This window comes from Giraffa tippelskirchi, chromosome 6, assembly GCF_054371585.1.
Source record: "Giraffa tippelskirchi isolate mGirTip1 chromosome 6, T2T-mGirTip1v1.2.pri, whole genome shotgun sequence".
NCBI lineage: Eukaryota > Metazoa > Chordata > Mammalia > Artiodactyla > Giraffidae > Giraffa > Giraffa tippelskirchi.
Window position 1 is genome coordinate 54,100,907 of NC_137280.1, and position 72,089 is coordinate 54,172,995.

At 42.8% G+C, this 72,089-nt stretch overlaps 2 long non-coding RNA genes across 2 annotated transcripts; one reads left to right on the plus strand and one right to left on the minus strand.

Annotated features, from left to right (window-relative positions):
* Positions 1–31,322: 31,322 nt before the first annotated feature.
* On the minus strand, positions 31,323–53,261 carry LOC145511552 (uncharacterized). Its single transcript, XR_014057940.1, has 8 exons — positions 49,864–53,261; positions 44,905–44,957; positions 40,684–40,818; positions 37,131–37,224; positions 35,639–35,833; positions 34,365–34,429; positions 32,825–33,017; positions 31,323–31,592 (listed from the first exon to the last, which is right to left on the minus strand). It is a non-coding gene; the product is annotated as an uncharacterized LOC145511552 (long non-coding RNA).
* Positions 52,961–59,709, plus strand: LOC145511553 (uncharacterized). The gene is made up of 2 exons (XR_014057941.1): positions 52,961–53,281; positions 54,719–59,709. It is a non-coding gene; the product is annotated as an uncharacterized LOC145511553 (long non-coding RNA).
* The last annotated feature ends 12,380 nt before the right edge of the window (positions 59,710–72,089 follow it).

Below are 72,089 nucleotides of genomic sequence, written 5' to 3' on the forward strand. Positions count from 1 at the left end.
AAACAAAAGAAGTTTTCTGGAGCCCAAAGCCCTGAAAGATCAGAGTTTAGGAGCTCACTCAATGGAGCAGAGGATGTGGGGACTCAGAGAAGAATTCAGACTGCCTGGAGCCAACAGGAATCCAATTGGAGCTCTTATATTTCTCTCTTGAGAAAAAAAAAATCTCATTTTAAACAACAGAAGCAGAAAAATCTGTCAATCAATACCTGAAAAGTGACTGGGGAGACCAGACCGAAGCAGGTAAGGAAGAGGGGAATTAAGTCCCTAACATGACACCCTATAATTGTAATTCATCTCTGCTTCTTACCTCTGAGCCCCGTCTGCCCACTGTGGTATTCATCCCAGGGCAAGGAACCTATTTTTGGCTCCCTATTTCCCAGAAGAAAAAATAAGCTTTTTAAAAATTTGAGGGAAAATTTAGCAACATAAGTGAAGAGAAAACATTTTTAAATGTGAAATTAAATGAGAAGGAATCCAGGCATTAGGAAAAATATGCTAATTACCTGAGGTCCTGTAATTAATAGTGCTCTGGATGACTTCCCTGGTGGCTCAGATGGTAAAGAATCTGCCTGTAATGCAGAAGACACGAGTTCGATCCCTAGGTCAGGAAGATCCCCTGTAGAAGGGAATGGCAACCCACTCCAGTATTCTTGCCTGGAGAATCCTATGGACGGAGGAGCCTGAGGGGTTCCAGTCCATGGAGTCACAAAGAGTTGGATACAACTGACTGACTAAAGCTTCACTTCTGGATGGCCTAACCCTTTGAGAAACTCCATATATTAGATATTGTCCCCTAAAGATGAGCTATTCTCAATGTCTTCCGAGCATGTTATTATTGAAAACCGAATGATTGCACACAACACCCATTGTTATTACCCATTTGTGTTGCACATTTGAGTGGACAGAAAGTCATCCTACTCACCCACTGTGAAATAATTTTCTTGCTTATTGTCCTTACATGGCTTCATTTCCAGAAGATGTACCAACAACATTGCACCTCTGAGAATATTAATCATAAAATTCTCAGTACAGATTTTTCAGAACAAAGCAATATCTTGTGTCTTAAAGAAAATGAGAAGTGGTAACCATCTTTTTACTGCAGTGAGTGCTAAATAAAGGGGGAGATAGAAGGACTAAGTCTTCAAAGATTTAGAGTATATTCATGCAGCCAGCACTTGTGAAGCAAAGAGTTGGGAACTGAGGGTTGGAAGATGAATAAAATATAGTCTCTGTTCCTTAAGAAAAAAAGACTTTTAAAAAAATTTCCACCTGTTTGCTCTCTGTCAGACTCAGAACATAAGTCTGTCCTGCAGATAAATAAAAACAGACTGGTGGAAAGTGAAGACCCAGCCCTGATTCCCACTGTGCCTCACGGTAACTGGAGAAAGTACAATATTTCAGAGATATCTCAGTGTATCCAGGCATCAACTGACCACTGGAAAAAAAACCTTTATTTGGTCATATCAGTTTTGATACTTCTCAACATTTCCCCTGAAGAACAAGACTTGAACCCCAGATCTTTTGGAAGATAAGTAACACCACAGTGGTCCCTTCTATTCTGTGGGGAGAAACTATTACAATGGCCACAGAAGAGTTCTGAGCTCCAAGCACCTCTCCATTATGACTAGTGACCATCATCAATGACTTACTGAGGACTGAACACATGAGGATAGCAGGGTCCCGGGTTACGAGGCGTGGTGGGAGCAGGCAGACACAGATGGGTGGCACTTGTAGAAACTTCTCTAAGATCCACGTGTCATCAACCCTCGGGGAAACTGCCGACAACTGAATGTGAATCCAGAAGGCTGAGGAGTCCTTTCTGGAACTGGAATATAAAGTGTCTCCAGTCAGAAGTCAGGGAACCAGAAAAAATGTGAGAAGAGACTTCTTTGATACAATGGTACCAGCTAAGACAAATGACTGGTGTAAAGCATGCCCACCCTCCCCAAAATGGTGCCATAGATTCACATCCTGACGTAATCCCAGGGCATCCTAGGTTGGAAACAAGTGTGCTTTTTCAAGCCCATAGTGTGTGCTTTTTAAGCCCATCCTTAAACCACATCAAAGGTATTCCCACACAAGAGGGTGGCATACCTCTTCTGACAGTTCTTAAATGTCTGTCTAGACTGATAATATTGAGGTACTAACTCTGAATGTGATGACCAGATTCTCCTAAAGGGAAAAAAGGAGCTTCCCTGAGCAGAACTTCAAGCCCAAGAAGCAACCTTCAGTGGCTCATGCATGTTTTGGAAGCTGGAATCTCACAGATTTGAGCTTTAATCTCACTATGGCAGGTACTTGTTGAATGACCTCAAGTAAAGGAATTAAACTCTCTGAGTCTTGATCCTCTCACCTTTAGCATGTCAGTAGTATTAGTATTTGTCTCAAATAGTTTGGAGACAATTAAGACAGTGTTTGTGCAATAGGGAAGAATAAATCTGACGTCATATTGGATCTGTCTCTCTAACTTTAATTTTTGTGTTCTATTGCTTTTGCTACAAGTTAATTACAAAGAGGATTTTGCCTATAAGCTTACATTATTCATATTGGGAATCTTGCCTCCCATGTAATGAACGTTAAGCAAAAATACCTTTGTTTAGCTCACAGGAAACATCCAGACAAGGCTCACCTATGAAAGTAAAAGTGTAGTCGCTCAGTCATGTCTGACTCTTTGCGACCCCATGGACAGTAGCCTGACAGGTTTCTCTAGGATTTCTAGGCAATCCTAGATGGATTTCTCTAGGCAAGAATATTGGAGTGGATTGCCATTTTGCTTCTACAAGGGATCTTCCCAACCCAGGGATTGAACCTGGGTCTCCCACATTTCAGGCAGATTCTTTACTGTCTGAGCCACAAGGGAAGCCTGTGAAAGGCTGTAGGAAGGGAAAAAATGAACACATACCCTCTGGACCCTGACTAGAACCAAGACTTTACTCCTTCCCTCTTAAGTGTAAAAGAAGCTTAAATTCTCACTCAGAGAAGACAACTCTTTGGGATCCCAGTCCACCATCTTCTCTATCTGTTAGCTTTCCAAATACAGTTGCTACTTTTTACCTCAACAACTCATTTCTCACTTTATTGGCCTATCTTGTGGCAAACAGAACAAGTTTGTACTCAGTAACACTTGTAAAGCTCTTATTTCAATGTCAGGCCAGAAGTACACTCATAAACATTTTATAACCAGAGTCTAGATTGATTTTTAAAAACTCTGCTTATGGGAGTTTGGGATTAGCAGATGTAAATTTTATCTGTGGGGAGACAAACTTTGTTTGTCCGTTAGCAGAATGGACAAACAACAAGGTCCTACTGTAGAACACAGGGAACTATATTCAGTATCCTGTGATAAACCATAATGGAAAAAGAATATTTTGAAAAAATGTATGCATGTGTATAACTGAATCACTTTGCTGTACAGCAGAAATTAACACAACATTGTAAAACAACTATGAAAGTGAAAGTGTTAGTCACTCAGTCATGTCCAACTCTTTGTGACCCCATGGACTGTAGCCCACTATGCTCCTCTGTCCATGGAATTTCCCAGGCAAGAATACTGGAGTGGGTAGCCATTCCTTTCTCCAGGGGATCTCCCCAACCCAGAGATCAAACTTGGGTCTTCTGCATTGTGGGCAGATTCTTTATCATCTGAGCCACCAGGGAAGCCCCACTATACTTCAATTAAAAAAAAAAAAACCAACCAGCTCAATATTTAACCAATTTTTTCATCCTGCAAAGATACTTTGTTCTCTTTTTTTCTTAACCCTTGATACTATAGAAGAAAACATACAAAATATTGGCTAGGGTAACCTAGCTTTGATTACAAGTTGAATATAGAAGTTAACTTTCAAAGGGATATTTTTTCGAATACAACAAAATATGTTCTTTTTTAAGCTTATAGGCAACATCCTTTTTGTAATGAACTTGTAGCAAAAGCAATAGAATACAAAAGTTAAAGTTAGAGAGACAGATCCAATATAGCATCAGATTTATTCTTCCCTATTACACAGACACTGTCTTCAGTTCAGTTCAGTTGCTCAGTCATGTCTGACTCTTTGCAACCCCATGAATCGCAGCACGCCAGGCCTCCCTGTCCATCACCAACTCCCGGAGTTTACCCAAACCCATGTCCATCGAGTCGGTGATGCCATCCAACCATCTCCTCATCCTCTGTCGTCCCCTTCTCCTCCCGCCCCCAATCCTTCCCAGCATTAGGGTCTTTTCCAATAAGTCAACTCTTCGCATGAGGTGGCCAAAGTATTGGAGTTTCAGCTTCAACATCAGTCCTTCCAATGAACACCCACAACTGATCTCCGTTAGGATGGACTGGTTGGATCTTCTTGCAGTCCAAAGGACTCTCAAGAGTCTTCTCCAACACCACAGTTCAAAAGCATCAATTCTTTGGCACTCAGCTTTCTTCACCATCCAACTCTCACATCCATACATGACCACTGGAAAAACCACAGCCTTGACTAGATGGACCTTTGTTGGCAAAGTAATGTCTCTGCTTTTCAATATGCTATCTAGGTTGGTCATAACCTTCCTTCCAAGGAGTAAGCGTCTTTTAATTTCATGGCTGCAGTCACCATCTGCAGTGATTTTGGAGCCCCAAAAATAAAGTCTGACACTGTTTCCACCGTTTCTCCATTTCCCATGAAGTAATGGGACCAGATGCCATGATCTTAGTTTTCTGAATGTTGAGCTTTAAGCCAACTTTTTCACTCTCCTCTTTCACTTTCATCAAGAGCCTCTTTAGTTCTTCTTGGCTTTCTGCCATAAGAGTGGTGTCATCTGCATATCTGAGGTTATTGATATTTCTCCCAGCAAACTTGATTCCATCTTGTATTTCTTCCAGCCCAGCGTTTCTCATGATGTACTCTGCATAGAAGTTAAATAAGCAGGGTGACAATATACAGCCTTGATGTACTCCTTTTCCTATTTGGAACCAGTCTTTGTTCCATGTCCAGTTCTAACTGTTGATTCCTGACCTGCATACAGGCTTCTCAAGAGACAGGTCAGATGGTCTGGTATTCCCATCTCTTTCAGAATTTTCCACAGTTTAATATGATCCACACAGTCAAAGGCTTTGGCATAGTCAATAAAGCAGAAATAGATGTTTTTCTGGAGCTCTCTTGCTTTTTGGATGATCCAGCAGATGTTGGCAATTTGATCTCTGGTTCCTCTCCCTTTTCTAAAACCAGCTTGAACATCTGGAAGTTCACAGTTCATGTATTGCTGAAGCCTGGCTTGGAGAGTTTTGAGCATTACTTTACTGGCCTGTGAGATGAGTGCAATTGTGCGGTAGTTTGAGTATTCTTTGGCATTGCCTTTCTTTGGGATTGGAATGAAAACTGACCTTTTCCAGTCTTGTGGCCACTGCTGAGTTTTCAAAATTTGCTGGCATATTGAGTGCAGCACTTTCACAGCATCATCTTTGAGGATTTGAAATAGCTCAACTGGAATTCCATCACCTCCACTAGCTTTGTTTGTAGTGATGCTTTCTAAGGCCCACTTGACTTCACATTCCAGGATGTCTGGCTCTAGGTGAGTGATCACACCATCGTGATTATCTAGGTCATGAAGATCTTTTTTGTACAGTTCTTCTGTGTATTCTTGCCACCTCTTCTTAATATCTTCTGCTTCTGTTAGGTCCATACCATTTCTGTCCTTTATCGAGCCCATCTTTGCATGAAATGTTCCTTTGGTATCTCTAATTTTCTTGAAGAGATCTCTAGTCTTTCCCATTCTGTTGTTTTCCTCTATTTCTTTGCATTGATTGCTGAGGAAGGCTTTCTTATCTCTCCTTGCTATTCTTTAGAACTCTGCATTGTCTTAATTGTCCCCAAACTATTTGAGACAAATACTACTACTGCTTTTTTCTGGTGTTCTATCAGTCACTTTTTGTATTTCTTCCTTCTCTTTTCCACCCCCCTCTGGAAAGGCAGGCTCTCACTAAATCATTTACTGTCCATGGGGCTCTCATTCTTACTAGAGCTATTTGTAATTGCCCTCCTCTCTTTCTCAGTAGCATATTGACCACCTTCCTAGCTGGGGTGTTCATATTTTGGCCACCTGATGTAAAGAGCTGACTGACATGTTTCCCTGGTGGCTCAGACAGTACAGAATCTGCCTGCAATATGGGAAACCCTGGTTCAAATCCTAGGTGGGGAAGATCCCCTGGAGAAGGGAATGGCTACCCACTCCAGTATTCTTGCCTAGAGAATTCCATGGACAGAAAAGCCAGGCAGGCTACAGTCCATGGGGTTGCAAAGAATCAGACACAACTGAGCAACTAACACACACATTGGAAAAGACTCATTGGAAAATGCTGGGAAAGAGTGAAGGCAAAAGAATAGGGCAGCAGAGGATGAGATGGTTAGATAGCAGCACCAACTCAATGAACCTGAATTTGAGCAAACTCTGTGAGATAGTGGAGAACAGAGGAGGCTGGCATGCTGCAGTCCTGGGGTCACTGAGTTGGATAAGACTTAGCAACTGAACAACAACAGCAAAGTCATGTCCATTAGGTTACTAGGGCACTCAAAGAGATATTAATGTGCACATTAGCCTCTCGAGTCTAATATAAAATTTCACTATTTTATTTTAATATGTTGTAATATAATTCTTGAATATAAGAATGAAATCTATATGCTCTGTGACAATCCCTTTGTTCTCTCAATTTTAGTTAGAGACACAAACAGCATTTTCTCATTCATTCCTGCTACAGTAACCTCCTTTTAAGTATTCTCTCTTCAAAGTGCTTGGTTTGTTTACCTCCCTGGAGAAGCAGCTCTTGTGATTGTGTGGCATCTAAATTGTTTCCATAAGAAGAACATCAATTTTGTGGTTATTATTCAGTCGCTAATGCTATCTAACCATCTCATCCTCTGCTCCGCCCCCCTTCTTCTTTTGCCTTCAATCTCTCCTAGCATTAGGGTCTTTTCCAATCAGTCAGCTCTTTGCATCAAACGGCCAAAGTATCGGAGCTTCAGCTACAGCATCAGTCCTCCCAATGAATATTCAGGACTAATTTCCTTAAAGATTGACTGATCTGATCTCCTTGCAATCCAAGGGACTCTCAAGAGTCTTCTCCAGCACCACAATTCTAAAGCATCGATTCTTCTTTTGATGTTCAGTCTTCTCTATGGTCCAGTTCTCACATCCATACATGATTACTGGAAAAACTATAGCTTTAACTGTACAGAACTTTGTCAGCAAATTAATGTTTCTGTTTTTTAACATGCTGTCTAGGTTTGTCATCCCTTCTCCAGGGGATCTTCCCAACCCAGGAATCAAACCCTGGTCTTCTGCATTGCAGACAGGTAGTTTACCATCTGAGCCACCAAGGAAGTCCAAAACTACTGGAGTGGGTTGCCTATCCCTTCTCCAGGGGATCTTCCCAACCCAGGGATCGAACTGGGGTCTCCTGCATTGCAAGCAGATTCTTTACCAGCTAGGCTTACCAAGGAAGCCCCAGGTCTGTCATAGCTTTCCTTCCAAGGAGTCTTTTAATTTCACAGAACATCAATGAGGGGCTTAAATAGTTGAGAGAGGCTTAGTTGTAAAAACCAGTTCAGGATCAATCCTCTAGTCAAATAAGGATCAAGGACAGCCAAAACAAGATTATTTTTCTTTAAGGAAAAGATAATCTACATCAAATAACTCAATGACACGTGTGAAAATAAACCGGGAAAGCAAACAAGTAAATTTAAACATGTATAATGTGCAAACAAAAAAGTCTTTCTATGGCATAAAGAAGGCTGAGGGTCAAAAATAGAAATGATGCTTTGGAGTTGTGGTGCTGGAGAAGACTTTTGAGAGTCCCTTGGACTGCAAGGAGATCAAATCAGTCAATCCTAAAGGAAATTAACCCCGAATATTTGTTGGAAATACTGATGCTGAAGCTTCTCTGGTGGCTCAGATGGTAAAGAACACACCTGCAATGTGGGAGAACTGGGTTCAACCCCTGGCTTGGGAAGATCCCCTAGACAAGGGAATGGCTACCTACTCCAGTATTCTAGCCTGGAGAATTCCATGGACAGAGGAAGCTGGTGGGCTACAGTCTATGTGATTGCAAAGAGTTGGACAGGACTGAGAGACTGTCCCTTCACAGCATTAAATTAAGACTTTACTTCTAAGAAGCTGTTTACATCCTAAGTGTGGGTTTGCATTACAAATTTTGGTGTAGGAAAAAAAATACAATACGGCAAACCTGACCCTCCAGGGAAGCTGCTGTCTCGGCCACAGTCAGACTCGGGGGATCAGGTGCTATTGGTGCATCCCAGGAAGCTGCCCACAGGTTGGTAGCTCAAGAACTCCAGGATGGTACTGATAGACCAGAACAAGAAGAAATTGGATGGTCCATATCAGTCTCACATCATCTATGGTACTAGTACCTGACCCTGGGGATGCCCACTCACATGAAAGTTACCAATACCTCCAGGACCTTTTTGCCAGCAACAAGAGAGGATGGAGCAAATATACAGTCAGGCTTTATTCCAGCCTCCCAACACTGAAGGAGGGCATGTGATTGTTGAATACCTGGAGCCTTAGCTGCAGGAGAATCTGAAAGAATTGGGTGTAGTACAGGAAGACAGACAAAGACAGGCACAGCAGGCTGATGCAGGCCAGTCCCCCATATCCTCCACACTTACCATTCTATCCCTTATAGGGCTAACCAGTACCTCTCCTCTCGTGTAAATAGTGTCCAGATTGTTGGTGGAATAAACACAGGATGACTGAAGGAGGTCTTCCCAGGGTCCTTCCAAAGGAATCAAGAATGGAACTTGTTGGAACATAATACCATTTGAAATACTTTGATTATCCATTTTTTGTCACTAAAATTACTGAGGATCAAGTTAGTTCTTTCACTGAACAGAATCAATTCTTAGGGACTTCTCTGGGGGTCCAGTGGTTAAGAATCCTCCTGCCAGTACAGGGGAGACAGGTTTGATTCCTGATCCGGGAAGATCCCACTGCCAGAGGCAACTAAGCCCATGTGCCACAACTAGTGAGCCTGCAGTCTAAAGCCTGGGAGCTGCAACTACTGAGCCCACGTGGGCCATTATTGAAGTCTATGTGTCCTAGAACCTGAGCTCTGCAACAAGAGAAGCCACTGCAAAGAGAAACCCATGCACTACAATGAAGAGTGGCCTGGGCTCGCCACAACTTGAGAAAGCCCATGTACAGCAATGAAGACCCAGTGCAGCCAAAAGTAAAATAAATAATTTTTAAAAAACCAGTTACTAAATGCAGTGCTTATTGCTCTGTTTATATAACAAGGGGACAGATGTCAGTGGCCCAGCTAGGATCCATGGTGACAGAGAAGGGGGTGCATGAAACAACCCGACCCAATGCAGGAAACAGCTGCGTTCTGATCAGTGTGATGCTTTCTGCTTGTGCTCTGCTTCCCTTTGATTGTGGGCAGCCAGTACTAATATCCTACAGGCCTTCCCCAAGGACAGACTGTGCAAGGATCCCACATCAGTCAGGGCTTCCTTTGGGTAAGAAACCAGATTGCTCTTTTGTTGGGAAGATCAGTGGTGAAGGAGTGACTCAATCACCACGAGACACACGGCACCTCCTCTGGCTCACGGAGGTCTTCTGGGAAAGCAGTTTCACAACCTCTACTGATAACCTGTTCTATTCTTAACCTCCTGCTGTGGGAGTGGGGTCCTGGTTACAGTGGGGCTGGTTACAGCCAGCTAAACAGATTTATCGTCTGATGGTAAAATGGAAACTTTCCTGTTAATCCTAAACATGATAAATGCACTGGCTTTAAAATTTCTAAATTTGAGAAGAAAAGCTCACGACATAATTTTTCTCTAGGTAAAGTACTTAGTACTTAATTTGCATAACTAATAGCTTGATTCCTAGACAAAAATTTGAGATAGAAACAGGCCAAAATAACCCACAAAGATCCACAAGTAGCCTTTATTTTTCTATGAGATAATTGACATACTCCTTAAAGTTATCTTTCTGGTTGTATGTTTTTGTTAACCTTTTTATTTTGTATTGGAATATAACCCATTAACAATGTTGTGATAGTTTCAGGTGGACAGCAAAGGGACCCAGTCATACATATATACATGTATCCATTCTCCCCAAAACTCCCCTCCATCCAGACTGTATGGTTTTTAACAACCATTTTATTTTCTTTTGAAATTTTTTTGAAGTATAGGTGATTTAAAATGTTGTGTTAGTTTCTGCTGTACAGCAAAGTTAATTAGCTATACATTTACATATATCCACTCTTTTTTAGATTCTTTTCCCATATAGGCTATTATAGAGTATTGAGTAGAGTTCCCTGTGCTATACAGTAGGCTCTTATTAGTTATCTGTTTGATATATAGTAGTGTGTAGAGCAGTGTGTATGTCAATGCTAATCTCCCAGTTTATCCCTCCCCTACCCCTTACCCCTGGTAACCATAGCTTGTATTCCACATCTATAATTCTAGTTCTGTTAACAAATATTTTAAAACCTGTTGTGAGGTTTGATGAAAAGGTGTTAAAAACCAATGAACAAAATATGTATCTAGCACTTGTCTGGAATGGGAACCAACACAGAGACCCAATGCCTACCTTAACTTCAAGGTCCTGGATCCCCTCATGCCAGTCATGACCTTCACTGGATCTAGGGAGATGGAGGCGGGTCCCAGGTAAGGGACAGAAGACCAGACAGTGACGGGTCACTTGGGGGATCGAGACTGAGGTCGATTTCCTACAGATAGAATAGTATCTGGATGTTTTAACAGCCTGTTTGTCTGTACCAGCTGAGTATCGACACCAAGCCACTCAGCATTCTTCCTATACTTGCAAAGAGAGGTATTAACTACAAAGACAGTCTCACACAGACCCAACTTAACCTTCCCTAAAGGGTTAACCCACCACAGAATTCGACCAGATATTTCCCCATGGCCCTGTGGATCAACTTGTTCTTTTTCTGCATAGGTACATCATTATAAGAATTTATTAGATCTAGAAAATGGGCCTATAGACAGAGGGCTTCCCAGGTGGTGCTAGTGGTAAAGAACCTGTCTACCAATGCAGGACACATAAGAGATGCAGATTTGATCCCTAGGTCGGGAAGATCCCCTAGAGGAGGGCATGGCAACCCACTCCAGTGTTCTTGCCTGGAGAATCCCCTGGACAGAGGAGCCTGGTGGGCTACAGTCCATGGGGTCTCAAAGAGTCAGACATGACTGAAGCTACTTACACACACATACAGAAAATGGGCCAGGGCTCTACCTCAAGAGTTTCCTAATTCTGTATGCAAGCTTAAGGGAATACCATTAAAGATTCTTTGGTAGAAGCCATTGTAGGGCCATGAGTTGTTCTAAATGGATCCTGTCACTTTCTCTGAAGACAGTGGCATCTCTCAGCCATCTGACACCTGGGAAAGGATGGCTATTTCCACTGAGGTGACCACATGAGGGGCAGTTGGTGGCTTATACACAGCTGACACTAACTCAGGGACTGGAGGGAAGAGCTAAAAAGAATTTGTGCTGTGCATGTATGGGACAGCTCAGGATCTCCAGAAAAGGAGATTAGCTGAGGACCTGCAAATCAGAGAGACCAGCTAGCAAAATTTGGATGTTGAATACTATTGTGACTTCATTGGCACCTTTGGGCTGGTGGGGCCTAGGGAAGTTCAGATGTATACATAGGCTGTCCAACAAGCACACGTCCTGCTCTTTCCCTCAGTGCTGGAGATGCCTTCTCTCATTCTCTCCACCTAAATAAACACTGCACAGCTGCTCGGATCCAGTCCAGATCTTACCTCCTCCACGAAGCCTTCCCTGATGCCCTGAAACAGCATAGAAGGCTCCTATGACTCATCTCCCATAGCAATGATCCTGTGGTCAGCACAGCTTAGCCCTCAATTCTATACTGAGCTGTTGTTCATTCTCATGCGTGGCGCCTGGCAAGAGCTGAGGGAGGGCAGGGACCACGCCACATGCCTTCACCATCCTGTCCACCTGAGACTGAGCACACAGCAGGTGCTTAAAAACATCCAGGGCTTCCTTTGGTGGCTCAGTGGTAAAGAATCTGCCTGCAAATGCAGGGGACATGGGTTCAATCCCGGTCCTAGAAGATCCTACATGCCTCAGAACAACTAAGCCCATGCACTACAACTATTGAGCCTGTGCTTTAGAGCTTGGGAACCACAACTATTGAGCCCACGAGCTGCAACGACTGAATACCGGGTGCCCTAGAGCCTGTGCTCTGTGACAAGAGAAGCTACCGCAATGAGAAGGGCATGCACACCACAGCTACAGAGTAGCCCCCCACCGCCGCAACTGGCAAAAAGCCCACGCAGCAAAGAAGACCCAGCACAGCCAAAAGTAACAAATAAAATTATTTTTTTAAATACCATATAGTCTGGAACGATATATAAGCCTCAAAATGTCAATGTCATCACTGTCTTGAAAAATGACAGTATCATCATAGACCCAAAATGGATCTAATTTTCTGAAGAATGACTATCGGATACTATTACAAAAGCCACTTGCAAGATATTCAGTTTCTTGCCTTCAGAGAGCAGCAAAGGCAAGTCACCAAATTATGGCAAATAACAGACATATCATATCGATAGCTATAAAACACCCTCCATCATATGATCAGAAAATCTCTAAAAGATCTATATGGTGAAAGAAACTCTACAGAGAATTTTTACAAACTTATGCTGCCTGTTGTGCCTAGAATTTACCCAAGGAAATGACTTTAAATTCAACTGTTTAAAAATTCTGTGAGTATTGTGTAAACAAATTCACAGTAATGTTTTAATAATTTCTAATAATTAATTGCTAAATGCACTAAACAAGTCCTTTAGTTAGCATTCACATACATTCTTCAGTATGCTACATTAAAAAAGCCATAGATAGTATACCTTAGAATAATCAATGAGCATTAATAAAGATACACAGTCATAGTCCAAGCTCACTCTGCTCGCCTCATGACAGTCTAATGAATCCAAGAGACAAAGTTTTGAGGCAAAGAAAACGACTATTCGTAAAGCCAGTTGATCGAGAAGATGGCAGGTTAGCGACTCAAAATAACCACCTTATGGGATCTGGTTACCAGGCTCTTTTGTAGATCAGAGATGGAGGGCAGTGAGGAAGTAAAGCAAAAGGGCCATTAATCTTGCAAACATCTCCCAGAATGGCTAGCCTCAGGCAGGGGATGTGTTAATTTCTTCCTTCCTTTTATCCCCAGGTGGACAGGGTTCTGAATAAAGGCACTTTAGTTTAAACAGTCAGACAGAGGCACAGGATTTTCTGAGACAGGCCATTCTATATGATTACAAGAACAAGAGTAATGAAAAACAAGTCAAAGAAACAGTTCCAACATGGAGTCAGAATTGGCTTCTTCTCTGTAACAATAGCATACTCTCCAGCAGTCACCACAGGCTACTTAATTTTATCCCTTGCTTTCAAGGTGATAGATTTTTCTTTGTGCTATTTGATAAAGCCATCTTCAATCTGGGGATTGATTATTTCTAGGGATTGAAATAAATACAACTGATCCAGTTCAAATCAGGACACAGAGATCTGCCCTAGGGTTTTATACATCTGTGAGCCAGGGTCCTTGATTCCAAATGAAATGAGAATTGCTACAATTTTTATTTCTAGTTTACTGACTTCTTTCACAAAGGCATAACAACAACCTGGCCCTAACTAGCAGTCTGGGGCTGACTCCGAGGTATCTATTTAGATGAACAGAGTCTTGCAACATTTTGAAATGGTTACAACCCACTAAGGAGCCTGAAATAGGGATTTTTGTGAACATTAGGATGGCAGATTGTTTTCTCCTTGTAACACACACAGTACACATTTTATCATTGACTTCATGCTGTAAGATTTTTTGTTACTGAGAGTCTCAAAGATATACAAAAATGAACAGAAGAATATAATAACCCCCTCTGTGTAACTACCACCAACTGCAACAATTATTAATCCATAGCCAATCTTGATTCAACTTCATCCCCATTCACTTTCTCCCTCCCATATTATTTTGAAGCAAATTCCATCCATTCCATAATTCTATCTGTAATTTTTTCAGTATGCATTTTGTCTGTTAAATATATTCAGCTATATTTTTCTTAAAATAAGACAACTCATTTAAAATGACCGCAATATCATGAGCATAATGAAAAATCAAAGTGGCTATTATTCTTTAATATCATCAAATATCCACTGTTCAAATTTCTAATTGTCTCAAAAAATCCTATTTTTAGAGTTTATTTAGAGTTAGAATCTAAATAACATCTTCAGTTTATGCTCCTCAAGTCTCTTGTCTAAAATTCCTCCCTTCATTTTTCTTTGTCCCTTGCTATTTGTCAGACTGTGGGTCTTTTGAATGTCCCACTGTCTAGATTTTGCTGATTGTACCCCAAAATATTATTTAACATGCTCCTTTCTCCACTCTACTTTCTATAAATTGGAAGTTGGACCGACAGCCTTTACTGAAATTCAATCATTGGTTTGTTGTTTCCCAAGAACGCAGATCTGTTGTGGAGTTTTCTCACAACAGGAGGAGCATAATGTCTGATTGTTTCTCTTTTTATGAACTTAGCAGCAGGGTTGATGGTCAGTGTCTAGATCTACTAATACATTAGGCATGTAAAATCATGCTACTTTGATCCTAGCATTTCTTAATTTCTCAGATGGACTACTTTTATGACTCTTCATTATAATGCAGCTTTGGGAGTTCTGAACAATGAAAATCTTTTCATTTACTTAAATGAACACTATTATCTGATGATGGAATTTTTAAAGGCTAATTTGAAATTCAAGAGCTGAAATTAAAATGCAGAACTCATCACCTGCCCTTCCTTTCCCTTTAACCCCAAGGTCTAGCCTTCACAGAGCAGACAAGCTTCTAGTAGGAAACAGAATAACAGGTGACTGCAGAGGGGAAAATACATTGCATGAAATTCTAAAACTTTATCCCACACATTTATATTCAGTTGAGGAAACTGGAACATTTCTTTGGGCCTTCTAAGTAACTTAGCATCCTAGATAGGCTGCTTCCCTGGTGGCTCAGTGGTAAAGAATGTGCCTGTCAATGCAGAAGACATGGGTTTGATCCCTGAGTCAGGAGGATCCCCTGGGAAACCCACTCCAGTATTCTCACCTGGCAAATCCCATGGACAGAGAACCTGGTGGCTACAGTCCACTTGGCTGCAGAGAGTCAGACATGACTTAGAGACTAAAGAGCAAACAATCCTGGATAAGAGATGCATGCTGTGGGTCTGTGAAGCTCAGTGTCCATAGCAGAGCTGGCTCTGCTACAGGAGAAAGTCAGAATGACTTGTTTATCATTTATTAGGATCAGACACAGGTATTCAGTCCAGTAAAGCATCTTTTTATTTTCCAAAATTAAAAAAAAAGATGGTTTATTTTGTCCCCATCTCTCCCTCTAGCTGGGATCTGACTGGAAACACATGATTCGGTGTCAGTTTCAAGGGGAAGCTTGTTTCGGTGGGCTGAGCCGTGAGCAACCCTGATGTGATGTGGGTGTCTGTGGGGCTCTCCCGTCATCCCTCCAGAGCATCCGCCCACCCTCCCCGGACTGGGGTCCCACCTCCCAGTGCCCTGTATTTAGCATACTGAGTCAGCAGGAGGTTCCTAAGGGAGGGCTGGGAGTTAATTGCTGGCAGCTGGAGGGCCCCACCAGCCTTGGGGAAAATGAGGAGCTTTTCAGAAAGGAAACATAACATGTTTTGGAAGAAAGCTAAGGGCTACCCATGCACTTGGCTTAAATATGGTAGATTCAACTCCATCCCCTCAGGTCTTGGCCAGAGTCCCAGGGCACTGCACTGAGATGACCAAGAAGGGCTCATAGCCATCTTGCTCCCTGGGCAGATGACCACACGGCACTGAGATCCCCTCATTTTATGCACTTTGGAACACAAGGTCTGATAAAGAGCATTTTTTCCAACATGTGTAAAAGAACACAAGTATTTTATCTATTCGTTTAATCATCTTGATCGATAAAAGCAGAATTAATGAAGGCAGAACCATGACAGAAATGCTGGAGGCAGGCACATCTGAACAGCACTGAAGTCTCGCCAGGACCTCTGGTATCACTGCTCCATAAGCATCAGCTCTGGGTCAGGAAGACCGACCTGCCAGCATCAGATCTCACCCCTCACTTATTCACAGACCCCCATGGAGGATAAGTCAAGCAGCAAGCAGCTTGCCCACAGCCATGGTCTTATCTGTAGTCGTTCTTCCTGCCATTCCCTCTGGTCTCCAACAGCCTCCCTGGACTCTGCCAGTCCCGGAGCAGACAGGAGTGCACCAGGACTGGCAGAGGCTCCCCTGCGCACCCCCATCACAGCCCCTTGCATCACCAGATTGTGGACCAATCACTAGGGGCCAGCAGAGCTTTCACATCCTTCATCTGCACCCTTTTCAAAAGACTTAAGAATTCTGTCCTCTTCAAAGACTAGATTTGGAGAGCCAAAGACATGCTGAGAGGTATAAAATGTCCTGCCCAGACTCACAAAAGCACAGGCATGATTGTTACATTAGCTGGAAGAGTAGAGCTCACCTGGTCGACATCCCCTCACTTTAGGGGGAGGACTTTGTGGTGTGGTGATGATTACCATTTACCTGGACAGTGAAAGCTACAGACTTTCAACTCTATGCTTCGATAAAATTAAAAAAAAAAAAAACTGAAGTATGTGGCGGGCTTCCTTGGTGGCTCAGATGATAAAGAATCCACCTACCAATGCAGGACACACGGGTTCAATCCCTGGGTTGGGAAGATCCCCTAGAGAAGGAAATGGCAAGGACAGCCCCTCTCCTTCACCACTCCCTTTCTCTCCCCCTCTTTCATTTTGCCTCCCACTCCCATTCCTCTGTGCCTCCCCAACAGCAATTATAGAAGCATAATGTCTTCTATGAAAAAGAACACCCAGGAATCACACAATAAATACATATTATGGAGGGGCTTGCCAGGTAGCTCAGTGGTAAAGAATCTGCCTGCCGATGCAGGAGACTTGAGTTCAATCCCTGGGTCGAGAAGATCCCCTGGAGAAGGAAATGGAAACCCACTCCAGTATTCTTGCCTGGAGAATCCCAAGGACAGAAGAGCCTGGGGGGCTGCAGTTTATAGAGTCGCAAAAAAAAATTAGATGCAACTGAGTGACTGAACACGCACACCCTGTGGATCTAAATTGTATGTAAACAATCAGAACTCACAATTGGCCATCATTTCTTCTTCATCCTAAGAATGTGTGACCCATTCAGTTATTCAAAATGACCAGATTTTCACTATTTCAAAACCATGGAAAGAGTTTTGCAATTTTGCGACATCCTGGGTAGATTCCAAATGAAAACTGTACCTTCTTTGTAAAGGGTCCAAATGACATCAAGATATTTCTTTCTTTTCCTTTTTTATGCTCATCATTCTGTCTGGGGAACAGATCTCTAACGCTACTGCCTTTTGCGCTGGACTTCTTCGGAAGAAAAAAATGCCACTTGCTTTTAAGTGGAGCAAATTATTTAGTCCTTTCATTCATCCTTAGACTTGGCATTTGGGAGAACTACTTGATTCTGAGTAACAGACTAGGGCTAAATCCTGGAACATCTTGAATACTCAGCTAAGGAGCTCTTCAGGCTGAATTAACATACAGAAATTTGTGAAGCTTATAAAATTACTTAAGAAACAATTTTGAATGCCCCAGGAGCAGTCCTCTTGGTAGGAATATAGCCACAAGCACAAACATAACAGCCCTTGTCTTTGTGGATCTTCTGGTCTAGTGGTCATGCCTTTGAAAGATGTAAATGTATGGGATGGATTGAAGGTATAAGATGAGGAAACAAGCAAGAGGGACTTCACAAACTACAGGCTGTACGGATGCACAAGAATGAACAAAGATGTGGCCAGCATCACAGATGCTGAGTCTGAAGAACCAGATAACTTGTACTATTATTAACAGAAAGATGGAGTCTTGAAAAAAAATGGCAGAGAAAGTTGATAACTGGGATTTTGGATATGCTCAGCTTGAGGAAATACGTAAAAATCCACTTGGAGTGTCCAACCAGCAATGAAACTCCTGGACCTGAAGTTTGGGAAAGAATCATGGGAGAATCCACTGAACAAAGATGCAGCAGGTACTGTAGAAGCATCTGGCATGACCAGAAGGATGGACAAAAGAAGGGGACCATGGCATTAACCTTGTCTCTGTGTTCCAACAGGGAACAAAAATATTCGGTATGACTTAGGATTTCCTATCATGTGTGTTTACACCCACAGCTGTAATGCCCATGAAATATCATGATGAGGGCAGAGAGGAAATCTATAACTCAGTGTGTCCTGTCCTCTTCATATGAAAGGATGTCAGATGCATGCACACCCTAGAAGGGAAAGCACTGGTGAGCATTTATTCTTGGGTCAGCTATTCTCTAGAGCTCTTCCTGGTCTGGAATCTTCCAGAACGGCAGGGCCCAAGCTCCCTGTGCCTTTCATTAACAAGAGAGAGCACAATGTTCCAGCCTAGGTAGTCTGTGAGAGAGATGAGATTAGACAGCCACTGAGTGTATTCCAAGGAAGGAATTATGAGAGCAGATGCCCTATCCAGACATTCAATTACCACTGCAAATCTCACGGAAGGGGGAGATTTGCTGAAGTGGAGAGCAGTATTTATCAGGACCATGGAAACAGCAAACGGCAGCTGTCCTCTAGAACACTGTCCAAAACAGGGAACAGATCAGAAACAGCAGATCGATAAATATTTAGAATCCAAAATAGATCGTTGGGGAGCTCCAGGAGAATATACTATGCAAAGATCAGCTTCTAACCAGGTGGAGTGCTGTGTTATGGTTAGAGTGAGGCAGGAAAGATTTCGGTCACCTGTTTTAAGATTGTTGGATGAAGACTAGTAATGTGCTAACCTTTAGTTGTGCTCCTCAGCCATCACACACCATAGGCTTTTGATTGAAAAAAATATGAGAAGGAGGACATTTGTTCAAACCAATATCATGAGTGGGGAAACGGAGAATTGAGTGAATTTGAATAAGTCAAACACTCTGACAGTGTCAATTGCCGACAGATTTAGTAAACATTGGGACATACGAAAGTAAAGAGACAAAGACATTTGAAGGCATCATGTGAATCAGTATTATGCAATGGTGTTACCAATTATTGATAGTGGGTTCAGTCTCCATGACAAACTGTGACAGTTCTATTCCAACCCTAACCTGGTCAGAGTGCTGCCGGACTCCCAGACAGTTTTGAGTGCCCCACCAGAAAGTTTTCAGAAGAAAACAAACACAATAACAAACAAATCAAAAGTTATGCAATGGCAGAACAAATCAATGAGGTTTAGATGTTTCAGTTCAGTTCAGTCGCTCAGTCGTGTCCGACTCTTTGCGAGCCCATGAATTGAAGCACACCAGGCCTCTCTGTCCATCACCAACTCCCAGAGTCTACCCAAACCCATGTCCATTGAGTTGGTGATGCCATCCAACCATCTCATCCTCTGTCGTCCCCTTCTCCTCCTGCCCCCAATCCTTCCCAGCATTGGGATCTTTTCCAATGAGTCAACTCTTCACATGAGGTGGCCAAAGAATTGGAGTTTCAGCTTCAACATCAGTCCTTCCAATGAACACCCAGGATTGATCTCCTTTAGGATGGATTCATTGGATCTCCTTGCAGTCCAAGGGACTCTCAAGAGTCTTCTCCAAACACCACACTTCAAAAGCATCAATTTTGCGGCGCTCAGCTTTCTTCACCGTCCAACTCTCACATCCATACATGACCACTGGAAAAACCACAGCCTTGACTAGACGGACTTTTATTGGCAAAGTAATCTATCTGCTTTTAAATATGCTATCTAGGTTGGCCATAACCTTCCTTCCAAGCAGTAGGCGTCTTTTAAATGCATGGCTGCAATCACCATCAGCGGTGATTTTGGAGCCCAAAAAAATAAAGTCTGACACTGTTTCCACTGTTTCCCCATCTGTTTCCCATGAAGTGATGGGACCAGATGCCATGATCTTAGTTTTCTGAACGTTGAGCTTTAAGCCAACTTTTTCACTCTCCTCTTTCACTTTCATCAAGAAGCTCTTTAGTTCTTCTTCACTTTCTGCCATAAGGGTGGTGTCATCCGCATATCTGAGGTTGTTGATATTTCTCCCGGCAATCTTGATTCCAGCTTGTGTTTCTTCCAGCCCAGCGTTTCTCATGATGTACTCTGCGTATAAGTTAAATAAGCAGGGTGACACTATACAGCCTTGACGTACTCCTTTTCCTATTTGGAACTAGTCTTTGTTCCATGTCCAGTTCTAACTGTTGCTTCCTTACCTGCACACACGTTTCTCAAGAGACAGGTCAGATGGTCTGGTATTCCCATCTCTTTCAGAACTATCCACAGTTTATTGTGATCCACAGTCAAAGGCTTTGGCATAGACAATAAAGCAGAAATAGATGTTTTTCTGGAACTCTCTTGCTTTTTCGATGATCCAGTGGATGTTGGCAATCTGATCTCTGGTTCCTCTCCCTTTTCTAAAACCAGCTTGAACATCTGGAAGTTCACGGTTCACGTATTGCTGAAGCTTGGCTTAGAGAATTTTGAGCATTACTTTACTGGCCTGTGAGATGAGTGCAATTGTGCGGTAGTTTGAGCATTCTTTGGCATTGCTTTTCTTAGGGATTGGAATGAAAACTGACCTTTTCCAGTCCTGTGGCCACTGCTGAGTTTTCAAAATTTGCTGGCATATCGAGTGCAGCACTTTCACAGCATCACCTTTGAGGATTTGAAATAGCTCAACTGGAATTCCATCACCTCCACTAGCTTTGTTTGTAGTGATGCTTTCTAAGGCCCACTGGACTTCACATTCCAGGATGTCTGGCTCTAGGTGAGTGATCACACCATCATGATTATCTAGGTCATGAAGATCTTTTTTGTACAGTTCTTCTGTGTATTCTTGCCACCTCTTCTTAATATCTTCTGCTTCTGTCAGGTCCATAGCATTTCTGTCCTTTATCGAGCCTATCTTTGCATGAAATGTTCCTTTGGTATCTCTAATTTTCTTGAAGAGATCTCTAGTTTTCCCATTCTGTTGTTTTCCTCTATTTCTTTGCATTGATCGCTGAGGAAGGCTTTCTTATCTCTCCTTGCTATTCTTTGGAACTCTGCATTCAGATGGGAATATCTTTCCTTTTCTCCTTTGCTTTTCGCTTCTGTTCTCTTCCCAGCTATCTATAAGGCCTCCTCAGACAGCCATTTTGCTTTTTTGCATTTCTTTTCCATGGGGATTGTCTTGATCCCTGTCTCCTGTACAATGTCACGAACCTCTGTCCATAGTTCATCAGGACTCTGTCTATCAGATCTAGTCCCGTAAATATATTTGTCACTTCTACTGTATGCTCATAAGGGATTTGATCTAGGTCATACCTGAATGGACTAGTGGTTTTCCCTACTTTCTTCAATTTAAGTCTGAATTTGGCAATAAGGAGTTCATGATCTGAGCCACAGTCTGCTCCCGGTCTTGCTTTTGCTGACTGTATAGAGCTTCTCCATCTTTGGCTGCAAAGAATATAATCAATCTGATTTCGGTGTTGACCATCTGGTGATGTCCACGTGTAGAGTCTTCTCTTGTGTTGTTGGAATAGGGTGTTTGCTATTACCAGTGCGTTCTCTTGGCAAAACTCTATTAGCCTTTGTCCTGCTTCATTCTGTACTCCAAGGCCAAATTTTCCTGTTACACCAGGTGTTTCTTGACTTCCTACTTTTGCATTTCAGTCCCCTATAATGAAAAGGACATCTTTTTTGGGTGTTCATTCTAGAAGGTCTTGTAGGTCTTCATAGAACCGTTCAACGTCAGCTTCTTCGGCATTATTGGTCGGGGCATAGACTTAGATTACTGTGATATTGAATGGTTTGCCTTGGAAACGAACAGAGATCATTCTATCGTTTTTGAGATTGCATCCAAGTACTGCACTTTGGACTCTTTTGTTGACCATGATGGCTACTCCATTTCTTTTAGATGTTTACCTAGGGCAAAAAATAAGATTTCATGGGAGAATGGCATTTTATTTCAGTTTTTATTTCTATTGGTGTATCGTTGATTTATAATGCTGTGCTTTCTTGCTTTCTGCTGTACAGTAAAGTGAACCAGCCATACGTATACACACATCCCCTGTTTTTTGGGTTTCTTTCCCATTAAGGTCACCACAGAGCACTGAGTAGAGTTCCCTGTGCTATACAGCATGTTGTCCTTAGTTATGTAGAGAATGGTACTTTAAAGGGTTGTACTTATTCTATAGGGCTTCCCAGGTGGCACAGTGGTAAAGAATTCACCTGCAATGCAGGAGACACAAGAGACGCAAGTCCAATCCTTGAATAGGAAGGATCCCCTGGAGTAGGAAATGGCAACCCACTCCAGTATTCCTGTCTGGGAAATCCTGGGCTATAATCCATGGGTTGCAAAGTGTTGGCTATGACTTAGCACACATGCACATGGCAATTGCCACAGAGATTTTATGGCCTCTTAAGCCTAAGATATTCACTATCTGGTAAAAACAGAAAATAAGAAAACTATAGATTCTGAGATTGTATCAAAAGCACACACTGGTCATAAATAAGTTTATATGCGAATCAATGAGGATAGTAATTACAATGAATTAAAATTTACTAAATATAATTTAAGTAAACCTATAGGTTCATAGTTATACTTGAAAATGCACTGGTTGTCTTTCAAAGATTCATTATTATTCATTATTTTGAAACCTGGTTAAGGAAAAGTTTCTCTTTATAGAAGATTTGTAGCTAATAAATGAAGAGTGAATTTAAAAATTAGAATTTTTTGTTGTTTTTGCTTGAAAAATGAAAACTTTACCATTCTGCAAATCTAAGTAATAGATCAAGGCAATACTCATCAACAGCTGGTCACCTGACAAGAAGACAGACAACTCTGACCTTACACACCTCCTAATGAGGGTAGACACCACCGCCTGGGAGGAAGTCTTGTTTAAAAAAAAAAAAATCAAATCTGAGTCTGATTAAGCTTCTAGAAACAATTACCAATGTACAGAAAATACCAGAAGCTAAAGAATATATGTAACACTACCATAGGTATGAAATCCACAAACATACAGACCTTGGAGAAACTCCACAACACAAATAATCTCATTACTTCCATTTTTAAAATTAACAAGTAAACAGATGAAGGGAGAACCTACAGATTATTGAAAAAAATTAAGAAATATCTCACCACATCAGTATATGGATCTTATTTCAATCCTATCCAAACATATCTGTAAAAACTAATTTATTAGAGACGTGACTATTAAGTAGATGCTTGACTATATTAATAAATTATTATTAAAGTTCTAGATGTAATAATGGTATCAAAGCTTTTTTTAGATGTGATAATTGTATCAAAGCTTTTTTTGGATGTAATAATTGTATCAAAGATTTTTTTAAAGATCCTCACCTTTTAGGAATATATAATGAAATGTGTAGAAATGAAACATTATGATGTATGGGTTTTATTTCAAAGCAATCCTTGTCAAGGAGTTGTGGGCAGATGAAAAAGAAGACATATGTGGACAGCCATAGAAAGTGAACACTGGTGTACCCAGTTCATTGTACCACTGTCTTTATTTTTGTATATGATGGAAATTTTTCAAAAAGTTATCATTTTCCTTTTCATCTAGGTCATATAGAAGTGTAGTGATTAGAATTACAATTAGACAAAAGTGTATTTCAGAATTTTACCGATGGAAATGCATTTGGAAGTCAATTCTCTAGCTTGGGAAGAAGCAACGAAGTGTCTATTCTGTACCGTACAAAGTGCATGATAAAAGCAAACCGAGGCTTTGTTCTCCTTTGTGCTGGACCCAGAAGGGCTCATGCAACTCCATCTTGAGTTCTTTCCTCCACAATTATTTGAAGTGGGGCTGAAGAGGTAGGAAGAGGAGGGCTGACTGACGTTATTAACATCAAAGGGGCTTGCTCCTCCCGTTGCTCAGGAGACTTCTGTGTAACCTCAGCCGGTTTAAAGAGAAGGGAACCAAAAGAGAAGGGAATAAATAGTGTTGCTGCTTTGTTTCTTTTACAGAGAAAGTTGTCTCAATTTCTAGAAGTTCATAATTCTGATGCCATTGATATTTGAAAGAACAGGTGAGTTTTTTGTTTTGTTTCGTTTTATTTTATTCTATATCACTCAGTGAAGTGTCTGGTATTACAGGAACCTGGTACTTATTTATCCAGCCGGCATCTATTAATCACCCATTAAGTGTCAGAATCCATGCTGGGAGCGGGAAGCATTTACTGAACGGAAACAAGGAATGGGTCTGTGTGAACCTGTCTCTCCGAATGCCAGCAGTTTCCAATTATTCATGCCCAGGCAGAGGAGTGAGTGGCCCAGGGACAGGCATTCTAAGATTTTATTCACCACGTGTCTGTTCCCATCATGCTCCTTGGAGGCAAATGGTGAAGACTTCCTTTCAACAGAATCCAAGGGACCAGAGCATTACTCTCCTGTCATCTATGTGAAGGACAGGTTTCCTGTCCTTCACTGTCTCCCGGAGTCTGCTCAAATTCATGTCCATTGAGTCGGTGATGCTATTTAACCATCTCATTCTCTTCCACCCCCTTCTCCTCCTGCCTTCCATCTTTCCCAGCATCAGGGTCTTTTCCAATGAGTTGGCTCTTTGCATCAAGTGGTCAAAGTATTGGAGCTTCAGCTTCAGCATCAGTCCTTCCAATGAATATTCAGGGCTGATTTCCTTTAAGATGGATTGATTTGATCTCCTTGCTGTCCAAGGGACTCTGAAGTCTTCAAAAGCATCAAATGTCTCTCGGTGTGTTTCAGTGTCCCCTAGTTTGTAGCTTATGGGAACTTGGATAGAATCTATATTCTGCTGTCGTGTGAAAATTGTATGCATCTTAGTTATGTTGAAATGGTTCATAGTGTTTTTCAGGTCTACTATATCCTTCCACTTTTCTGTTTATTCATCCTATTAATGTTTGAGAGTTTGATATGGAAACTCCAACTAAAGATCTTAATTTATTTAGTAAAAAAGTAACTGCAATATATAGTGGAACTATATGCAACTTTGTGCTGTATTTTCCAAGTCTCCTGTAAATGTGTTATCATACCTTTATAATTTAAAAATAATTTTAAAAAAGCAAAAGAAAATAACTGATTCCAATAATCAATTATTTCTGTTATTTTTTTTGAATAACAAGGTAAAAATAACTTTCAAAGAATTAAAATTCCTACAGAAAAAAGAATTATGTACTTGATTTCAAAATTTATCAAGATGGACATTATTTTTAAAGAATTTGGTTTGGAAAATTCTAGGTCTCAGCTTGTTTTCATTCTCAATGTTCAAAAGAAGCTAAATGCATGATTTCTATAACACAGGAACCAAATATGCTTTATTTAACTATCATCCCATATGCCTTCCCCTTGTTAGAAATAGATCATTTTTATAGGGTCCTGTTTTAAGTCAACTTCATTCTATTCATCAAGTTGACAATCTTAAATAAAAGTCAGTATTCTATTTGATTTCCCACCATCACAATACGCCTTCAGCCACAACCTTCAAATTGCTTTTTCCTAGGGAAGATGGCAATATGATAAGCTCACAGCTGAAATGCCATAATAAATCACTGGCATGGAGAATAAAAGTGAAAAATGCACTCAAAGAGAATGTCAGATCTCATTTATTTTTAATTCTACCCCCTTCGGTCCACATATATCTTTTTAATGTTTTAGACATTATCTCTAAATCATCCATCTAAAAGGGGACTTTCAAATTAATTTAATTTCCATAGCACGTGCAAGCCAACACAGTACACAAATCATGGAAACAAGCTCTCAATGGCCAAATGGTGTTTTTCTCTCTCAATGGAACCCCTGATGGCTGCTTTAACTTCTGTCAGGAACTAATACAGTTTTTCATAACTTGCAGATTTTTCATCTTGTATCAGAATAGCTGGAAGACCTTATTTAGGGACATCACGTCATCAGTTAGGATTCTCCAAGCCAGAAGTCATGGCGAGAGCAGGCAACAGCAGCATCGTTGACTGGGTACCAGTTGGGAAGCAGGCAGCCATCAGGGGTGGCCGGGCTCTCCAATGATGCCATCAGGCACTCAGGGCTCCTCACCCTTGACTATGTGATCCTCAGCATGTGGGCTTGTGTCCTTGAGTTTGTTGCCTTACAGACATCACATGTTCACACAACTGTGCCCAGTGGGAGGAAGTGAAGAAGCCAATGGGGTTATCTCCCTGCCCCTGTCCCTGACCCTATCAAGGAGAGAGATCTTTCCCGGATCTTCCAGCAAAATTCCCACTTGAGCTCACTGGCCAGAACTGGGTCTCATCCACCTTCCGGGATCAACTCTTTGCAAAAGAAATGCAGTTCCTCTAATTAGCCTGTACCGATTACAACTCAATCCCTGAAACCTCAGCTACCCAAACAAAAGGAGGTTTTAGCACTTACTGAATGAATGAAGATGTGAAGAGGCGACCCACTGGAAAAGACCCTGATGCTAGGAAAGATTGAAGGCAAAAAGAGAAAGGGGTGGCAGAGGATAAGATGGTTGGATGGCATCATCGACTCAATGGACATGAATCTGAACAAATTCCAAGAGACAGTGGAGGACATAGGAGCCTGGTGTGCTGCTGTCCATGGGGTAGCAAACAGTCAGACATGACTTAGCAACTAAACAACAACAACAAAGTAAATGAAGGACCACAACCAACAAAAAAGGATGTGTTTATCCCTCAAAGCCGCCCATAATTCCATTTTTAGCAACTTACTTCACTAAACAGGGGCATGAAGTGAAAGATAAGAGCAAAGTAGAAAAGATGCATTAAAGACTAGCCCTAAAGAGTTGAAGCTTTAACAAAAGGATGAGTTTCATTCTTACTTTTAAGATAATCCTAAGTGTCATAGTTACAATAAAGGCTTCATAACTGAAGATGAGAGATTCACCATTTTCCTTTCATGTAGTGAACTGTAACATTTACAAAGTGACATTTGTTTAATTAAGACAAGTCTTCCAGAAAGAAACTTGGAGCTGAGGAGAAGTGTCTACATGTTAATGTTGAAATCCTACCAATAATGTGCATGTCATCTCGGCAGAGCCATCCCGTAATTAAATATGACCTGCTCATCACTGCTGAGCTGGGACATTCCAGATCACATTCTTGTGATGCTGTCAGCAACCATTATTCAGCATTCCATATGAGTGTTTCTCAACCACCTTCTTACCAGTCTATCATCAGCATCATCTATACCTAGATTTATCATCTTGTGCACAAAGATATCGAAAGGGACTTATCAAGTCCTCACCTAAACACAGCTAGAATATTTCCCTGGAGTTGTTGCTGTTTTTGTTTAGTTGCCAAGTTGTGATTGACTCCATGGACCGTGACCTACCAGGTTCCTCTGACCATGGGATTTCGCAGGCAAGAATACTACAGTGCGTTGCCATTTCCTCCTGCAGGGGATCTTCCTGACCCAGGGATCAAATCCATGTCTCCTACACTGTCAGGCGAATTCTTTACCACTGAGCTGCCTGGGAAGCCCACAGTTCCCCAGAGAATTTCCCTGGAGCACCAGTTCACAATTATGACCCAAAGTTTGTTCTGGGAAGATTCTTCCTGAGCAAACTTTACTGACTCCTAGGAATCAACCATTCCTCTCCTAGGTTTTTGCTAACCATTTGTTTGACAATTAACCCACAGTATTGTGATGGGGCTTGGGGAAGGTGGCTCCTAAATATGCCAAGGTGGCATATTGATTATTTTGAATTAAAGTTACCTGAAAAACAGCCACACTAAGAAGAACACTCTGACTTCCTTCATTGCCCTAAAGGCAAGAACCCAAGCTCCCGTGAAACGTTGCCACCCCCTGCTGGGAAGATGGAGGGCACTCTTGTCCCCAGAGACAAGGAATTCAAGACAGGGAAAGATGTAAAAGCAAACTTTCACTACTTCTTCATTAATTGCTACCCCAAGCAAAAGCCCCTTTAATTTGTCAAATCTTCACAAAGAATTGATTCTTTTTCCAAAAAAAGACATAACAACCATCTGCTTTAGTCACTTCTTAGGTCCTTATACCTAAGGGGCCTCTATACATATGAAATTAAGTTTGTTTTTCTCCTATTAATCTGCCTTGGGTCAATTTCATCACCCGAGCAGCCAACAGATCTTGGAGGGAAGAGGACAGCATTTCCTCCCCTACGATCACCTGAGCTCTCTCGTCATCAGTTCACTGGTGGTGCCTCCGGAACCATGTCCATCAGCTTCTCTGGAGAGTCAGCCTCTCTAGTGTTCCTCAAGTACCACAGGCACAGAGATATCGAGGGTGTCCCAGTCTGTTCCTGTCCCCAGATGAAACCTTGTGTGATCTCCCGCACCCTCAGCAATGATGAACAGTCACAAGTCCAACCAACTTCTGCTCTGTGGCTCCAGCTTGGACACTCTGCAGCCCCCTGCTTCCTGCTCCAGCTCCTGACTCTTGCTCATTTTCCAGACTCAGAACTCTCTCATCTCCTCTGTGCTACAAACCAAACCAAAGAAGAAACATCCTTTCAAATGAGTCATCTTCCCTGTGATTGCTGTGGACAGTGACATCACAACTGTTTCTTGAACATTTTTTCCAGAATTCTTAAATTCTTCAATATCCATCTGATTAAGCCTAGAACTCCCTTCCTTGGCAGTATCAGACTCGGAGATGATTCAATGAGGGCTGTTAAGAGCCCAGAGGCTAGAGCCAGATTCCTTGGCTGGGAATTCTGCTTCTTCCAATGACTAAATGTGGAATTTGGGGGCAGCCTCTGGCCTCTATCTAACCAGGTTTCTGTTTTATATAAAATTAGATAAAATATAGATTCCACTCATAGAGATGTTATCATGAGTTAGTACCTATTAAATACTCAGGGAAGTCTCTGACGCTTCGGAAGTACTTCTTAGTGTTTGTCAAATAGGTTTCTAAAAGAAAAAATAAGCTTAAATTATTACAGAACCAAAAGAATCTGAGTTAGTAACACCAGATTTGGGGGTTGTTAGGATGTTGTTGTTGTTTAGTCGCTAAGTCATGTACAACACTTTCACAACCCCATGGACCATAGCCCACCATTCTCCTCTGTCCATGGGATTCTCCAGACAAGAACACTGGTTCAGTTCAGTTCAGTCATTCACTCGTGTCCAACTCTTTGCAACCCCATGGACTGCAGCACAGCAGGCCTCCCTGTCCATCACCAACTCCCAGAGCTTACTCAAACTCATGTCCGTAGAGTCGGTGATGCCACCCAACCATCTCATCCTCTGTCATCCCCTTCTCCTCCTGCCTTTTTTCTTTCCCAGCATCAGGGTCTTTTCGAATGAGTCAGTTCTTCACATCAGGTGGTGAAAGTATTGGAGCTTCAGCTTCAGCATCAGTCCTTCCAGTGAATATTCAGGACTGATTTCCTTTAGGACTGACTGGTTTGATCTCCTTGCAGTCCAAGGGACTCACAAGAGTCTTCTCCTACACCGCAGTTCAAAAGCATCAATTCTTCGGCACTCAGCTTTCTTTATAGTCCAACTCTCACATCCATACATGACTACTGGAAAAACCATAGCTTTGACTAGATGGATGGACCTTTGTTGGCAAAGTAACGTCTCTGCTTTTTAATATGCTGAACACTGGAGAACACTGGAATGGGTTGCCATTTCCTTCTCCAGGGGATCTTCCTCACCCAGGGATGGTCTCCTGGATTGGCAGGTGGATTCTTCACCACTGAGCCACTAGGGAAGCCCTGTTAGGGTGTTACTTTCTGTTATGTGTGGAAGGGAGAATTTGATGTCTTTAGTATAAGGTCAGGCCCTGTGGAGAAGTGAAGGTAGTTACAGATGGACAAAGTGAAGACAAGATTCACGAACAAAGCCCGACTGCTCAGGCGGCTTCAAGGCAGCCAAATAAGAGAGAACGGATACAGAGCAGCCAGAAATCAAAACAGAATAAAAGTCAGAAGGGACAGATGGGTTACTCTGACAATAGTACGATCAGGAAGCATATCTTCCCAAAAGGTTTATATAACCATTCTTGTGCAGTCTCAACTCTTTTTTTTATAGAGTCTGGGTACACATGCAGCTTAATGAGAGGTCATGTTAGCACTTCAGCGGGCAGGGTGAATTCATGATGTCATTAGACATGCCAATACAGCAAGAGAGGTGCTGAGGCCTGCGTTCTGCAAGGAAGCAACAAGTCTGTGCTCCAACCAGCTCAGCTCTGGCTCTTGCTTTGCTGTAAGTCACTTGAATTGTATTTTAATCAGAGCAAGAAAATACAGAGACCAGGGGCTTCCCTGGTGGTCCAGAGGCTAAGACTCCATGCTCCCAATGCAGGTGGCCCAGGTTCCATCCCTGGTCAGGGAACTAAGATCTCACATACCGCAACCAAGAGTTCGCATGCCATAATTAAAAATCCCAAAGGCTGTCATGAAGATCAAAGATACTGAGTGTCACAACTAATAAATATATTAAAAAGAATAAAGTCTACGGGGGTGATACCATAGTCTCCCAAGATTTAAGAGTTCAGTTCAGTTCAGTCGCTCAGTCGTGTCCGACTCTTTGCGACCCCATGAATTGCAGCACGCCAGGCCTCTCTGTCCATCACCAGCTCCCGGAGTCTACCCAAACCCATGTCCATCGAATCAGTGATGCCATCCAACCATCTCATCCTCTGTCGTCCCCTTCTCCTCCTGCCCCCAATCCTACCCAACATTAGGGTCTTTTCCAATGAGTCAACTGATGAACTATGGACAGAGGTTCATGACATTGTACAGGAGACAGGGATCAAGACAATCCCCACGGAAAAGAAATGCAAAAAAGCAAAATGGCTGTCTGAGGAGGACTTACAGATAGCTGGGAAGAGAAGAGAAGCGAAAAGTAAAGGAGAAAAGGAAAGATATTCCCATCTGGATGCAGAGTTCCAAAGAATAGCAAGGAGAGATAAGAAAGCCTTCCTCAGCGATCTATGCAAAGAAATAAAGGAAAACAACAGAATGGGAAAGACTAGGGATCTCTTCAAGATTTAGGAGTATAGGTATTTAAACTTTTTTTTTTAATTTAGACATTAAAAAAAAGTAAAATATGGAGGCCAGGTCTGTCATATTACGATTATACACACACACAGATATATATGTGAAAACTTTGGTAAAAATGAGAAAAAGAATTTTAACTTATGTTTTTCACATTTTATTTACTACTTGTTTTATCTTATTTGAAATTATTTTGGCTAAGTAAAAATGAGTTTTACCAGGGGAACAGTGAATTTTCGTTTCAAGGAAATAAGGAATCCACGCAATCGAACTAAGAGAGCAGTTTATAGCGCAAAAATAAACTCCCGTTTCCTGTGGGCCACCCTGAGCCTTGCTCAGTCAATCAGAATGAAAATTGAACAAGGACACACACAGACAACAGTCCGGCGGGGTTGCCACCGGTACGGGGCGGGGCGTCCGCTAGGGGGCGACACAGGCCGCCTCCTCCCGTCTTCGCGAGATGCTGAGCGCACTCGCTCCCGGCTGACATCCCCCTCCAGGGACTCGAGAGGGTGGACCGTCTGAGGCGTTTGGACCTTGAAAGAGAAGGACAGGGGAGGGCGAGTAATACCGGGCACGGAATCTGTTCAGAGGGGAGGAAAGAACATAAGCCCCCCTTCTCTCATCCTGCTTTGATAAGCCAGAAAGGTAGAATTTTGATCTCTGCTTTCCTGGCTTCTCTGTCTTTTATTCAGGTCTGACTCCTGCCTCTTAGGGCTTCCCTAGTGGCTCAGATGGTAAACAGTCGGCCTGCAAAGCAGGAGACATGGTTCGATCCCTGGGTAGGGAAGATCCCCTGGAGGGAGGAATGCCAACCCACTCTAGAATTCTTGCCTGGAGAATTCCATGGACAGAGGAGCCTGGCAGGCTACAGTCTGTGGGGTCACAGAGACAGACATGACTGACTGAGCACACACATGTATATATATGGCTGATTCCTTTAGCTGTACAGCAGAAACCAATACAACAGTGCAAAGCAATTATACTTCAACAATAATCTTTTTAAAATACTAAAGTCCAATCTCACCGATACTCTGTAAAGTTTACCAGAGTTAACCAAAGGCTAGTGCTCACCTGTTATTTTTTGTTGTTGTTACTCTCACTATTGGTTTTTTTTCTTTCAACACCAATATAATTTAAGATTTTGGAATATTTCAATTACATATCTCAAATATCAGTTATAACTGATTATAACTATTAGATTGAGTAATGTAAAGAAAGTTTTAAAGCTTGGGGATGTTTGGTTTTGGAGGTGCAGAGACACTTTTCCTCCAGCAGCACCAAGGTTGGTGTCAGGGTTTACTCCTCAGGAGCTGGTGTGGTTGCACGATGACCATCCCTGATGGCTGTGACCCCGATGTATGTCACGAACCAAGGTATGGGTGTCACAGACATTGAGTGTGTGCTGTGCTCAGTAACTTCAGTCACGTCTGATTCTTTGCCACCCTATGGACCATCGTCTGCCAGGCTCCTCTGTCCATGGGATTCTCCAGGCAAGAATACTGGAATGGGTTTCCATGTCTTCCTCCAGGGAATCTTCCTAACCCAGAGACCAAACCCACGTCTCTTACATCTCCTGCCTTGGCAGACAAGTTCTTTACCACTAGTGCCACCTGGAAAGCCCATCACAAATATTATTAATACTTAATTTGATTCTCCAAAAATCTTCAGAAACATATTGTTTGCGCCCAGTTCATAGATGAGGTAACAGAGTCTCCAAAGAAGTAACTTGCTCAAATTTATATAATTCACAAGTAGTAGCACCTACATTCAAAGCCAGGTTTTCTGAGACTCCAAAGCAGTTTTCTCTTCTCTTAATTTGATCCGAGGAGTTCAGCACCTTCTGTCGGGGTCTGCCGGCACTCACCGTCGTATGGCGCCCACAGGACTGCAGCTGTGGTCACCGTTCCAATCCACTTCCTCTGCCTGCTTTCCTCATTGTATAAATTTCATCTGCTTCCCTGGATTTGTGTGCAAAATAATAGAAATCAAGTGTGAGATGATGTTGGATGACTCTTCTCTTTTTTGTTGGGTAAGTGGTAACTTCTAATTAGAAGTCATTCTCCTTTACATTTTTCTTTCTTAAATACACATCTCTATACCAGCGGATGCCTCATTATTAGTTCCAAGTTTGTACTCCAAAAAAGATTTGATAATCTATTCATACCTCCCTGTGATAATAGGTAGTCTCCTTTGATTACTTATAAATAAAACAGCCCTATAAAAAACAAAAGGTGAGAAATATAGCCTCCTGGGTTGCTGAAACATTTCGTGTGTTTTATCATCTCTTACCAGGAGATGAGTATTGAAATGGAAAATAGCTATGACTTGAATTTCACATAACAATTCTATCTTGTTGAGTTTGAATCTTAGTTCTTGATCACTGTTAAACACTTACTAACTTACATAATAGCACTGTCACTTAAAACTCAATACAAAACACAAAATTACAACAAAATGCCAATTGAGAATGGAGAAAATGTTTAGGGTACCTATTATCTATGAACTTTCTCTCTGCTAACAAAGGCAACAGTCACAAAACAGAATGATTCAAAAACTATAAAAAATCTTTACCCAGAGGGCAGAAAAGAAACAAACAAAAATCTATTTGCCAAGCCCACCTCATGAAAACCATCAAAGATGTTTAAAAGCATAAATCCATTCAAATAGCATCTTCCCAGAGACTCAGGCAGCTGTGAGGAGGCAGAAACCTGTTGACTTAATCCGCCTTCCTCCACGGCACCCGGTCAATATCACAGAATCTTTATCATTTTAGACTTGGAAGTCACACTGTTCTTATGGGTGATGACTGCAGTTTCTGACACGCAGGCTTCAAAATGCCAGGCTAATGGCTTGGCCAGCTGAACTGGTAACGGAAATTAAGCCCAACTTCCACTTGCAACTCAACCACTAATATGCAACCCTAAATAGTACTGTCTACCAGATGAAGCCAAGATAAGGGCAAAAATAGTCCCTTTTTAACAAGTGATTTATCTCCTGTGCTCACCTGCTTCTTAATGACTGTGAGCCATCCCATCTGAACTGCAAACTTAGCAATGGCTTATTTTAAGGCAGAAAATCCTTTATGCTCTCCAATAACAATGATAATAATTAGTCATTTGGAATCAACCAAGTGTTCTAATCGTTTAGGGAGAATTTTATTGCAGTGACAGCTTACATAGAGTTAGAGACTCAACTACAATGACGAAGAAGTAGAAAATAGTTTAATTCAAGCCTCTTATTAGGCTTTTAAAACCTCGTGTCCAAAATCTATTCAGAGAATTGCAATCAGTTATCTGATCACTCACGGTGCCTTACAGTTTTTGATTAAAAGTATCTGTCTCCACAAAATGGATTCCACCTTCTTGGTGACCTACATGAAAAAAAAAAAAATGTTTTTACAGAGAATGTTAGGATGAAACCAATTTCCAAGGATAATTGAATGATGTGTGAGAGCAGATTCCACGGTTTAGTACTTTAATCTGGTCCTTTGCTTCTCAGACTTTATTCTGAGAGCCTAGGGGTAGAATCTGAAGTAATCTCAAAATTGTTAATTCTGCATGTTTTATATTTAGCACTCATAAAAATGTTCATGACACGACTTACAAACAACAAAGAAAAGCTAGACTTTATGGAGTTCACTCTAGGAGAAGGTTAGCTCTTGGCTTCCTCTAACTGAGAAGGTCTAACAGAGGACTTTGAACTGCAGAGCGGATCTGTGGTCCTCATTCCATGGAGCTCTGAAGCAACAGAAGTCAGAGAAACAATATGAAACTTGCTCAGGAAACAACTGGCTGTGATTCAGTCCTTGGAGTTATCTCCTGAGGTGTCGGGGCTCAGACAACAGGAGTCTGAGATGGATAAGGGTTTGTGAAACTTGGCCCTGGCCTCAGTTGATAAGAAGAAGATTTTTGATGGAAGTTCAGGCAATCCATCCGTTTTCACTACTGTTTATTTAAAAAAAAAAAAAAAAAAAGAAAACCTCCTGGGGCAGAGCCCTTTCATGTGCAGAAACCAGACAGCTTATCTGCAGCCACCACTGGGAGATGCTACAGCGATTTCCATTCTTCTCATAAATATTCGATACAAAACTGCAATTTGAAGTCAGCCCACAGCCATCCCTCCCACCCTCCTGCCTTTCAGAAAACATGGACCATCTTTTCTGGCTTCTCTTCCACTCTCAGTATGTTACACTGGGAAGATTACTTACCTTCTCTGATCCCAGCCACTTTGCTCATTTGAAAAGTATCTGTATTATGGTTGCCAGGAGGAAGGGATAGTTGGGAGTTTAGGATGGACACGTACACACCACTATATTTAGGATGGATAACCAACAAAGACCTACTGTACAGCTCAGAGACTCTGCTCAGTGTTATGTGGCAGCCTGGATGGGAGGGGACTTCTGGGGAGAATGGATACATGTATGGGTATGCCTGAGTCCCTTCACTGTCCTCCTGAAACTATCACCACATTTTTCTCTTAATTGGCTATACAATTAATTTACCCCAATACAAAAATACAATACAAAGTAAAAATTTTTTAAATAAAATCCCCAAAAACCCCCCAAAATCCACACAATTACCTTGATTAGTATCACTTTGAATTCATGATCATAAACCTCACTCTCCTGATGCTCTCTTGCTACCACTCTACATTTCAGTAGCCTTTCATTTTCTACTCTTCTAAAAGTTCATTTAACTTTTTTTCATTTCTCCTCAAACTTCCATCATCTCCTCTTGCATTCTCACTCTTGATTATGATTTTGCTTCCAACTGCACTATGAAAATTGAAGCAATCAGAGGACAACATTAAAAAAGGGTCCTTATTCACACAGGAGTTAGGAGAAAGCTGACAGAACTAGCCCATAGGAAGCCCTGGCAGCCGTGCTTGGTATGAGTGAAGTTCCCAGCGAGGAGCTGTGTTAGTTCCTCCATTCCCAGCTTTCTTTCTGGGTCAGGAGCTCTACACTGTTCTAAAGCACAGGTTTTTACCATTATTCAGGTATAGCAAAGCAAATGGATATAACTGCCATCAAGAAGACAGTGTGTTCCTTTGTAAAATAGGAGATGGTGTTAATCTATCTGTGAGGTAATATGAGGTTTGGACTCTAAGAGACGTTAGATCAAGAAAACACTACAAGTTATTATTTTGTTTTAAAAACTAATTTTCTTTTTTTAACCTCACAATCACCAAGTCTATGTTTCCAGGCTTGGCTAAGTTTGTTGACTAGGGATACATGAGTGTGCATTCCATCAGTCTTAAAAGAGTCATGATATGGGGGCGGGAGAGGGTAGTCTGTAGAAAAACATGAAGGAAGGTAGTAAGAAGTTCATCTGTCATGTTTGTCATTTTACAATGGTGATTAGATAATTTTTGTCTCCCTTTCTTCACCATTGAGCAAACTACTTTTAATAAATGCAAAAAAATAGAAGAGAGGGTGTTATACTCACATATCCCAAGAGGAGGGGCCGCCATGCTGTGGGGGGCCACCAGGAGGGGTAAGAGGCAGAGAGAGGGAGAGGGAAACTGGACAAAAGCCTTTATCACGGTTTCCACAGGGAGAAACAGATGAGGCAGAAGAAACAGGCTCTGGATTGGCTGTTTTCAATCATTTCAGTAGGCTCTAGGACCTAGAGGTCTCCCTGATTTTCTGAGACCTGGCCATGGGGTGATTAGAGCGGGAGACAGTGGGTATACAAAATGCTCTCCCAGAATCTCAGAAAGACCATTTTACAAAACAGCCAACACTGAGCCCCTTCCATATGCTGATCTGGTCCAGGAGCATCTAAGAAAGTGTACAGCACAGTGCTTGCATTCTACACAGAAAGATATAAGATGAGATAAATGTGGTTTCTGATAACCACGATAAAGGCAAGTTTGTGGTAAAACTGCACAGAATGAGCAGGCCATCAGAAGGAGGAAGTTATCCTAGACCGGCGTGGCTCACAAAGCCTTCCTGGGGAATCTGGTCTTTGTCTGGATGTGAGGAATATGTCTAGACAGAGGAGAGGAATTGTGCAGAGGAGAGGAGCACTCCTTGGAGATGCAGCTGGTACAGGAGGTGCGAGGCTCACAGGGTGGGGGGAGGCCAAGGATGAGGCGGATGTGTCCTCAGAGCAGAGGGGCCACAGCTCTGTCACTGCTCCACAGCTGGCAGCGATCCACCTGCTGGGCAAGGTGGGAAGTCACTTCCAAGTGACCGGCTCTTCCTCTAAACCCACAGGACAGGCAGGGCTTCAGCGGGTAGAGAATCCACCTGCAATGCAGGAGATCCAGCAGATGTGGGTTCAATCCCTGGGTGGGGAAGCTTGCCCGAAGGAGGAAAATGGCAACCCACTCCAGTATTCTTGCCTGGGAAATCCCATGGATAGAGGAGCCTGGTGGACTACAGTCCATGGGGTTGAAAAGAGTCGGACACAACTGAGCAACTGAGCGCGCGCACGCGCGCAAACACACACACACACACAGGATGGGCATCCCTGGAGCAATACTTAGTCTATCTGCGGCCAAAGTGGTGAAATGTGCAGAATAATCCCTACATGAACCAATCAAGCAAACCCTTGATCAATTGGTCGCCTTGCTCTCACCAGCTGCCATGGTCACCGAGCCCCGCAGGGCATAGGGGCAGCCCCACTACAGGCCCCTGCCTATCTTTGAGGACAAGAAGGGAAATGACCCGGGTCATGCCAGCACTCTTGAAGCAACTTTGTACAGGAGTCCCTGAGCTGCCACCTCCCCAGAAACCCGGAGACTTAATGGGTCCCCTTTCCTGAGCTCCTCACGGTCACCTAGTCATCCTCACCACATCTGGGCCACATCTGAGTTCTTTCTTTGCAGAGATGCTCCTCTGTCTCCTGTGTATTCTCATCTCCCAGCTGAAATTTTATCTTAAAGGCTGAACATGTGTGTGTGCTTAGTCGCTTCAGTTGTGTCCAACTCTTTCCATCCCATGGACTGTAGCCCTCCAGGCTCCTCTGTCCATGGAATTCTCCAGGTAAGAATACTGGGGTGGGTAGCCATGCCCTCCTCCAGGGAATCTTCCCAACCCAGGGATCAAACTTGTGTCTGCCTTCATCTCCTACATTGCAAGCAGATTCTATACCCACTGGGAAGGCCTAAAGTTGGAACAGTCTGAGGTTAAGTCCATGGGTAATAAACCACCCCATGAAGACCTCACGGTGGGCAGATTCATTTCTGTGACAGATGTAAGGTTAATTTCCTTGCACTTGGAGGTGCCACGCACCCAGTCAGTGTCAAAGGCTTGGTACCTCCATCTGCACGTCTCCATCTCCAGAATTAACACATTCTCTGCCATATGATATGATCTCTAATTAAGTTTTCTGGGGCATTTCTTTTCTTTTTTTCTTTTTGAGTTGAGGTTTTCCCTGGCGATCTAGAAACTGAGTATTTCCTGGCCCTGGTGGTGATACTATTTGAGGCCCACATCACTGCTGGGGTGTGGAGGGGGAAGGCGTGGATTCAGCACCCTGGTCCTCAGAAAACACTCCTGGACTTTGTGAAGCCCATGGACCTCGAGCCCAGGGATTCCATATTTCTCTTCTCTGGGGTCACAAGTGAAACTGCCCCAGCAGACAGAGAAGGCAGTGTCTGAAATCCTCACGCTGCAACTGTGGGTCCCAGCGAAACTTCGCTGAGCGCCCTGCATGCCTGGCACCACACTAAGCCTGCAATGTGTTCTATGAGCCTCATTGCAGTCCTGTGATGCCCATCGCACAGACGGGAAAACCAAGTACCTGAGAGGTTAAGGACTTAGCTGTTCGAGTCATCGTGTGACTCCAGCAGCGTTCTCAGCCCAGGGGACATTTGGCAACATTGGGAGAGGGACTGGTTGAAGGCAAACACCATATCTAGTGGGTAGAGATCTGTTGTTGTTTTGTTATTGTTCAGTCACTCAGTCATGTCCGATTCTCTGCGACCCCATGGACCGCAGCACACCAGGCTTCCCTGTCCTGCACTATCTCCTGGAGCTTGCTCAAACTCATGTCCATTGAGTCGGTGATGCCATCCAACCATCTCATCCTCTGTCATTCCCTTCTCCTCCTGCCCTCAATCTTTCCCAGCATCAGGGACTTTTCCAATAAGTCGGCTGTTCACATCAGATGGCCAAAGTATTGGAGCTTTAGCTTCAGCATCAGTCCTTCCAATGAATATTCAGGATTGATTCCCTTTAGGATTGATGGATCTGATCTCCTTGCAGTCCAAGGGACTCTTGAGAGTCTTCTCCAGCACCACAGTCTGAAAGTGTCAATCCTTCGGCGCTCAGCCGAAGATATGGTCCAACTCTCATATCCGTACGTGACTACTGGAAAAACCATAGCTTTGGCTATATGGACTTTGTCGGCAAAGTGATGTCTCTCCTTTTTGTTAATAATTCACTGTCCAGGTTGTCATAGCTTTTCTTCCAAGGAGCAAATGTCTTTTAATTTCATGACTGCAGTCACCATCCACAGTAGAGGCCTGGGGAACTTCTAAACATTGTGTGTTGCACAGGGCAGCCAACAATGAAGAAGCATCCAAGCCCAAATGTCAGTAGTGTGGAGGTGCAGGAATCTGACTCTGGTGGTTATGCGAGTGACCTGCCTATGGGGAGACAGCAGTGGCATTTTCTGCACAAGGTCCCCTGTCATGATTCTGGTTTCTGTGGAAAAGGGAAGAAGGAACATTTTCCTCATTGTTTACAGTTTGGTGCAGATTCACCTTCTTGGACGTGTTAGATGCCCTGGGAGCAGCATGACCCCACTCCCTATGTACCTTCCTCTCCTCTCAGACCATTCCAGACTGTAGTAAGGGTGATCCTCAGAGATGGGGTCTCCTCCAGTCCAACCCACCCTGATTGCAAATCACAGGGACTGCACAGACCCGCCCCCTGTCCCTAAGCCCAGGATCCACACCCTGGGGTTAGGCTGTTCTCCTGAGAATCCTCCAATTGAACCAAAATATCCTCGACATCTAATCTGTCAAACCAGCTCTTCAACTTCTCAGTATGGATTCCTCTTTTTTTTTTAACTGCAGGATAATTACTTTCCAATGTTGTGATATTTTTCTGCCATCCAACAACTCGAATCAGCCGTAAGTATATACATATATCCCCTACCTCTTGAGCCTCCCTTCACCTCTCATTTCCTGCCCCTCTAGGTCATCATAGAGCACAGAGCTGAGCTCCCTGTTCTACACAGCAGCTTCCCACTAGAGATCTATTTCACACATGGTAGTGTATAGATGTCAATGCTACTTAGCATGGATTCCTAATGCAAAGAAGTCTTCAACACTGGGGTGCGGGGAGCAGAAGATTCAAGGAGGTGACTGCTGACAGGAGAGATGACAGAATTAAGATGCCTTCACACATTTCATGCCTGGGGCGATCCTGCTCAGCTTCTGATCCATCAAAGGAGAAGGATGGATTCCCCAGGATGAGCTAGACTCAGCTGCACACTTGTGTCCTTCTGACTTTCCTTTCTTCTCTGAGAACCCCAGTCCAAATGCCGTGTCCCCATGTCCAGTTCTATTGCATGAGGTCAGGTGGGGAGGGAGGAGGATGAGCCAGCATCTCTCCCCTCCATCTCCCTCTCCACCCCACTCCCAGGCCCTCCAAGGCCAGCCAATCACCTGCTTCAGGGTGCACTGTCCCCATCTCGCAGGATGGCTGGCCTGGGAAGAGATTACTGCTGAGCTGTTTGGCTGTAGAAGTGGCTGCTGGGCTCAAGAGTGAGCATCTCGTCACCGAGACGGCATCTGTTTTGCCTCATGGGAAAAAGAGGAGGACAGTTATTCTTTTTATTGTGAGAACACTAGGCTGCGCCAAGGACATATTCCAGCACTGGGGAATTTCAAAAGCTGCTTTCTTTCCCCCTCCTCGCGTCTCTCCCCCAACTCCTTGTAGAAGGTCTTTTCCCTACGTGAGATCTCCAAGGCCAGTTCCTGGCATAGCAGTTGTGACAAGGATCAAAGTGACCCTTTCTGCTTCATTAATTACGTTTTGGAATTTTTTTATAATAAAGATTCCTACTGGTAGCAGATCGTCGACGGATCTATCACCCTTTTCCATTTCCATGCAGGGAAATGTACGTGAACGTTAGTGTCCGACCATCTGCTGCATATCCGAAACAGAACGCAGTAACCCTCAGGGTGGCCTTTTTCTCTTATTTTGTGCAACTTTAAGGAAAACAGCTTCTCAAATGGGGGCCTTACTAGACACTTGACGGGGGTACGGAAGCCTGTTTTCACACACAGCCCCCACCCTCTCTGTGCACTGCTGGCCCCAGAAGCACGGTGACTTGTGCCCTTCCCGACATGGATGGGGCTGGGCCAGAGGAAGGCACAGCCCAGACTCTGGGCAGGACAGGTAAGGGTGGGCCGGCTGCCCCTCGGAGCCCTTCCGTGCTTGGACTGAACTGAGCTACCTTCCAATGAGGTGAGCAACCAGCATCTGCCGTGTTCATTTTCTGTTGTTGATCTTTCTTACTCTCCATCCACCCCGTTAACCCACTCGATGGCGAGCAGGGGAAAGGCCTGGTAAACCTGCCACTTCACACAATAGCGATGCCTTAAGACAACCCAGGTGGCTCAGCGGTAGAGAATCTGCCTGCTAATGCAGAAGACCCAGGTTCAATCCCTGGGTCTGGAAGATCCCCTGGAGAAGGGCATGGCAACCCACTCCAGAATTCTTGCCTGGAGAATCCCATGGACAGAGAACCTGGCGAGCTGCAGACCATAGGGTTGCAAAGAGTCAGACACAATTGAGTGACTAAACAACAACAACAAAAAGGTTTCCCAGGACCTCCTTCCTTCCCCAGCTTGTCCTGCCCCAAGGGCACCTGGCTGGGGAGAAGTAGGCACTTCTGGGCAATGGTGGCCATGGGCTTAGGTCTGGGGATCAACAGGCCCAGCTGTGCTGTCTGGACCCTTGCTGACCTCCATAGGAGTGGAGAGAGGATACAGATTCTGGTAAATGCTCACACTTCTCACATCTGCTCCTGCACACCTTCCCCCACCCCCCACCCCTGGGCATCTCAAGGTTGGGCTCTCTTTGTCAGTCTGACATCTTTCTGGTGCTGACACCACCCTGCAATGGTTCTCATGGGCACTGGGCATCCCATTCCATGTGCCCTGCAGCCCTTGATAGTGGGGTCATGACACTCTATGCGAGCCTCTTGGGTGCTCACCTAGTGCTTCAACATCAGCCACCTTGTTGGTCTTCTGGGTACGCGAGAACTCCAAGACCCTTCCAGGCCACCCAAGGTCAAAACACTAAAATTAGATGCTTGTGTCTAGGTATGCCGAGCAGCTACTTTCTTTACTCTGATGTGGCTGCAGGATGCTCCCAGGACACCTCCAGTTCCCAGCGGATAAATGGGCTAAGAGTTTGGCTTTCAGCTTCGCTTTCATCCACCCAGCACCCCCTTGTTTCTACACTGTGGGCTCAGCATGGGATTAATGCAGCACTCAGGGGCTTCCAGCTGCCAGCCTCCCCTCCCACAAGCACAAGCCAGAAGGAGGCTATTGAGAAGATTCTTTGTCACAATGTCCCCCGAGCTCCTAAAGGAGCATCTGCCTGTCGCCTTTCCTGAAATCTCAATGACTGATGATGTAGAGTGAGAAAACCAGCTTGCAAGTAAGAGAAAACCCCAAATATTATCCCCATGGTACTTCCTTCGGGCTTTCAGAAAGTATCACAGAGTTGTTGTTGTTGTTATTGTTGCTGGTCAGTAACTCAGTCGTGTTCAACTCTTTCCAACCCCATGGACTGTAGCCTGCCAAGCTTCTCTGTCCATGGGATTCTCCAGGCAAGTATGCTGAAGCTAGTTGCCATTTCCTTCTCCAGGAGATCTTCCCAACCCAGGAATTGAACCTGTGTCTCCTGCATTGGCAAGTGGGTTCTTTACCACTGAACCACCTAGGAAGTCCCAAAGAGTCATTAGTCATTGTAAAGGCAAAAAAGAAACATGGTCTTTCATTTCCATGTCATCACTTGAGTAATCAAACACTGTGATGGGACAGGAATGATTTAGGGGAATTTCTCATAGTGACAAGATACAAGAGCCAGAAGTTCCGAGTGTGAAGACCATTTAGCACATTTCCATTTTTAAGACGAGAAAGTTGCAGTGCTGCCAGGTTAAATGATTTATCCTTGGTCCCAGGTCCAGTGGGAGAGTTAAGAACAGAAACCACATGTGCTTGACCATCTATAAAATCAAATAAAAGCCTTCCCATAATTTCCGGTAGTAAATTGTAGATAAAAGGAAAGACAACACAATAAGCATGTCTGCCCAAGGCAAGGTACAGGCTCAGAAAACCCACTGTCCCAGAACAGGTGCAAACTGAGGGGATCCGGAGGGACCTGGGGTCCCCAGATGATCAGGCACGTCACAGAAAACATCGTGCCATATTGGTCCACTTGTTGAACAGATCCTTACTAACACTGCACTAGGTACCAGGCACCATGGCAAGTCCAGGCCGGGTTGTAGGGAAGAATGAAACAGCTGTTTGTATCATCCAGGTGCCCAGTCCCTCAGCCTCCCAGAGGGAGTTCACTTCCTTCTAAAGATGCTCATTCCACATTTATGACGTTATCCTTCAGAGACCTCTTGTCCAAATTTTACCCTGCAACAAAGCACTGTCCACTGTATACCTATAAGAATTATAAGAGTGATATTATGAATTGTGTAAAATACACATATTTGATCCCAACCTGGACCGTTTTTAAAAACAGTCACATGCTACCCATGCTGAAGCATTATTCACCAAAACAGACATCACTGTGGTCTTTAAGGACAAAAGAAATAAGGCTTAAATAATGCCAACTGATACCCAAAATCCCTCAGCAGATGAGCAATGGGGCTGAAACTAGAACTCACATCTTCTGTTTCCTAGTAACTCTACTCAGTAACATCTCACTGTCAACCAATAGGCCTCCGACTCCTTCCTAAGACCATCTAGACGTCAAATGATGAGACATCTCACAACCAGTGTGCTTCATTCCCCATCGATTTAACTGGAAATGTTGACTGCAAGCAAACCCTAGATTTCAGCATCTTGTCTCTGGGAAAAATCAAATTTAAAAATTCAACAGTCATTTTGATAAAACAAGACAATATCCCCAGCTTGATTCAAAATTAATATGTTGCCAGATTTTTTTTTCACCAAAGAAAACTACAGGAATGTCATAGAATTGATACCTGCATTGGAGGGGAATAAGGAAAAAGGAGAAGTCTTGTCAACTCTTAGAATTTCTGATCTCATCAGTACATTTTTACCTGAATGGTTGTCACGGAGATATAAGCTACCTTGGGCCTCCAAATGAAGCTAGTGAAATAGGTGTTGTTACCTTAAGTATTACAATCTTCTCAGGTGGCACTAGTGGTAAAGAATCTGCCTGCCAATGCAGGAGATATAAGAGACATGGGTTCAATCCCTGGGTCGTGAAGATCCCCTGGAGAAGGAAATGGCAATGCACTCCAGTATTCTTGCTTAGGAAATCCCATGGACAGAGGAGCCTGGCAGGCTACAATCCATAGGATGCAAAGAGTCGGATGCAACTAAAATGACTTAGCACATAGTTCTTATACTTTAATGGGGCTTCCCTGGTAGCTCAGATGGTAAAGAATCCACCTGCAATGCAGGACACCCAGATTTGATTCCTGGGTTGGGAAGATCCCCTGGAGAAGGGAATGACTACCCACTCCAGTGTTCTTGCCTAGAGAATTCCATGGACAGAGGACCCTGATGGGCTACAGCCTATGGGGTCACAAAGAATCAGACACAACTGAGTGACCAACACACACACACACACACACACACACACACACACACTTTAATTTATATATTTACCAGCATCATCATGAATTAGCTTCTTTAAGTCATGAATCTCCTTCCAAAAAACTCTGTGAACAGAAGTTTAACAATTATGAGTTGTACTTAGTTTTGCCCATGATAGTTCCAGAAATTTTCTTCCTAGGCACTTGCTTTCATTTACCACTGATTATCAAATTATTTTAAACTGGAAGTATTTTTAAAGACACTATGTATTCTGTGTCTCGTATATCAGCAAGTGCTTACATTACTCAGAGTTTTTGAGTCATGAGACAGTTAATTACAACAACCTTCATTATTTCTCTGCAACAATAAACATGGACCCTTAAAAATACCATTGGGGGGGATTAACATTTGATGCATGGATAACAATAAGCAGTGATTTTTAAAAATCTTCTGTACTAAATCATATAATTGGACACAAAAGATTCAGGTGCAATTTGTTTTTGTAATTAGTTTCTAAGTGGTATAATTTTTAATTATACACAGAGAGTTCAATGTTCATTTGCTGAATTTTTAAGCTGCAATTTTTTGTTTCTACCTGCAGCTCCTTTGTTCAAGTTTACTTCTCTTTGACATGAAAAGTGAAAGTGAAATTGACTCAGTCGTATCCAACTCTTTGCAACCCCATGGACTATACAGTCTATGGAATTTCCTAGGCCAGAATACTGGAGTGGGTAGCCTTTCCCTTCTCCAGGGAATCTTCCCAACCCAGGGATCGAACCAGGGTCTCCTGCATTGCAGGTGGATACTTTACCAACTGAGCTGTCAGGGAAGTCCATTATTTGTATTCCTAACTCAATAATAGATCCACAGCTTACTCATTTTTTCTTGTGAAATGGTAGGATGAAAATATGTGGCTTCAGAAATACAGCATCCCCCTGGAGATGAAAGTAGGAATAGTTTTCTCTAATTAGAACATTATCTCTAGAACAATTTATGATGGTCCCTTTCTTTCTTCAGGCCAGGAGCAGCTGCCTTTGGCCCCTGATGGAATTATCTGCGTACTTCGTGTGATGGTCACCAGTGATGTTCTTTCTCAAAGGACACTCACACTGTGTTGCCTCCTCCAGCTCTAACTCAGCAGGAAGCCCACAGCCCGGCTGGGGGTGGCGGACTCGACAGCACCATTTCTCTTGTCCTCAGTGTTGGTTTCCCAGACTGAGTCACCTGGAAATATGTCAGCTCATTTACAGAACCCAACTCCACTCGCAACTGACTGATTTGAGTGAAAAACCAACTTACAGCGGGAAATAATACTTTCTAGTATAAATTTTTCTGAGACATGAACATCATGATCCGAAGATGTCTTGAGGAAAAGAGTGATTATTGAAAATAATAACACGTGTGGGTGTTCAGGCATTAAGTTGTGTCCAGCTCTTTGTGACCCCATGGACTACCACACACTAGGCTCCTCTGTCCTCCACTATCACCTGGAGTTTGCTCAAACTCATATCCATTGAGTCAGTGATGCCATCCAACCATCTCATCCTCTGTCTCCCCCTTCTCCTCCTGCCCTTAATCTTTGCCAGCATCAGGGTCTTTTCCAGTGAGCCAGCACTTTGCATCAGGTGGCCCAAGTATTGGAGCTTCAGCATCAGTCCTTCCAATGAATATTCAGAGTTGATTTCCTTTAGGATTGACTGGTTTGATCTCCTTGCTGTCCAAGGGACTCTCAATAATAGCATAGTGGTAGCTGATAACTGACATGAGAGAAAGGAAGAATGGTATCTGACACATGTTAGAACTGTGAACCTAAGAAAGCACTGACCGCTAGTTTCCTCCACATCTTCCATTTTCAGACCTTGAGTGTCCTCACCCCTTCCTCTGATTGTAATAATTATGTTGTTTCCAAAAGACCTGCCTAAACTGCCCTTAGAAAAGAAAAAAGCATGTTATAAAAACAGTTAACGCAAATGTATATGTCACCTTGCTAGTTAAAGCCGTGAAACCTAGAACAGCCTGATACAATGGGAAGATGACAGGCTTCAGTACCAGACCACTCTGCACAGGACGAGACCCTGTTCATCCCTGGCACTGCCAAGCATGAACTGTGCAACCTCAAGACCATTTCTAAACTGGAGAGTGTGGCAAAAACGTCTAGGATTGTTGAAAGAGTTGTGAATAAGTCCATAAAACACCTAGAGCCTGATACTCAAATGGTACTCAGGTTATGATAGTTATTATTATTGTTACTGATAAACTACACTTCAATTTACTCAGTGGAGCAACATGTGGCCATGGAAATAAGGCTCATAAAGAGCATAATAAAATAGAAAGTTTAATGTTCCATTGATCCATGAAAAATCATAAAATAAAATTATTTTATGTGTTAGAAAATAATTGCATAGAAACAAAGACCAGAAAAATATGCCTAATCATTAAATTTGTTTATTTTGGAAGGTGGGACTTTAGCTTTTCTTTTCCTAATCAGTTTTTTTAATTACCAGATTTTCTCTGTTGATTACAGATATGTATTTTCATAGGAAGAGATGTAGGTTTATTGCATTTTAAGAGCCTCCTCACCAGGTTAGCATCATATGATCACTGGTGGCTCTTTATGGCAGGGATTACCTTGCTGAGTCCTTTCTGTGGCACTATGATGCATGTATTATTATTATTCCCATTTTACAGAAAGGTTAAGAAGATCATGAAGCTTGGAAGGAGCAAAGCCAAGACTGAAGCCGGAGAGTGTGATCTGGTGTCCATGTGCGCTGCCCCATCTGGCTGCCACAGGTCAGCTTTGAAAGGGCCGAGGGCACCCATAATCATCCATAATCTAAGCAGAAGGAGTTCCTGAATAATCGTGGATTATCATGACAAGTTACTAAGAGAAGGAGACTTGAACTGGAGACAGTCATGAAGAAGTTTGTGGTCTTCATGATATGGTCTGCAGGATATGCTGCAAAAGGATGCTGATCCTCATGATCTACCGTCCTGAGCTCAGAGCTGCTTCCTCTCTGCTCCTAAATTTCCTGTCTTCTGCCTCCTCCCACAAGCAAAGGCTTTGAAGTAGAATCACAAAAGAAATTATTCCAGTTCCCAGTACAGATTGCAAAGGAAAGTCACATCTCCCGGAGAGAAGAATGAGAAGAGGAACTCCATCAGCTTTCTGCATCAGCTGTTTCCTGCACCAGATTCTACTTTTCAGAGGCTTCGATATCCGTCACCCTGAACTAAAACCACTTAAAACAGATTTATTCCCGGCACATTTCTTTCTGTGCATTTCCTTTCAGTTAAGCACAGAGTGTATAGCTTAGATCCTTTGAACCCAAGAAAGATAAGCCACTTCTGACAGAGGAGCATTTTGAAGACAGATTACCTGGCCCACCATCCACATTTTACAGCCATGTATCTGTGTACTCTGCCTCTTTGCTATTTCATACAACAGCCAAAAACAGCAGTATTGTGAAAAGTGGATTCCACCATATCTCCAAAATCACAATAGCTATTTATTATAAAAAAAGATTCTACAATAAGGTTAGCACAGATGCATTGTTCTAATTTAAATACAAATTTCCCTTCAACATATTTGGTAATATTTTCTAAAATTTTAATATTTTTAACTGTGTTACTGTCAAAGTAACTCTGTGTTTCAAATGTAACTGTTTAGGAAAAAGAAAAAGAAATTTTTTCCAGAAAAGAATGAAATCTTGTGAGTAATAATACTGTCACACTTTGAAACTCAAAGCTCTGCATTTGCTGTATTTCTAACAAAGAAGAAAATGCCACCTTATTTTGAAATGTTCTGAACTTATCAAAAACAGGCAAAGAAATGGCTTCTCTGATATAAAATGAATTCGATTGACAGGCTTTTTCTAGGGAAGGATTATAGCCCTTCAAAATCGTGTGATTTCCAGTGACATATGCACTTCTATTTCACACCTACTTTTAAAATAAGCTTATGCTCATACTCTCGGGTAGAACAAAAGGGAAAGAAGGAAAAATATGTACGCGTATTTTATTATTAGTTAGATGTTAACATTAAAGCCATATTTGGTTCCTGACTGAAAAACAGCTCCCTGAGGAAAAAAATCAACCAACCACAATGAAACAGAAACAGTGCCCTTTTTACACGGTCCAGGACATAAGCTTTGATGGTCAGCTCCCCTACTTGTGAAAATTTTAGTCACTCAGTCATGTCTGACTCTTTGCGACCCCATTCACTGTAGCCTCCCAGGCTTCTCTGTCCATGGAATTCTCCAGGCAAGAATACTGGAGTGGGTTGCCATTTCCTTCTCCAGGGGATCTTTCCAACCCAGGGATCGTACCTGGTCTCCCAAATTGCAGGCACATTCTTTACCGTCTGAGCCACCAGGGAAGCCCCAGCTCCCCTACTTATCCACCTAATGTCAGAATTGAGAGCAGATGTGCCCAATTATTCCCCACAAGAAAGAACCTCTTAGAACAGTAGTCCCCAACCTTTTTTGGCACCAGGGACCAGTTTTGTGGAAGTCACTTTTTCAACCACTAGGATGGGGAGGATGGTGGTTTCAGGATGATGCAAGCTCGTTACGTGTATTGGGCACTTTTTTTTCTGTAATTATTACATCAGCTCCACCTCAGATCATCAGGCATTAGATCTTGGGGGCTGAGAACCCCTATCTTAGAGAAAGGTAATTAGCAAAAGATAAAGCACTCTCTTCCACTGTCACTGAAATCAGTTCACTTACAGGGTGGAAACACCTTAGCCCCTTTGTCGCTGCTGCTCCCTCTGCCGGAAATGCTTGTCCTCTGATTCTCCCCACTTCATGGTCCTTCTCAGGCTTCACAGAGGAGTCCACCTCCTTGGAGAGGCCTTTCCCCATCCCTTCACCTAAAATAAGCCTGAAACAATGTTTTCTCTCCCAGAACCCCATGCCTGTCTCTACTGCTCTCATCACGTCCGTAATTACTTTGTTATCCCATTGATCCCTTGCATGTTATCACCACCCTCAAGAAATTGTGGTCATCCAGAACCCGCAGGGCCTGGCATACCTGGGCAAGTACTCAGCAATCTTCTGCACTTCACCAAAAGGCTGTAGTCTTTTCCCAAGAAGGGAGATCTCAGATGCTCCATTTAAGATTCTATATATTCCTGTGCCCACACTCAGGCCCTTTGCTGTAGGCAGAACCCACGGGGCAGCGAGTGTTTCTCCAGGAGATGAAACAAACAAAAAAATAATGCCTGGCAAAGGCTTCTCATAAAGTGGTCAGTCAGGGACCAAGAAGGGGGCAATCCCAAGAAGAGGAGGAGAAGGCTTCCCTAGTGGCTCAGTGGTAAAGAATCTGCCTGCCAATACAAGAGATGCGAGTTTGATCCCTGGTCTGGGAAGATCCCACGTGCCAGAGCAACAAAGCCTGTGCCTCACAACTACTGAGCCTGTGCTCAATAGAACTGGGAGCCTCCACTACTGGAGCCTGTGCTCCACAACAAGAGAAGCCACAGCAATGAGAAGACCACACACCACAACCAGAGAGTAGCCCACCCTCTCTGAAGCTAGAGAAAAGCCTGCATAGTAACAAAGACCCCGTGCAGCTACAAACAAAGAAATTTAAAAAAATTTTTAAAGAGAAGGGGAACTTTAACAGAGGTCTGCCGTGCATTCCCACTGCTCCACTGGGAGCCAAAGAGAGCTCCCTGAAGAAGGGGTTCCCTCGGAACCCTGTTTCTCCCTCACAGCCTTGAAGGTTTTAGATTCTCATGAACTTCAGGTCCAAGGAGTAAACTCAAGAGAGTAAACACTTCTTTTAGCTTCTGCAAGGGGGTTTATCATTCCCTCCCCAGCCTATTTGGATATCAATACACAATACATCTGGAGAAGGAAAGGCAACCCTCCTCAGTATCCTTGCCTGGAGAATCCCATGGACAGAGGACAGGCTGTCCCATGGACAGGCTACAGTCCGTGGGGTCACAAAGAGTCGGACATGACTGAGTGACTGAGCACACATGCACATGATACATTAATACGAGGCCTCCTCACTGGAGCCCCCCAGGACTCAGACCTCTGGAATTGGGACTTGCTCTTAGGGGAGTGATCCCATCACCAGCACCCACTAACTGACGATTTCCCCAGGGAAATTTCATTCTATTTCAGATGTTTTGCACTTGGAGTGAAAAAGTCCTTAAAGTAAAAGAGACAAAATTACACCATAAATTCAGTAGGAATGTCTTCCTTTTCCTCCAGAAAGAGGAAAAATTATCCAAGGAAGGGGGTGAAAGAGGAGCCCTTCTAAACACCCTGTCTTCGCATGGAAAAAAACAGGAATACAAAAACTGATAACAGCAGAGCCTGCAACTTGACAAGGGTGTGTAGGAGAGGTGGTGAGCAACGCTGAAATTCCTTCAGGTATTTGCAGAACTTCTGAGCTAAAGTCAAAAGCTAAAATTATCAAGAAAAATACAAAGTATTTTTAACTCCACATAAATTAACAATGTGCCTATTTCGATTCTATTGCTTTTGGGATGACTAGGTCCGTTGCAAATTTTTTTAAGTAACTTGAGATTTCCAACATGAATTTACTATTTCAGGAATTGTGGGGTTTGGGTTTTTCTTTTTTCCACTGCAAGATATCTTTTTATGTCACCAGGGGTATTGTTACCAGCCACTGCCAAAGCTTAGTGGAAGTTTCCTATTTTATATTCTAAATGGCTGGATTATTTTTTCTTAATTATATGTATTATCTGCCATTTGTATGGGCAAGATTTCAAAATACCTTGATAAGAAATAAGGAAAATGTGGTTGCCCCAACCATGAGGAACTCCCATTAGCATGGTTCACAGAAGTTGGCTTTAAAGTCCTGTAAAATATTGCTGGATGGGGTGGGGAGGGTAGTGGGAGGGGGGTTCAGGATGGGGGGCACATATGTATATCTACGGCCGATTCATGTTGATGTATGTAAAAGCCATCACAGTATCGTAAAGTAATTATCCTCCAATTACAATAAATAAATAATTTTTTTAAAAATATTGGTGGCTTTGTACTACAACTCCTTGAAAAGTCTTTTTCCATAGATATATTTTTAAAAAGTAAGGCATAAAAACACAAGCCATTTCAAGAAATTTCCCGTTGCTTTAAGTGAAGAGGAATTGAAAAGAAAAGGAGGAGAGGGTTTCAGGCTGAAAGAACATGCATGGGGGTATAGTGCGGACTGAACTGCATGTCCCCCCCAAAATTCGTATATTGAAGACCTAATTCTTTGGGAGGTAATTGGATATAGATGAGGCCAATGAGGATCTGAAGAATGATAAGATCAGTGTCCTTATAAGAACAAGAGATAGGACTCCCCTGGTGATCCAGTAGTTAAGAGTTCAACTTCCAGTGCAGGGGATGCGGTTTGATCCCTGGGCAGGGAACTGGGAAACCAGGGCTTCCCTAGATGGCAATGCCTGCCAGTGCAGGAAACTCAGGACATTCAGGTTTGATCCCTGGGTCAGTAAGATCCCCTGGAGGAAGAAATGGTAACCCACTCCAGTATTCTTGTCTGGAAAATCCCATGGACAGAGGGGCCTGGGGGGCTACAGTCCCTGGGATCACAAAGAGTCGGACATGACTTAGCACACACTCTTAGGGAACTAAGATCTCACAGGCTAAGAGCAATAAGCCCACATTCCGCAGCTACTGCGACTGAACTCTCTAGAGCCTATGCACCACAATTAGAGAAACCCGGGACCCATAACAAGAGAAAGCCCCTATGTACCACAACAAAGACCCAGCACAGCCAAAAAAAGAGAGAGACCAGAGATCTTTCCCCAGGGCACAAAGAGGTCACAGCATGTAACAAGGTTGTAGCTTTCCATAAACCAGGAGGGGACCTCAGCAAGAACAGAATGTACAGGCACCTTGGTCCAGGGCTTCTCGCCTCCAGAACCGTGAGAACTAAGCATCTATTGTTTCAGCCCGTGGTATTCTGTTACAGCAGCTGGAGCTATAAGACAGGAAGTTTGCTGGGAGAGCAGTAACAGCACTTGAAGGAAATGTTAAACACTCCTCAGAAAGCAACAAATAGCTTCAGCCTTGTCACAGAAACAGAATCATCACAATGAAGATTGTCCAGGATCATGCCACCTGGACCCTTCGTATCTCTTCAGGTTAAGCCAGGAGAGGCTCTGGTGTAAAGGGCTGCCTCACCCCAAGGCTACAGAGGAGCCTGGAGAAAGCAGTCCTCTCCCACAGCTGACTTCAGAGCTGACTTTCATTCTAGATGTTATTGCTGTTTAGTTGATTACTCTTTGACTCTGTGACACCATGGACCATAGCCCACCATGCTCTTCTGTCCATAGGATTACCCAGGCAACAATACTGGAGTGCGGTGCCATTTCCTTCTCCAGGGGATCCTCCGGGCCAGGGATTGAACCCTCATTTCCTGTGTTGGCAGGTGGATTCTTTACCACTGAGCCACCAGGTTCCACAAAGTAAGTGGTTAAAACATCTAGAGTTAAATAGAACTTAACCGTGGAGGAGGGCATGGCAACCCACTGTATCCTTGCCTGGAGAATTCCATGGACAGAGGAACCTGGCAGGCTACAGTTCATGGGTCACAAAGAGTCGGACATGACTAAAGTGACTTAGCATGCACATAGTTTAGACATACAATGTACAGGCACTCTGATAGTTCTAGATCTTAAGTAACCCATGAAAAACCTAAGTAAAATATTTTATTAATGTACCATAAAGGGAAATAAACTTATCCAAATCTCTGTCTAGATTATACCTTAATCTATTGATGATGCCTTATATATGACCCCATGGTCCACTGTGTAGACTTAACAGATAATATATTTGCAGAAAAAGAAAATGGATAACAGTTACCACAGTCAGGAAAGGTAGCATGATTGAGCAGATAGTTACTAGTATCTGTGTGTAAAAATTTATTATATTATAATTCCATTGACTTTAGTCCAAGTTTGGTCTTCTGGTCTCAGTAGCCTCCTTCTATAATTGTTGTTGGTATTGTTTAGTCACTCAGTCATGTCTGACTCTTTGAGACCCCATGGACTGTAGCCTACCTGGCTCTTCTGTCCATGGGATTTCCCAGGCAAGAATACTGGAATTGGTTGCCATTTCTTTCTCCAGGGTCTTCTATAGTTAAATCATCACAAATACTGTGGAGATGCTGACAAAACCTCAGAAATATGCTGTGGCATATTCTAATTAAATAAATCTCTTAAACTAAAAAATATATATATATTAAAAAATGAAATCAAGCTGTCTATTTTATTAAAGCCATATTGAGCTGTTAACATCTTACCACTTTGTTAAGAGGGTTATGACTATACCAGAAAGAGGCTGTATATAAATACTAAGGCTAATGTCATCAGCTTAGCATTATCAAATTTCCCGGACAACTGAGATTAATCTTCTGTTATTTTGTGTCGTGTACAATTTCAAATTATCCAAGATTTTTCTAATATTCTCCTCCTCTCCTAGATGCAATAAGCTTTCCTCTCTTTCATCAAATCTTGAGAAATAGTAGCACTAAGAATGCAAACTTGCCGAACTTCCCTGGAGGTCCAGTGGTTAAGACTGTGCTTCCACTGCATGGGGCACAGGTTCAATCCCTGGTCAGGGAACTAAGATCCCATATGCCCTGCAGCCAAAAAAAAAAAAAAAATGCAAAGTTGTTCAAAGAGCACTGAGGCAAAATGCTTATTCCTGTTCCATTTATTCCACAAACACCTGCTCTGTGTCCTTACCTGTCTGAAGTTTCCAGCATACCTATCAAACAAGAACAGTTTGTGTCTGTCCCTTGTGTTTGAGGTATATAATCCAATAACGAGCATGTTGGCAAAGCAGGCCCCTAAAAAATCATCCAATCTGGTCTTGATGACTATTTCTTCTTCTATTTATAGTGGAATCCAGGGCCAGTTAATACTTCCAAGACCACCATATCACTTCCCTTCCAGAGAATGTACAGTTGCTTCCTACTAACTGGTAGCTCCAGCTGCTGGACTAAGGTTCCTGACTCTCCAGAATTCACGGCCCTCCAGTCTCTACTTCTGCTCTGCCACCTGCATCTCCCTGTACTTCTCCAAATGAATTCTAAACTCCAGCCAGGCCAAGCTTCTTACTGTTTTCCCTGCTTGTGCTTTTTCTCATCGACAATGACCTTACCTCAAATGCTCTTTGGTCCTCCCCACTCCCACACACAGCCCAGCTTGGGGGCCATGGACACCTTGAACTTGAACTCAAGGCCTTGAACTTCAGCTCCCCATTTGGTGCCATGGGAACAAAACCAACTCCAATTTCATTGACCTCATTAAAGGAAACAGCAAAAAGTCCCTGGCCAAAGGAGATCCCACTCCCAAGAAACATCGCCCCCACTTTTCCTCCATTTGCCAAAGCTCTGACCATCCTAGAGACTTCCTGGGTAGCTCAGTGGTAGAGAACCCAGATGCAAGTGCAGGAGACACAGGAGACATGGGTTCAACCCTTGAGTCAGGAAGATCCCCTGGAGGAGGATATGGCAACCACTCCAGTATTCTTGCCTGAAAAACCCCATGGACAAAGGAGCCTGACAGGCTAGTCCGTGGCATCACAAACAGTTGGACACAACTGAGCAACTGAACACACATATCCATCCTAAACTTGGAAAGTAATATGCCTTTAGTAATTGTGCTATGACTTGAGATATAGTGAGAATTCTTCTTATGGAATTGTCTTCAGGAATCTGTTAGAAATCCATTCCTCCTTCCAGTCACAGAAAATCAGATGAACAGATGCTTAGCAAGCCACAAGTATATGTTGTTCATGTAACAGGACATCCAGAGACACCCAGTCCAAGGCTGCAATGGTCATTCTGTGATGCTGGCAGGATCCCACCTCTTCTTACTGTTCTGCCCAAACATCCTTAGGATGTGGTTTTTGACCTCAAGCTACCCTCTTGCTTGTAAACTGTTTGATCCTGCCTCCAGAATTCTGGGGCTGTGGGTGGGGAGGGGGATACACAGGCATGGAGGAAGGCCAAAAGGCCAAAAACTTTCTCCACCCAAGGCTTTGCCTTTAGAACAGAGAAGAGAACCCTTCCAGAGGATGTCCTCTTACACAGCATCAGAGGACGGTATTGCCTGGTCACCTAAGCTGCACGTGAAAGCCAGGAGATTGACTATTTCAGCTTCCCAGCCTCTGTAATAAAGGAAGGCAGGATTCCAGGGTGAATGGATATTGAATGTCAACCTCCTGAAACATCTGTCACATCTTCAAAATGAGTTTATAAACCAAAGTTTACCAAAGAATTAGCCCTAACTCTACCCTCAAAACAAATGTGTTGACTGTGGATATTCAAAGGGATGTGTCTTGGATTCTGCAGCAATTCCTAAAGCAGAAAATGAAAACACTCTTTGGACAATAGCAGCAGCTTTGGAATAATTAGACCGTTTCCCAAAGTCATTGGGCTTCCCTGGTGGCTCAGACAGTAAAGAATCTGCCTGCAATGTGGGAGACATGGGTTCAATCCCTGGGTCAGGAAGATCCCCTGGAGGAGGGCATTGCAACCCACTCTGGTATTCTTGCCCGGAGAATCCGCATGGACAGAGGATTCTAGCGGGCTGCAGCCCATGGGGTCGCAAAGAGTCGGACACGGCTGAGTGACTAAGCACACACGCCCCAACTCATTCATTAGTTTAGAGTGGACAGTGTTCATTCAGGTAGATGGTTTCTCATATGATTGGATTTTAACGAAAGTCACCGTGTCACTGTTAAGGGGTATGCTTGCCCTTTAATTCCCAAAGGATGTCACATGTACACGTGTTCTCCCAGAAAGATAGGTGGCTCTTGGAGGTGGCCTGTGTTTTGTGCCTTCTCTCTACCTCAGTTGAGCCCAGCCAAGAGTAGAGTGCACAGCGAAGGGGGCAGCAGAGGATTCCATCACCAGATGATTGGATGGCACCAAGTGGCTGGATGGCATCACCATGTCAGTGGACATGAACTGAAGCAAACTCTGCGAGACAGTGAAGAACAGGGGGAGGCCTGGTGTGCTGCAGTCCATGGGGTCGCATATAGTTGGACATGATTTAGCAACTGAACAACGACAACAAAGTGCATGACAAAATACACAAAGCTGGGAATTCCCTGGTGGTCCAGTGGTTAGGACTCTGCACTTCCACTGCAGAGGGTGCAGGCTCAGTCCCAAGTCAGGGAACTAAGATTCTGAAAGCCATGTGGTATATCCAGATAAAAAATAAATACAAAAATAAAATACACTGAAGTGAATGATGCAGCAAACAGAAGGTGAACAGTGTTACTTTATAAAAGAGACTTTTAGGGCACGGTGACTGGCAGCTGCAAATTTGTGCTGGGCACATTGGAGCACTATAATGTTATCACTGCACTTCACTGACTCCTTCTATGTGATAAGCACACAATAAATCTTTGCTAAGTTGGGTACAGGCCATTTATCTGCCATGGGATAGACAGGTTGACCCCTTTTCTATGAATCTGAGTTGGAGACTACTGTATTCGACCTTCTGACACGTTTTTAAGATTTCTTTTATATGGGCCATTTTTTTAAGTCTTTATTGAATTTGTTACAATATTGCTTCTGTTTTATGATTTGGCATTTTGGTCACGAGGCATGTAAGATCTCAACTTCCCGACCAGGGATCAAACCTGCACCCTCTGCATTGGAAGGCAAAGTTCCAACCACTGGACCATCAGGGAAGTCCCCCTGACCTTTCTTATTCTGTAACTATTTGGTCATCAATTTCTTCCATGAACACATGAGAGAAGGTATGTAAGTAGAAAGTGCAGAAGGATCATACCACTCCAGGGAGCATCGTTCACATGGTAACCAATGGAGCCGAGCAGTGTACACCAAGTGCTGCACTACGTGACAGCCCACTGGGGATCCTCCAAAGTCACAGCTTCTGCAGACACTGTCCTTGTAGAATAAATGGTTGTTGAGAGTAGACCATAATTCCAAGGACTCTGTTGGGATCACTAATTAAATCTGTCTCACATGCCATATGGTGCTTCCCTGGTGGCTCAGTGGTAAAGAATCTGCCTGCCAATGCAGGAGACTCGAGTTCAATCTCTGGGTCAGGAGGACCCCCTGGAGAAGGAAACAGCAACCCACTCTAGTATACTTGCCTGGAGAATCCCAAGGACAGAGGAGCCTGATGGGCTACAGTCCATGGATATGAAGAGTCAGACACAACTTAGCAACTAAAACAAGACATACCACATGAAAAGCAAGTGTTCTTTTGATGACATGGTTAGTATATAAAGCAGGTAAAATTTGACCTTTCTCACTGTGACATCCAGGATCCTGGGCAGGCCAGACAACAGAGCCCAAGGTGATGCCCTGTGATTCAGAGGATGGACTTCAAGTGTGGTTTTGGATTTCACTCAGGGTCTCAGGAAAGTTCAATGACAAGGGAAACCTCAACCCATCCCTAGGTAATTCTGACACACCACCAAAGACCTAGTTTCAGAGAAGCTGAACCTAGCGCCAAGAAGCTTTGGGGAGTCAACTGCAAAATGCTCAGGGTCCTTGCAAGCAAATCCATGTCACAACAGAAAGGTGAAACTGGCCACGTTGAAACTACTCAGACTACAGAAACCCACAAATGCTTCAGATCAGGTCTGTGTTTTAGAGCTGGTTGATCACCACTGTCGAACATACCACTGATCACATATGAAATAGGAAAAAGGCTACAACCTCCAAGGTAGGTAACCAGACCCCACACAGTTCACCATCAGGAAGCCAAGGGTCTCCCAGGATGGCTGTAGAGGAAGTCACCAAGCTCTAGGAAAGAGGTTCAGGTAACAAGTAAGTATGGAGTGTTGACAGCTGTTCTACCCAGTGGTACAGCCCATGGGGATAAAATAGAAGGCTAAAGCCAATCCTCTGACATTGGAAGAGCTCCCGACTGACCCTCCAATCCTAATAATATCAATAACAGTAGAAACTCAATCATCGCGGTGTGTCAGCTGCCCACACCTCACCTATGACATTGGTCTTATTCACCTCATTTTGTAGATGAAGAGACAGAGGCTCAAAGTGGTGGAGCATCCCTCTGCAGCCAAAAGTGGGGAAAGCCAAGACCAGCCCCCAGCAGGCAGACCCCCAGTGACAACACCCACAAAACAAGAGCATGATGGAGTGAGGGCCAGCAGTGGGTAGAGACATCCACACCAGGGCCACCAGCCTGGCAGATCACTGAGGACAGACAGGCTAGGACTCCGGGGAAGGGTGAGAGACATGGGTGGAGGAGAGGGCAGCAATGGCAGCAGAAGAGAGTCCAGAGCTGGTATGTACCTAGAGTATCCCAGGCCTGTGATCCGGGGTTGGCCAGAGCAAAAAGTGTCTGTAACTCAATGACATCACAAAGGTGATGCCTTCTGAGGCATGCATTGAACCTATCTCATGCACATCCCATCATTGTTCAGTCACTAAATTATGTCTGACTCTTTGAGACCCCATGGACTGCAGAATGCCAGGCTTCCCTGTCCTCCACTATCTCCTGGAGCTTGCTCAAACTCATGTCCATCGAGTCAGTGATGCCATCCAACCATCTCATATTCTGTCCTCCCCTTCTTCTCTTGCCTTCAATCTTTCCCAGAATCAGGGTCTTTTTCAATGAGTCGGCTCTTCCCATCAGCTGGCCAAAGTATTGGAGCTTCAGCTTCAGCATGAGTCCTTCCAAAGAATATTCAGCATTGATTTCCTTTAGGATTGACTGATTTGATCTGCTTACAGTCCAAGGAACTCTCAAGTCTTCTCCAGCACCACAGTTCTAAAGCCCATCATATCACTGAAGAATTTATTCTTCCTCAGAAACTCTAAGCCATTCCTCCAAGTCCTCATTCCCCACCATGAACATTAAACTAGACTTCTGTTTTCTCACTGTGCCAAACACATTTTATTGGGCTAATTACTCCATCTCTGATGGTGGCAATTACACTTTGGATCCATGTCATGGTTTAACAGAGGCTGACGGTGCTGGGACTGTAAACTCGAGGCTGCAGTATTGAACAACAGATTAAGTACTAATAAATGGTTTTGTCTCTTCAGTGACTCTGCTGACATCTCATTATCAATGATGATCCTACCTGCTGAGATTCTGAGGGTTGTTTCCTTAGCACTATCGAGTGTTTGCTACCTGGGCTCCATCACGGCAAAGTCTACTACATGAAACTATCTGTAAGCCAAGTTATGTCCTTTGAGAGTACACAGAAAAGCTTTATTGATGTAGTCACTAAGGTGGCTAGCATGCTGCACCCGATGCCCAATGCTAACAAGGGGTACCCCCTGAGTCTGTAGGGCTCAATGGACCAGAGAGAAGGTAGTTGTGAGCCTGTGAGGGGTGGGGGAAGGTGGACAGGAGGGGTTTTCTCAGGCTGCCTTCCTTCGTCTGAGAACAGGGGATTTGGAGAATTATTCAATGAGCTCATTTTTGGAAGTGTTTCTGGACTCAGCTCCACTGAGATGCTGAATTAGGACACAGTATTCCCAGGTTTTGACTTATTAAAGGAGTCACAGGTTAATATGATTGAAGATACTGACCAAAATGGAAGTTCAAGAGTTCTCATTTGAGCATTTTTTAATAATAATGAACACTTAGAAACAGTATTCATGGCCAAAAATAAAGTAATAATCTATTTTATCACAGCAAGTCTTGAAAGATGTCATAATGTGTTAGATGTGAAAAGCAAAATCAAAACTTTATTTTTCCGAATTTTAAAAGTAATTTAAATGTGCATGTTTCTATGTATATCTGTTCACATGTGTGTATATACAATATTATGTATTAATAAAATATATGAATAGTGTAACGTACTTGTAAAGACAAATTTTTATATTATGTTTCACATTAGAAGAGTATATGCAAAATGTTGCTGAAGTTATTTCTGAGTTGTGGGTTTACAAAGGATTTTTCTTTTATTCTTCATATTTTTCACATTTTTAAGTCTCTATAATAAGCATGTATAATTTTATAGTGAAACAGTTAAGAAGCCTCCGGTTAATATGATAATCAGAAACACACTGTATCAAGACATGAATATCTCTTAACTTTTCACTCATTGCTCCTCTAACCAGCTGACTGTGCCTCTTGCACACATTAGTGATCATGGAAGCAGGTCTACCAGTGCAGACCAATATGTGGTCATCCCAGGGCACAAAATCCAAGGCTCCCACGTGCACAGGTGCCCACGTGCTGTGCCCTGTATCACCCAGGGCTGTGGTAGAGACAGAGGTATATGACCGGCTGGGGAGAAGCTGAAATGTCTTTGAATATAAGAACGAAAATGTGTTTGCCCTTTGCTAGGGAATGGGAACTCTTTCATCTCCAAAACACAGAGCAAAGATAGAAAATGCCTGCAGAGAAACACCAGCAACAGAGCCAAGAGTTCCTACAAAACATGGAAATAGGCACAGACATCACTGGGTCTTTCCATGTGACTCTTCCTTCAGCTAAGAAGGAAAATTATGTTCTAGGTTTCCCTGGGGGCTTCCCTGGTGGCTCATCGGTAAAGAATTTGCCTGCAATGCAGGAAGATGTGAGTTCAATCCCTGGGTCGGGAAGATCCCCTGGAGGAGGGCATGGCAACTCACTCTAGTATTCTTGCTTGGAGAATCCCATGGACAGAGGAGCCAGGCAGGCTACCGTCTATGGGGGGTCACAAACTTAGCAGCTAAACAAACAAAAAATGCCATCAGAATTTTTTAATATTAAGTAATGTGTATTGTCAAAAATAGTCTATAGTCAAAATAATCTTTAAATGGTAAAATGCATCTTCCATATTTAAATTTTTGTGGCAGGGACATTTCATCCACTGGAGGAGGGCAGGCCACTGCAGCATCTAATCAAGACACCAGTGCTGCCCAATTTTCACCCATCAGTCCCCTCCAGCGCGGCTGCTGATCCCTGGGAATGGTTCACTGGCAAAATGTTCTGAGTGCCGGCACTGCTTCTTCTAGAAGCGTTTAAAGCTTTGTTTACAAGCATCTGTATCTGAATCACCAGTGGGCCTTTAAAAAAGCTAAGTTTCTGGGCTACAGCTGGTCCTACTGAACCAGTCCTCGGTCCCTCCTGGGTCCCCACCCTGAGGTCTACCTCTTACCTGCTTCTCAGGTGAACCACATGCATGTTCCAGGTTGAGAAACTGCCTGGCTGCCTTAAATGTTGTCAGATTTTGCCTCAGGAGAAATTCTTCCTCAACTTACTGACTCTCCTTTTCTTTCTCCTGTCCCTTCTCCCAGAAAACAAGTTTTTGCACATTAAGAGCCTTGTCTCTTCATGTAGTTTAAACCTCGGATGACGTATTTCATTGGGTCAGAGCAGTTTTCTCACCCTGTCAATTAAAGTGGAGCCTTTGAAAATGTGCTTAAACTGAGACTGTCAAAATGAAGCCTGTCACGGAGTCACCTTGAGTCCCTTTGGGGACGTGAAAGGTGGGTTGGCTGGGAGCAGAGGGCACGATGAGGGAGAGAGCTGAATACCAAGGCACAGAGGAGACCAGGAGGGCATACGGCAGGCTGCTCCAGGAAATCACAGACTTAACAAGCAGATGCTTGTTAAGCTCCTGCTCACCAGAGGCGTGGTGACCTTTCAAAGATGAGCCACAGCCCAGAAGAGGAGAGGGAGCGAGGAAGGACTAGTGGAGCCAAGACTAAGCGAGATGGCTGCAGCATCACAGGCTCCTACCCCCAGAGGCTCACTGCCAGCCCTGTTGTCTGTGCAGACACCACATCAGCCACACCCCAGCAGGGACGGTGGAACCTCTGATGAGGAGAAGGTCCATGCAGAAGCTCTGCTCACCATCAGTCCCCTGGGCTTTTCCGGAATTCTGATCTCTTAAATGGTTCATGTTTCAAATCCTCAAAAGAATTCCAAACTACCCATATCCGCTTCATTTACTAAATCCCTAGAGTTAGATTCTTTTTTTTTTTTTTAATAAATTTATTTATTTTAGTTGGGGGCTAATTACTTTACAATATTGTAATAGTTTTTGCCATACATTGACATGAATCAGCCATGGGTTTACATGTGTTCCCCTTCCTGGACCCCCCACCCACCTCCCTCCCCATCCCATCCCTCTGGGTCATCCCATTGCCCAGGCCCTGAGCCCTTGTCTCATGCATCGAACATGGAATGGTGTTCTGTTAGAGTTAGATTCTTAGCAATGAGATGCCTGGAAATAATGAGACCTTGTGGGTACATCCCATATAAGACTGATATTAAACAATCTTGAATTGATACATAAAAAAGCATAGACTTATAATGTGAGGATTTTTTTTAATTACCTTATAATTTGCATGGCTGGTTTCACAAATAAGTTTGGATACTTTATCAAAGTTGCCAGAAAGGCCGACTGATAACAGAGCATCCAATTGTAGGGCTGATTGGTTCCATCTCAGATATTAACTCCACTTGGGGAAGACAGTGAATAACCAAAATTAGGTTAAGAGGGAAAATAAATACAGCCATAAACCAAGCACTTTCACATGAGCAATAAATACATCATGTGATTATGAAGTTGCTAAAAACAATAAGGAAGCGACAAAGCCTATAGTCCAAACCGGTGCAGTTTTGATAGTGAGAAAGGGTCCTATTAATGGCTATGTCAAAACACCCTAAACTGAGCTGTCCTTACAAATCTAACAATAAAGTGGGTAGAAAGTGGAGGATGTCACATCAAAATAAGCGTGTATAACTGAGAAGAAGCTATGGAAAAGGAAAGAGATCCCATGACAGGAAACAGCATGAGAAGAGTTGTGGCAAAAAGTCCTCACAGAGAAAAGTGAGTTTATGCAGCTGCCTCTAGACAGAGGTGAATTTGAGTGGAAGCTAGTGATGGGGAAACTTCAAGACCCCTTCTCAGATCCTGGAAATGTGTTCATATGTTCCTATCTTTTGTAAAATAAGAAAAAATAAAAACTGTTCGTGCTGTTTTACTGAAAGAAGTACCATCAAGTTGTATAAGCAACAGAGTTCAGGGTTTCTGAGCACAAGCCATTTGTTCTCCTTGCATGCCCTTGCAATAAACCTTTCTTCAAAAAAACAAAAGCAAACAAACAAACAAAATAAAACCCAATTGTATGAGCATCAGAGCCACAGCACCGAGACCTGCAAAGCAGATTCTCCTGCACAGCCAGCTCCAGGCTCCCAGGCATCAATGCCAGGCTGATCCCCTGAAGAAACAAAAGGCTTTTCCAAAACATCAGTGTTCCTCCTCTGAATTCCTAATTTTTCTCAGCCACAATTATCAGGAGAAGTGGGAGCAGCCTGTGAGCCCCCTTCCCAAAGTGGTGGGACCCAAAGTAGACGGTAAATGAGAGAGTCCACCAGCTGGGTTGTACTAAACCAGCCATTTGAACATCACTAAACTGCCCATGGAGAAAGTTACATGCTGAGCTGCAAAGTGAAGGCTACTGGAGCTTTAGATACGTGTGGATCTTGGCCCAATACGAAAGTGAGTTTGCGGGTCTGCTCTGTGGATGAAGCCAGATCATATCTGTTTGCAAACTCTGACAAACTGTGCATGAGAACAGACGCCCCTAGTAGCTAAGTGTCATTTCATGGACTCCGTCCCCTCGGGACATAGCAATCACCCTGTCCCCACCATCCTCTCCATGTGCACACACACACAGAAGCTACAAAGGCTGAAGAGCAAGTGAGCTGACTTTCTAGAACAGGACTCGGGACTCTCCAGAACCCAATGCCAGCCTATGCTGAAGCACATATAAAAGATGCATAATCTGCCTCACTTTCTTGAACTGAACCCATGGAGGGGAGAGAGGAGGTGACAGTTCCTTCCTCAGAACAATGGAAATCTGAGAGCTGAGTGGGAGAAATTAGTGATGATAACAAGATGTCTGTCAACTTTTGAAAAATTAGAGTCAGGAAACCCAAAAGGAAAGTTGAAAGAAGACAAGTTAGGTTATATCAAGATTTGACACATCACTGAATACCTACTAATGAAAAAGATTTTATTTTAGCTTTCTTATTGTCTTTATGAATAATTCTTGTTAAAATCACATAACATTTTCATAAAAGCATCAAGAGCATTAAAAAATAACCTTATTTTCAAGATGGAAGAGAGTGTGACAGGCAGGTTCATTCTCTAAAAGAGGCAGAAGCTCACGCTTGCATCTATTTTCTTTTAATTTTTGAAAGCATTACTGTACATAATTCAGGTGGAAGCAGAGAGAGAAGCTTTAATATGTGCCAATTGTTGATATTCTGTCAGAAGTTTTAAGAAACGGGTTGCAGTAGAGCCGGATAGACACCTTGGGAGCGAAAGTGAGGACAATTTTCTGATTTGAGTATCTTCCTCGAGGGACTGAAATACAATTTGTCAGGATAATAGACCACATCATTTTCTGTGGTCAGCAGATGTGACAAAGCTACATGGCCAAATGGCTTCTTAAACTTGATTGGATATCTAATAATGCTAATGTTGGTGATCATTTGGAGATAACTGGTGATTACGGATAGCCATGAAACCTCCCTAGAGGAGGCATGGCAACCCACTCCAGTATTTTTACCTGGAGAATCCCACGGACTGAGGTGCCTGAAAGGTTACAGTCCATAGGGTCGCAGAGTCAGACACAACCAAAATGACTAAGCACACACATGAAACCTCCACATCCTGGAAGACTTGCTCAAAAATCTTCATTGTTGGTGCATGTTTATATCCAAACCAGGGGCCATAGCTTGGAGTACGGGCCACCAGGAGGCAGCTAGGGTCCAGAGGTCCTGGGTTTCAATTCCATCTCCATCTCTTGCGAATTGTATTACTAAGAGCAATTACATAGCAATTACACGACTTCTCCAGACCTCAGTCTGGTGTGTGATGCTTAATAAAGAAACAAAACACTTAGTGTTGTTGGACTTACCATCTTATAAATCAACTGAGGGAGAATGTCCATATTTACACCATTGAGTTTTCCTATCAAGGCATATAGCTAGTCTTGCCATTTCTCAGTTAAACTGAAAACCTCAATTAAATGTTAAGGGAACTTTAGGGTAATGGCTTCTGGCTTCAGTAGAAAATGTGAGAAGAAGGCTTTCTTATCCAGTTCAGTTCAGTTCAGTCACTCAGTCATGTCTGACTCTTTGCGATCCCATGAACCACAGCACACCAGGCCTCCCTGTCCATCACTAACTCCCTAAGTCCACCCAAATCCATGTCCATCTAGTTGGTGATGCCATTCAGCTGTTTCATCCTCTGTCATCCCCTTCTCTTGCCCTCAATTTTTCCCAGCATCAGAGTCTTTCCCAATGAGTCAGCTCTTTGCATCAGGTGGCCAAAGTATAGGAGTTTCAGCTTCAACATCAGTCCTTCCAATGAACACCCAGGACTGATCTCCTTTAGGATGGACTGGTTGGATCTCCTTCAGTCCAAGGGACTCTCAAGAGTCTTCTCCAACACCACAGTTAAAAAGCATCAATTCTTTGGCACTCAGCTTTCTTTACAGTCCAACTCTCACATCCATACATGACCACTGGAAAAACCATAGCCTTGGCTGGATGGACCTTTGCTGGCAAAGTAATGTCTCTGCTTTTTAATATGCTATCTAGGTTGGTCATAACTTTCCTTCCAAGGAGTAAGTGTCTTTTAATTTCATGGCTGCAGTCACCATCTGCACTGATTTTGGAGCCCAAAAAAATAAAGTCAGCCACTGTTTCCACTGTTTACCCATCTATCTGCCAAGAAGTGATGGGACCGGATGCCATGATCTTAGTTTTCTGAATGTTGAGCTTTAAGCCAACTTTTTCATTTTCCTCTTTCACTTTCATCAAGAGGCTCTTTAGTTCCTCTTCACTTTCTGCCATAAGGCTGGTGTCATCTGCATATATGAGGTTATTGATATTTCTCCCGGCAATCTTGATTCCAGCTTGTGCTTCCTCCAGCCCAGAGTTTCTCATGATGTACTCTGCCTATAAGATAAATAAGCAGGGTGACAATATACAGCCTTGACGTTCTCCTTTTCCTATTTGGAACCAGTCTGTTGTTCCATGTCCAGTTCTAACTATTGATTCCTGACCTGCATACAGGTTTTTCAAGAGGCAGGTCAGGTGGTCTGGTATTCCCATCTCTTTCAGGATTTTCCACAGTTTATTGTGATCCACACAGTCAAAGGCTTTGGCATAGTCAATAAACCAGAAATAGATGTCTTTCTGGAACTTTCTCACTTTTTCGATGATCCAGCAGATGTTGGCAGTTTGATCTCTGGTTCCTCTGCCTTTTCTAACACCAGCTTGAACATCTGGAAGAGTTCACGGTTCACATATTGCTGAAGCCTGGCTTGGAGAATTTTGAGCATTACTTTACTAGTGTGTGAGATGAGTGCAATTGTGCAGTAGTTTGAGCATTCTTTGGCATTGTCTTTCTTTGGGATTGGGATGAAAACTGACCTTTTCCAGTCCTGTGGCCACTGCTGAGTTTTCCAAATTTGCTGACATATTGAGTGCAGCATTTTCACAGCATTATCTTTTAGGATTTGAAATAGCTCAACTGGAATTCCGTCACCTCCACTAGCTTTGTTCGTAGTGATGCTTCTTAAGGCCCACTTGACTTCACATTCCAGGATGTCTGGCTCTAGGTGAGTGATCACACCATCGTGATTAACTGGGTCGTGAAGATCTTTCTTGCACAGTTCTTCTGTGTATTCTTGCCACCTCTTCTTCATATCTTCTGCTTCTGTCAGGTCCCTACCATTTCTGTCCTTTATTCAGCACATCTTTGCATGAAATGTTCCCTTGGTAGCTCTAATTTTCTTGACAAAATCTCTAGTCTTTCCCATTCTATTGTTTTCCTCTATTTCTTTGCATTGACTGCTGAGGAAGGCTTTCTTATCTCTCCTTCCAATTCTTTGGAACTCTGCATTCAAATGAGAATATCTTTCCTTTTCTCCTTTGCTTTTCACTTCTCTTCTTTTCACAGCCATTTGTAAGGCCTTCTCAGACAGCCATTTTGCTTTTTTGCATTTCTTTTCCATGGGTTTGGTCTTGATCCCTGTCTCCTGTATAATGTCACGAATCTCCATCCATAGTTCATCAGGTATTCTGTCTATAAGATCTAGTCCTTTAAATCTATTTCTCACTTCTACTGTATAGTCATAAGGGATTTGATTTAGGTCATACCTGAATGGTCTAGTGGTTTTCTCCACTTTCTTCAATTTCAGTCGGAATTTGGCAATAATGAGTTCATGATCTGATCCACAGTCAGCTCCCAGTCTTGTTTTTGCTGACTGTATAGGGCTTCTCCATCTTTGGCTGCAAAAAATATAATCAATCTGATCTCGATGTTGACCATCTGATGATGTCCATGTGTAGAATCTTCTCTTGTGTTATTAGAAGAGGGTGTTTGCTATGACCAGTGCATTCTCTTGGCAAAACTCTATTAACCTTTGCCCTGCTTCATTCTGTACTCCAAGGCCAAATTTGCCTGTTATTCCAGGTGTTTCTTGACTTCCTACTTTTGCATTCCAGTCCCCTATAATGAAAAGGACATGTTTTTTGGGTGTTAGTTCTAGAAGATCTTGTAGGTCTTCATAGAACTGTTTAACTTCAGCTTCTTTGGCATTACTTCTTATCCAAGTTAAGTCCTTTACTCATCCTTTGTGCTATGCTGGCAAAATAAATCTCTCAAGTTAAATATCTTCATAAACATGTGAGTTCTTGATGCTTAATGGACCAATTATCTCAGCAACTCCCAAATAAGTGAAGCATTGAAATGCTGGCAATTAAGTGATACGTTTCATGGGAACCATAGATACTCCCAGGTCTGAATGCCTGATTGCAAATTATCCAGCTTCCTAGTTTTCCTTTGTCTCCCTCCTGCTCAGTGCTGGGAAATCTGCTCTCTCCACACCTCTACTAGGAGGAGAGCAAATTGAAACAGGAAGAAAGGGTCACCAAACTGACTTCATTCTCTGTGAAATGCTTTTTAAATAGCAATTGAGCTACTCTTGAATGTTGTGTTGCTGATTTGGGCCAAAGTAATAAAATATGAGAAAACAAATTGTGGCATAAGAATTAAAAAGTAAGACATACACGTATGTGATAACATTATATGCATGTGATAGAGTTATACATCTGTAATACTCTTCCTGCAAAAGAAACCAATGGAAAACTACTGCTAACAATAAGACAGTTGAGTGCAATAGTTTTAGATTGATATTTTTTTTAAATAACCTTCACATATAAAACAAAACTCAACTAAGATATATAACAGAAAAGAAGATCTAATTTACACTCAGAAAAAAATTGAGCATAAACTTAACAAGATTAAGAAACATAAAATCTATATAAGGAAAATCATAAAATATTCCTAAACACTACAGAGTTAACTGAAAAATGGAAAGGCCAGCAGTATGCCTCAATAGGAAAACTCAGTCCTGTAAACATGTCAGTTCTCCCTCAGCTGATTTATCACTTAATGCCATCTCTGTAAAATATCAACAGACATTTTTCCTGGAACTAGACAAGGTGGGCATAAAGTTCACATAGAAGAAAAAGCAAGCAAGAATAACTACAAAAACCCTGGGAAAGGAGCACAATAGGTCAGGTAGAGTGGAGAAACTATTTTTGTCATATATCAGACAACATCTTAAATTACCGTTGAGGTATAAATGATAAAGTCTAATTAAAAACAGCATAATGTTGGATCATGAATGTACTGACTAACTGAACAAAACAGAAAATCCACAAATAGACACAGTTGCATGTGAAAATGTAGAATGTACATGGGAAATATAGAATTTCAGATCTGTGGGAAAAGAATATATTTCTTAATAAAGTGATATTGGACTAGTTGAATAGAGATATAGAAAATGATAAAATAGTATCTATTTCTTTTACATTGGACACCAGGAAAATTCCAAACAGTTTAGATGTTTAAATGTAGGAAGTAAAACCACACAAACATAAGACAAAAAAGGGTGAATTTCTTCACTGCCTGAAAATGCACAAAGCTTTCCTAATTGTGATTCAAAACACAGAAGCAACAAGGGAAAATATTGATAAATTTAGCTACCTAAAATTAACACATTTGCAGAACCAAATTATAAGACAAATGACAAAGTAGGGAAATAGATTTACAACACCTGTCACAGACACAGACAGAGTTAATAGATCTAATGCATAAAGAGATTCTAAAAGTAGAGAAGATCAAGAACCTGGGAGACAAATGGGCAAGAGGTAACAATAAAAAAACTTAGAAAAAGAAATGCAGATGATCCTTAAACATAGAGCAAGATGCTCAATCTTGTATATAGAAAATAAATGTAGATTAAAATCTAATCTTCTGGTGGAAAAAAAAGTGAAAGTGAAAGTCACTCAGTCATATCCAGCTCTTTGAAAAAGTCCAAATATTGGACAGTATACCCACCACTACCTTGCCAATAGAGTTTTGGCTAATAGAGTTTTGCCAAGAGAACACACTGGTCATAGCAAACACCCTCTTCCAACAACACAGGAGAAGACTCTACACATGGACATCACCAGATGGCCAACACTGAGATCAGATTGATTATATTCTTTGTAGCCAAAGATGGAGAAGCTCTATACAGTCAGCAAAAACAAGACCGGGAGCTGACTGTGGCTCAGATGATGAACTCCTTATTGCTAAATACAGACTTAAATTGAAGAAAGTGGGGAAAACCAGTAAACCATTCTGGTATGATCTAAATCAAATCCCTTATGATTATACAGTGGAAGTGAGAAATAGATTTAAGGGACCAGATCTGATAGACAGAGTGCCTGATGGACTATAGACAGAGGTTCGGGACATTGTACAGGAGACAGGGATCAAAACCATCCCCAGGAAAAAGAAATGCAAAAAAGCAAAATGGCTGTCTGAGGAGGCCTTACAAATGGCTGTGAAAAGAAGAGAAGTGAAAAGCAAAGGAGGAAAGGAAATATATACCCATTTGAATGCAGAGTTCCAAAGAATTGGAAGGAGAGATAAGAAAGCCTTCCTCAGCAGTCAATGCAAAGAAATAGAGGAAAACAATAGAATGGGAAAGACTAGAGATTTTGTCAAGAAAATTAGAGCTACCAAGGGAACATTTCATGCAATGATGGGCTCAATAAAGGACAGAAATGGTAGGGACCTGACAGAAGCAGAAGATATGAAGAAGAGGTGGCAAGAATACACAGAAGAACTGTGCAAGAAAGATCTTCACGACCCAGTTAATCACGATGGTGTGATCACTCACCTAGAGCCAGACATCCTGGAATGTGAAGTCAAGTGGGCCTTAAGAAGCATCACTACGAACAAAGCTAGTGGAGGTGACGGAATTCCAGTTGAGCTATTTCAAATCCTAAAAGATAATGCTGTGAAAATGCTGCACTCAATATGTCAGCAAATTTGGAAAACTCAGCAGTGGCCACAGGACTGGAAAAGGTCAGTTTTCATCCCAATCCCAAAGAAAGACAATGCCAAAGAATGCTCAAACTACTGCACAATTGCACTCATCTCACACACTAGTAAAGTAATGCTCAAAATTCTCCAAGCCAGGCTTCAGCAATATGTGAACCGTGAACTCTTCCAGATGTTCAAGCTGGTGTTAGAAAAGGCAGAGGAACCAGAGATCAAACTGCCAACATCTGCTGGATCATCGAAAAAGTGAGAAAGTTCCAGAAAGACATCTATTTCTGGTTTATTGACTATGCCAAAGCCTTTGACTGTGTGGATCACAATAAACTGTGGAAAATCCTGAAAGAGATGGGAATACCAGACCACCTGACCTGCCTCTTGAAAAACCTGTATGCAGGTCAGGAATCAATAGTTAGAACTGGACATGGAACAACAGACTGGTTCCAAATAGGAAAAGGAGAACGTCAAGGCTGTATATTGTCACCCTGCTTATTTATCTTATAGGCAGAGTACATCATGAGAAACTCTGGGCTGGAGGAAGCACAAGCTGGAATCAAGATTGCCGGGAGAAATATCAATAACCTCATATATGCAGATGACACCAGCCTTATGGCAGAAAGTGAAGAGGAACTAAAGAGCCTCTTGATGAAAGTGAAAGAGGAGAGTGAAAAAGTTGGCTTAAAGCTCAACATTCAGAAAAGTAAGATCATGGCTTCTGGTCCCATCACCTCATGGCAAATAGATGGAGAAACAGTGGAAACAGTGAAAGACTTTATTTTTTTGGCTCCAAAATCAGTGCAGATGGTGACTGCAGCCATGAAATTAAAAGATACTTACTCCTTGGGAGGAAAGTTATGACCAACCTAGATAGCATATTAAAAAGCAGAGACA